The sequence below is a fragment of the Lolium perenne genome, chromosome 4 (assembly GCF_019359855.2).
Source record: "Lolium perenne isolate Kyuss_39 chromosome 4, Kyuss_2.0, whole genome shotgun sequence".
Lineage (NCBI taxonomy): Eukaryota > Viridiplantae > Streptophyta > Magnoliopsida > Poales > Poaceae > Lolium > Lolium perenne.
The window spans coordinates 227,687,033-227,759,121 of record NC_067247.2 but is presented as its reverse complement, the minus strand read 5'-3'; the positions used below and the strand labels follow the sequence as shown (position 1 = coordinate 227,759,121).

General features: G+C 41.9%; 1 protein-coding gene across 1 annotated transcript in view; it reads right to left on the bottom strand.

Annotated features, from left to right (window-relative positions):
* The window catches only part of LOC127323306 (arabinosyltransferase XEG113), a 5,768-nt gene extending 4,333 nt beyond the window's left edge, over positions 1-1,435 (bottom strand). Inside the window, exons 1-3 of the mRNA XM_051351470.2 lie at positions 659-1,435; positions 232-488; positions 1-47 (exon numbers count right to left, since the gene is read on the bottom strand). The exon at positions 1-47 is cut by the window's left edge and continues 89 nt beyond it. Coding sequence (XP_051207430.1) covers positions 1-47; positions 232-488; positions 659-1,367 — 1,013 coding nt within the window. The 5' untranslated portion in view covers positions 1,368-1,435. The remainder of the gene's footprint in view (positions 48-231; positions 489-658) is intronic.
* Between the last annotated feature and the right edge of the window lie 70,654 nt (positions 1,436-72,089).

Here is a 72,089-nt window from a genome sequence, read left to right as displayed (position 1 = left end):
GTAGTGTGCACAGCATACGGTTCTAGCCGAAGCTGCTGATACATGCCCTGAAAATCAAGAGAAGTATAAATAGCAGTTAGTTATATGAATTCTAAGTGCAAAATGGTAAAACAGAACATGCCAACTAAAAATCTGAAGAACAAAAAAAAAAAGAGCAGAACATGTAAACTATCACAACAAATTGGCATTCAAGATGGTTACTTACCAAACTGAAACAAAAAAAGCTCCTACCTGCACAAAGTAGGTATGGCCGCTGCAAAATATACTTGCTGGTAGGACTCCAAGCTTCAGTTTTCCATCATATGAATACACAAGTTGATCTTCTCCTTGGACAGGTTGTCCAAAAACTTTGTGTACAAGATCATTAAAAGCATTCTGGTCCCATATCTTATCGTCAGATAAGACTAGGTCCTTCCATTCTTTTGCCAGCCTTTTAGCAGGTTCTGTTGGTCGCCAATGGAAAATACCAATATTGTATGCCCCGGTGACTGTGGAATGTAGAAATAGCAATCTATTATATTCTTAAGTTACAAATGCCAACTTTTTTGAACTCATAACTATCAAGAGATAAAGATAAAAATCAGCACCACAATGTCTGTCTTGGTGGGCAGTGGATGGTGAAAATGAATTGCAGCATTTGAAGGTGTAGGTAAATTACCTTGCCTCCAGTTCTCCAGGCTGTCGTCGGTGACGGTGGGTATGACCTGGTCGCTGGATGTGAGGAGATCCGCGTGAGGGTAGCGGGCGAGGTAGGGCAAGGGGTTCTTGAGCCACACCATGTCCGTGTCGCACATGAGCAGCTCGTAGCCGAAGGGCAGGAGCTCATTGATGAGCAGCACCTTCTCCCTCCCCATCTTGTGGAAGGCGGGGGACCCCCAGCCTGCGTCCTCCGTGTCCATCCTGCTGCCCATGTCGAAGACGGGCACGCCCCTGAGGTAGAGCTCCCGGAGCAGCTTGGTGTCCATTGCGCCGACGAGGAGGTTGTCGAGGCCGAGGCCGGTGAGGTGGTGCACCCAGGTGAGGATGAAGTCCATGAATGCGTAGTTGCCAAAGGTGACGACGATGACCCCGTGGCGGGCGCGGGCGCGCACCATGTCGCGGGTGAGGCGGAACGCGCGCGGCGATGGCATCCGCGACCCCCGCGGCGGGGGCTTCCAGATGGGGCGGTTGTACATGGTCTCCGGCTGAGAGGGAGTGGAGAGAGCGGAGAGATTGGTGGTGACGGCCGGAAAGGGGAGCGCGGGGGCGGTGAGGGAGGAGAAAGAGAGGAGGAAGAAGAGGGCGGAGACGGCGAAGCCGCCGAGGATGGCCCCGAAGATCCCGACGAAGACCGGTTTGGTAGATTCGGCTGGGCACCACGGCGCCATTTCGCCGGGCGGGAGGGATCGGGGTCGCCGGCGGAGGAGGTTGGGGGTCAGCGGGCGGCGGGGGCGGGGGCGGGGGCGGGACCTCCAGTCATCTCTGCCGCGTGGGGTTAAGGTGATGGAGTGTGGGCCCACTGGACGATGGGTGCTAGTGCGGAGTTTGACGGCATCGTCACGGGCACGGCAAGATTCACTAGCGATCCCGTGACAGTCACAGGTCACTGAAGTGCGGGCCCCACAAAATGAGCTTAGAGTAGACGGCGCCGTAACAGTACTGCTCTTCAAGTGTTCGTCCTTTTAATTAATTGTTTTGCTGGAAGTCTCGGCTTATACGTATGAGTCAACTGCAACGTACATCTCCAAAATTAAATTGAAACCCGTTTTTCGTTCGTACTTGTACGTCGTTTCCTCCCGCCCCGCGGAGAAAAAACCCTCTCCTACCGGAACGGAAAGCGAAAAGAACTGTGCGCATGATCACGCCTAGTCCTATGCAGCCGCACGGAAGAAAAGAAAAGAAAACAGTCTTCCTGCCGAAGCAATGGAGAGATTGTGAGCGTCGTACTTTTTTTTAACGGGGAGAGGTCCCGAAGGACCCAGATACGTTCATCCGCGGTGATTTTACATTTTACACAAAGGACCTCAAAAAGAAAAGACATTACAACTTGGTCCAGAAATCTTGCAAAAAAGACACTATGAAGATTTGCAGAAATGCCATCGAGTTCTATGTCTTCTTCATCACCGCCTGCGCTGAACCACCTCACAATATAAGGGCCAGGAGAGGATCTGCCGAGGGACACACAATCAACTTAGCCATAACCACCGCAAGTCTAGAGCTAGGTCATACGAAATCTTAGCCTCTCGACGAGATCTTAGTTCAAGCCTTCGGCTGCCCCATTGGAACCCGATATTTTCGATAATCAAGATCAAATAAGCACGATGTAAGGGTTTTACCTCATCGAGGGTCCCGAACCTAGGTAAATCTCTCTCCCCGTTTGTTTGGTATCCGATGTCTCATGTTAGCCTACAGGATTCCGTCAACCCTAAGCCCCAAAAGGTGGCTATTTCCTAGCACTGTTGCCGGTGTGTCAGTGCTCGAAGCTATTTCCTTTAGATTCTGCAATTATATCTTTTTGTCTCTTGTTTTTATTTTTACTAGTTAGGCTTAATGGAAAACAACAACAAAATTAGAGATCTTTATGAACTTTATATTGAATTAGGACATGATGTGTTTGAAGAGAGAATTAAAAAACCCATGAAACTTTGTTTGCAAAATAGTTGTAGTAATATTTTTAACATGAATTCTTTGAACACTATTATTTTTAATGCTATGGAAAAGTCTAAGCTTGGGGAAGCTGGTTGTGATATTTTTAGTCCCCCAAGTTTTGAGGAGAAAATTTTCTTTGATGATACTTTGCCTCTCATTTATGATGATTATAATGATAGTGGTATTTTGGTGCCACCTACTATGGAGGATAAAATTTATTATCATTATACCATGCCTGCAATTTATGATGATTACAATGATGGTTATGATAGTTTACTCCCACTATTATTAATAAAATTGATTATGCTTATGTGGAGAGTAATGATACTTTTATGCATGTGGATCATGATAAGAATGCTTTATGTGATAGCTATATTGTTGAGTTTATTCATGATGCCACTGAAAATTATTTTGAGAGAGGAAAGTATGGGTATAGAAATCTTCATGTTACTAAATTTCTTCTCTTTATGATGAATGTTTTGAGCTTTCTCTTGATTTGCTTTTATTTGCTGGGTACTTTAAGACCTACTGGTCCTTATGAGAGAGGGAGACACGATTTCATATATCACAATAATATTAAGTCTCATCTCCTTGTGTTGAAATTTTTGAAGTTACACTTGTTTTGTCTTCCTATGCTACTCACTTTGTTCTTCATTGACTTGTTTTCTTACAAGGCTCCTATGCATATGAAGAGTGTTAGATTTAAACATGTTTTATATATGCTTCTTGGTGCTCTCTTTTCAACTCTCATCTTTATGTGAGCATCATAAAATCAATATGCCTAGCTAAAAAGCGTTAAAGAAAAGCGCTTATGGGAGACAACCCATAGTTTTTATTTTCTGTTATTTTTGCTTTTCTTTTTGTTTTGAGTCAAGGTGTTTGTTACTTCTGTAGCAATACCTTTGTATCTTTATTTTCTTGCATTGTTGTGCCAAGTAAAGTCTTTGATAGAAAGTTGATACTAGATTTGGATTTCTGCGCAGAAACAAATTTTTAGCTGTCACGGTTTTGAGTTTTTCTCTCTGTAGAAAAATATAAAATCTTGAAAAAATTCATGAGTAATCCTCAGATATGTATGCAACTTTCATTCAACTGGAGTTTTTCCATCTGAGCATGTTAAGTGCCTCGAAAAAAATCGTCTTTACGGACTGTTCTGTTTTGACAGATTCTGCCTTTTATTTCGCATTGCCTCTTTTATTGTGTTTGAGTGGGTTTCTTTGCTCCATTAAATTTCAGTAACCTTGGATAATGTCCAGAAGTGTTGGGAATGATTGTGTCCTTGCTGAACATGTGAATTTTTGATTATGCACTAACCCTCTAATGAGATTGCTTTGAGTTTGGTGTGAAGGAAATTTTCAAGGATCAAGAGAGGAGGATGATATAATATGATCAATAAGAGTGAAAAGTCTAAGCTTGGGGATGCCCCCGTGGTTCATCCCTGCATATTTCAAGAAGACTCAAGCGTCTAAGCTTGGGCATGCCCAAGGCATCCCCTTCTTCATCGACAATTTATCAGGTCATCTCTAGTGAAACTATATTTTAATTCTGTCACATCTTATGCACTTTACTTGGAGCGTCTGTGTGCTTTTATTTTCGTTTTGTTATTTTCATTCTCTGAATAAATCGGATCCTAGCATGCTTGTGTGGGAGAGAGAAACGCTCCGCTTTTTCATTTGAACACTTGTGTTCTTCGTTTTACTTTAATATTCATGGCGAAAGCTGAAAGCACTTATTGTTTATGTTTATGGCGAAAGCTGAAAGCCTCAGCATTGATTGTTATTTGGTTGGAAACAGAAAATGCGTTGAATAAATCGGATCCTAGCATGCTTGTGTGGAAGAGAGACACGCTCCGCTTTTTCATTTGAACACTTGTGTTCTTCATTTTACTTTAATATTCATGGCGAAAGCTGAAAGCACTTATTGTTTATGTTTATGGCGAAAGCTGAAAGCCTCAGCATTGATTGTTATTTGGTTGGAAACAGAAAATGCTTCATGTGGTAGTTGGTATATTGTCTTGAATAATTTGATGCTTGGCAATTGTTTTGAGCTCTCAAGTAGATCATGTTTAAGCTTTTGCATCATGTAGTTTAAACTCATTAGTGGAGAACTACCGTAGAGCTTGTTGAAATTTGGTTTGCATGATTGGTCTCTCTAAGGTCTAGATATTTTCTGGTAAAAGTGTTTGAGCAACAAGGAAGACAGTGTAGAATCTTATAATGCTTGCAATATGTTCTTATGTAAGTTTTGCTGTACCGGTTTATACTTGTGTTTGCTTCAAACAACCTTGCTAGCCAAAGCCTTGTACTGAGAGGGAATGCTTCTCGTGCATCCAAAACCTTGAGCCAAAACCTATGCCATTTGTGTCCACCATAACTACCTACTATGTGGTATTTTTCTGCCATTCCAAGTAAATACTTCATGTGCTACCTTTAAATAATTCAAAACTTTATTACTCCTTATTTGTGTCAATGTTTTATAGCTCATGAGGAAGTATGTGGTGTTTTATCTTTCAATCTTGTTGGGCAGACTTTCACCAATGGACTAGTGGCATATACATCCGCTTATCCAATAATTTTGCGAAAAGAGCTGGCAACGGGGTGCCCAGCCCCAATTAATTAACTTTCATTAATAATTCTCTTCACATGTTTTGCCCTGATTTATCAGTAAGCAACTTAATTTTGCAATAGACACTCCTCCATGGTATGTGAAATGTTGGAAGGCACCCGAGGATTCGGTTAGCCATGGCTTGGGAAAGCAAAAGGTTGGGAGGAGTGCCATCTATAAATAAAACTAAAATACATGTGTAAACAAAAGAGAAGAGGGATGATCTACCTTGCTGGTAGAGATAATGTCCTTCATGGGAGCCGCTCTTATAAAGTCTGTTTGACAAGGGGGTTAGAGTGCCCACTACCATTCGTTGACAACAACAAACACCTCTCAAAACTTTATTTTTATGTTGTCTACATGATTTCAAAACTTGAAAAGCTCTAACACATGATTTAATCCCTGCTTCCCTCTGCGAAGGGCCTATCTTTTACTTTATGTTGAGTCAGTTTGCCTACTTCTTTCTATCTTAGAAGCAAACACTTGTGTCAACTTTGTGTGCATCATTTCTTATGTGCTTGCTTATTGCACTCATCATATTACTTTGTCTTGACAATTATCCATAAGATATGCATGTTAAAAGTTGAAAGCAATTGCTGAAACTTAAATCTTCCTTTGTGTTGCTTCAAAACCTTATATTAAGAATCTATTACTTTATGAGTTAACTCTTATGCAAGACTTTTTGATGCTTGTCTTGGAAGTACTATTCATGAAAAGTTTTTGCTATATGATTCAATTGTTTAGTCATTATCTATTTGTTAGCAAACTATAGACCATTGCTTTGAGTCACTTCATTCATCTCATATGCTTTACAATAGTATTGATCAAGATTATGTTGGTAGCATGTCACTTCAAAAATTATTCTTTTTATCGTTTACCTACTCGAGGGCGAGTAGGAACTAAGCTTGGGGATGTTTGATACGTCTCCAACGTATCTATAATTTCTGATGTTCCATGCTTATATTATACCAATCCCTACATGTTTTATATACACTTTATATCATTTTTATGCATTTTCCGGGACTAACCTATTAACAAGATGCCGAAGTGCCAGTTCCTGTTTTCTGCTGTTTTTGGTTCCAGAAAATTACTTCTGCGAATATTCTCGGAATTGCGCGAAACAAAAGGCCACGTCCCTATTTTTCCAGAAGCTTCACTGAGTCCGAAGGAGAGACGAAGGGGGGCCACGAGCTGGCCACCTCATAGGGTGGCGCGGCCCCACCTTCTGCCGCGCCGCCAGGTGGGGTGGGCCCCTTGGGACTCCACCGACGCTGCCCCTTCGCCTATATATTGCCTCAGATGCGAAAACCCTAAAAAAGCCAGTCATATTCCACCAAGGGTTCCGCAGCGCCGCCGCCATCGACGACAAGTTTCGGGGGACAGAATCTCTGTTCCGGCATGCCACCGGGACGGGGAATTGCCCCCGGAGCCATGATACGTCCATTTGCATCACTATTTTATATCATAATTTACTGTTATTCATTGATATATTTCATATTTAGAGATGATACTTATGTTATTTCACCTATTTTGCATGTTTCATGATTATTGGAGAATTACTCACCGGAGTCAGGATTCTGCTGGAAAAAGCACCGCCAGGATACAATATTTCTGAAGATCAACAATTGACGGAAAATATACCGAAGCTCTTATTTTTCCAGAAGATGGAGCCAGCCAAAAGGGGAGGCCGAGGAGGGCCGCCATGGGCCCTCCCCATAGGCCGGCGCGCCGCCACGTGGGTAGGGGGCCCACGACCCCCCTCAGCCATCTCTCTTTCGCGTACTTCATCTACCCAAAACCCTAAGGTGCGGGGGATCCTCGAGAATAGACACAGCCGCCTCTGCGGGGCAGAAAACACCAGAGAGAAAAGAGCTCTCCGGCAGGCTGAAATCCGCCAGGGAAATTCCCTCCCGGAGGGGGAAATCATCGCCATCATCACCGTCATCGAGCTGGACTTCATTGGGATCATCATCATCATCATCATCATCTCCACCACCGACACCGTCATTTGCACCGCTGCACCTCGTCTCCGCTGTAACATCTAGGGTTGAATCTTGATTATTTCATAGGGGAAACTCTCCCGGTGTTGATTACTCATTGTTATTGATGCTATTGAGTGAAACCATTGAACCAAGGTTTATGTTCAGATTGTTATTCATCATCATATCATCTCTGATCATGTTCCATATGATGTCTTGTGAGTAGTTCGTTTAGTTCTTGAGGACATGGGTGAAGTCTAAATGTTAGTAGTGAACTATGTCGAGTAATATTTAATGGTTTGATATTTAAGTTGTGGTGTTATTTTTCTAGTGGTGTCATGTGAACGTCGACTACATGATACTTCACCTTTATGGGCCTAGGGGAATGCATCTTGTATTAGTTTGCTAATTGTGGGGTTGCCGGAGAGACAGCAACCTAAACCCACGTTGGTATATCGATGCATGAGGGATAGCAGGATCTCAGAGTTTAAGGCTGTGGTTAGATTTATCTTAATTACTTTCTTGTATTTGCGGATGCTTTCAAGGGGTTAATCACAAGTATGTATTAGTCCTAGGAAGGGTAGTGCATTAGCATAGGTTCACCCACACAACACTTATCAAAACAATGAAGATTAATCAACTATATGAAGCGAAAGCACTAGACTAAATTCCCGTGTGTCCTCAAGAACGTTTGGTCATCATAAGTAAACAAACCGGCTTGTCCTTTGTGCTAAAAGGGATTGGGCCACTTGCTGCAATTATTATTCTCGCATTTTACTTACTTGTATTTTATTTATCTGCTATATCAAAACTCCCTGAAAACTTGTCTGTGAGCATTTACAGTGAATCCTTCATCGAAACTGCTTGTCAACACCTTCTGCTCCTCGTTGGGTTCGACACTCTTATTTATCGAAAGTACTACGATACACCCCCTATACTTGTGGGTCATCAAGACTATTTTAGCGCCGTTGCTGTGGAGTGAAGCGCTATTGGTAAGTGGAATTGGTAAGGAAAACTTTTACTGTACGTGCTGTTTTTATTTCTGCCTGCTGCTATAATTCATTATGGAGAGATCTTCTCTTTAATTCCTATTTGGAAAATCTACTACTACTGCAAAGGTAGTGGATGAGGCGCCAGGTGAGAAAGAGGTCCTGATATGTCTCCAATGTATCTATAATTTCTTATGTTCCATGCTACTTTTATGATGATACACACATATTTTATACACATTTTATGTCATATTTATGCATTTTCTGGCACTAACCTATTGACGAGATGCCGAAGAGCCAGTTGTTGTTTTCTGCTGTTTTTGGTTTCAGAAATCCTAGTAAGGAAATATTCTCGGAATTGGACGAAATCAATGCCCAGGGTCTTATTTTTTCACGAAGCTTCCAGAAGACCGAGGGAGATACGAAGTGGGGCGACGAGGCGTCGCCACACTAGGGCCGCGCGGCCTAGGGGGCCCGCGCCACCCTAGTGTGTGGCCTCCTCGTCAGCCCTCCTGACCTACCCTTCCGCCTATAAGAAGCCTTCGTCGAGAATATCCGAGTACCGAGAGCCACGATACGGAAAACCTTCCAGAGACGCCGCCGCCGCCAATCCCATCTCAGGGGATTCAGGAGATCGCCTCCGGCACCCTGCCGGAGAGGGGAATCATCTCCCGGAGGACTCTTCACCGCCATGGTCGCCTCCGGAGTGATGTGTGAGTAGTTCACCCCTGGACTATGGGTCCATAGCAGTAGCTAGATGGTTGTCTTCTCCTCATTGTGCTATCATTGTTCGATCCTGTGAGCTGCCTAACATGATCAAGATCATCTATTTGTAATGCTACATGTTGCGTTTGTTGGGATCCGATGAATATGGAATACTATGTTATGTTGATTATCAATCTATATGTGTTGTTTATGATCTTGCGTGCTCTCCGTTGCTAGTACAGGCTCTGGCCAAGTTGATACTTGTGACTCCAAGAGGGAGTATTTATGCTCGATAGTGGGTTCATGCCTCCATTAAATCTGGGACAGTGAGAGAAAGTTCTAAGGTTGTGGATGTGTTGTTGCCACTAGGGATAAAACATCAGTGCTATGTCTAAGGATATTTGTGTTGATTACATTACGCACCATACTTAATGCAATTGTCTATTGTTTGCAACTTAATACTGGAAGGGGTGTGATAACCCACAAGTATAGGGGATCGCAGCAGTCTTCGAGGGAAGTAAAACCCAAATTTATTGATTCGACACAAGGGGAGGTAAAGAATACTTATAAGCCTTAACAACTGAGTTGTCAATTCAGCTGCACCTGGAAAAGCACTAGTAACAGGGGTGATGTAAAAGTAGCAGTGATATGAGAGCAATAGTAACAGTAACTCAGCAGCAGTAATAGTAACACAGGAGCAATGGCACCAGAAAATAGTTGATACTACTTCCAATGACATGTAGAACGAGTATATGATGATGAGATATGGACCGGGGTTCCCAGCGATCTACACTAGTGGTAACTCTCCAATAAGTGACAAGTGTTGGGTGAACAAATTACAGTTGGGCAATTGATAGGATTCAAAGCATTAAGACAGAATATCAAGCTTATTAATCATGTAGGCATGTTTTCCATATATAGTCATACGTGCTCGCAATGAGAAACTTGTACAACATCTTTTGTCCTACCAAAGGTGGCAGCCAGCCTCAAGGGAATCTACTGGATAGTAAGGTACTCCTTTTAATAGAGCACCGGAGCAAAGCATTAACACTTGGTGAAAACATGTGATCCTCATACCTACGCTTTCCCCTCCAGTTGTCCCAATTTCTGTCACTTTGGGGCCTTTGGTTCCGGACATAGACACGTGCATACAACTTGTAGATACAATCTAAGCAATAATTATAGAGCTTAAATCTAAGATCATGCCACTCGGGCCCTAGTGACAAGCATTAAGCATAACAAGATTGCAGTAACAATAACTTCACAAACTTTATAGATAGACTAATCATAATGTATCATCCATCGGATCCCAACAAACACAACACCGATTATATCAGATGGATCTCAATCATGTAAGACAGCTCATGAGATCATTGTATTGAAGTACATGGGATAGAGAGTACCAACTAGCTACTGCTAGAACCCGTAGTCCATGGGGGAACTACTCACGGAGCATGATGGAGGCGGTGGCGTCGATGGAGATGGCTTCCGGGGGCACTTCCCCGTCCTGGCAGGGTGCCGGAACAGAGACTTCTGTCCCCCGAATTGGAGTTTCGCGATGGCGGCGACGCCCCTGGAGTCTTTTTGGAGTTTCGTTGATTGGTATCGTGTTTTTAGGTCTCCAGGGCTTAAATAGGCGAAGAGTCGGAGTCGGAGGGGCCACGGGGCCTCCTCACACTAGGGCGGCACGCCCCCCTCCTGGGCCGTGCCGGCCACACGTGTGGGGCCCCCAGGGCACCCCTCTGGTCCCCCTCTGACTTTCTGGAAGGTTCCGGGAAAAATAAGATGTTGGGTCTTCGTTTCGTCGAATTCCGAGAATATTGCCCGAACAGCCTTTCTGGAACCAAAAACAGCAGAAAACAGGAACTGGCACTTCGGCATCTTGTTAATAGGTTAGTTCCGGAAAACGCATAAAAACATTATAAAGTGCGAGCAAAACATGTAAGTATTGTCATAAAACAAGCATGGAACATCAGAAATTATGGATACGTTGGAGACGTATCAGGGTGCGGATGCTAACCTGAAGGTGGACTTTTTAGGCATAGATGCATGCTGGATAGAGGTCTATGTACTTTGTCGTAATGCCCAATTGAATTTCACAATACTCATCATGACATGTATGTGCATTGTTATGCCCTCTTTATTTGTCAATTGCCCAACTGTAATTTGTTCACCCAACATGCTATTTATTATTGGAGAGACACCACTAGTGAACTGTGGACCCCGGTCCATTCTTTGCATCAAATACAATCAACTGCAATACTCATTCTTACTGTTCTTTGCAAACATCATCATCCACACTATACATCTAATCCTTTGTTATAGCAAGCCGGTGAGATTGACAACCTCACTGTTACGTTGGGGCAAAGTACTTTGGTTGTGTTGTGCAGGTTCCACGTTGGCGACGGAATCCCTGGTGTTGCGCCGCACTACACTCCGCCACCATCAACCTTCAACGTGCTTCTTGGCTCCTACTGGTTCGATAAACCTTGGTTTCTTACTGAGGGAAAACTTGCTGCTGTACGCATCACACCTTCCTCTTGGGGTTCCCAACGGAAGCGTGTTGTACGCGTATCAACTTTTTCTGGCGCCATTGCCGGGGACCTGAAGAAAAGTTACTCCACAAGGATTTGTAACTCCCACGTCAACTACACGCCAGCTCTTTTTCTGGCGCCGTTGCCGGGGAGATCAAGACACGCTGCAAGGGGAGTCTCCACTTCCAATCTCTTTACTTTGTTTTTGTCTTGCTTTAATTTACTTTATTTACTGCTTGGTTTGCTCATTATATCAAAAACACAAAAAATTAGTTACTTGCTTTATTTTATTTACTATCTTGTTTGCGTTCTCCATATTAAAAACACAAAAAAATTAGTTACTTGCATTTACTTTATCTAGTTTGCTTTATTTACTATTGCTAAAATGGGTACTCCTGAAAATACTAAGTTGTGTGACTTCACAAGCACAAATAATAATGATTTCTTATGCACGCCTATTGCTACACCTGCTACTATAGCAGAATTCTTTGAAATTAAACCTGCTTTACTGAATCTTGTTATGAGAGAGCAATTTTCTGGTGTTAGTTCTGATGATGCTGCTGCCCATCTTAATAATTTTGTTGAACTATGTGAAATGCAAAAGTATAAGGATGTAGATGGTGACATTATAAAATTAAAAAATTTCCCTTTCTCATTAAGAGGAAGAGCTAAAGATTGGTTGCTATCTTTGCCTAAGAATAGTATTGATTCATGGACTAAATGTAAGGATGCTTTCATTGGTAGATATTATCCTCCTGCTAAAATTATATCTGTGAGAAGTAGCATAATGAATTTTAAGCAATTGGATAATGAGCATGTTGCTCAAGCATGGGAAGAATGAAATCTTTGGTTCAAAATTGCCCAACCCATGGACTGACTACTTGGATGATCATCCAAACCTTTTATGCAGGATTGATTTTTTCTTCGCGGAATCTATTGGATTCAGCTGCAGGAGGTACTTTTATGTCCATCACTCTAGGCGCCGCAACAAACTTCTTGATGATATGATGATTAATTACTCTGAATGGCACACGGAAAGAGCTCCACAAGGTAAGAAGGTAAATTCTGTTGAAGAAACCTCCTCCTTGAGTGATAAGATTGATGCTATTATGTCTATGCTTGTGAATGGTAGGACTAATGTTGATCCTAATAATGTTCCTTTAGCTTCATTGGTTGCTCAAGAGGAACATGTTGATGTGAACTTCATTAAAAATAATAATTTCAACAACAGTGCTTATCGGAATAGTTCTAGTAACAACTATAGGCCATATCCTTCTAATAATGGTAATGGTTATGGTAATTCTTATGGTAATTCTTACAACAATAATAGGAATGTACCCCCTGGTCTTGAAGCCATGCTTAAATAATTGATTAGTACACAAACTGCTTTTAACAAATCTGTTGAAGAAAAGCTTGGTAAAATTGATATTCTTGCTTCTAAAGTTGATAGTCTTGCTGCTGATGTTGATCTTTTGAAATTAAAAGTTATGCCTAATGAAGATAAAGATATTAAGTCATTTACTACAGCAAACGCTATCCAAGTTAGAATTAATGAGAATATAAGATTAATGGCCGAATTGCGTGCTAGGTGGGAGAAAGAAGAAAATGCTAAAGATAATAATGTAGCTAAAGTTTGGACTATTACCACCACTAGTAATGATAATGCTTCACATGTTGCTACACCTCCTACTATCAATGATAAAATAATTGGTGTTAGCAATGTTTCTACTCCTAATGCAAAGCGTGCAAAACTGCCTGAAACTGCCAAAACTGCTGAAACTGTTTGTGATAAAACTGCTGAAATTTTTTCAAATGTTGGGGACAATGATCCCATTGCTGTAGATCATAATGGTTTATATTTTGATGATTGTCACATCTCTAAAGTTATAAAGTTCTTACAAAAACTTGCTAAAATTCCCAATGCTAGTGCTATAAATTTGGCCTTTACAAAACATATTACAAATGCTCTCATAAAAGCTAGAGAAGAGAAACTAGAACTTGAAACTTCTATTCCTAGGAAGTTAGAAGATGGTTGGGAGCCCATCATTAAGATGAAGGTCGATGATTTTGATTGTAATGCTTTATGTGATCTTGGTGCAAGTATTTCCGTCATGCCTAAGAAAATCTATGATATGCTTGACTTGCCAGCATTGAAAAATTATTATTTGGATGTTAATCTTGCTGATAATTCTACAAAAAAACCTTTGGGGAGGATTGATAATGTTCGCATTACGGTTAACAATAACCTTGTCCCCGTTGATTTTGTTGTATTGGATATTGAATGCAATGCATCTTGTCCCATTATATTGGGAAGACCTTTTCTTCGAACTGTTGGTGCTGTTATTGATATGAAGGAAGGCAATATTAAATATTAATTTCCTCTCAAGAAAGGTATGGAACACTTCCCTAGAAAGAGAATGAAGTTACCTTTTGATTCTATTATTAGAACAAATTATGCTGTTGATGCTTCATCTCTTGATAATACTTGATTCACACTTTCTGCGCCTAGCTGAAAGGCGTTAAAGAAAAGCGCTTATGGGAGACAACCCATGATTTTACTTCTGCACTTTTATTTTATATTTGAGTCTTGGAAGTTGTTACTACTGTAGAAACCTCTCCTTATCTTTATTTATTGCATTGTTGAGCCAAGTAAAGTCTTTGATAGTAAGGTTCATACTAGATTTGGATTACTGCGCAGAAACAGATTTCTTGCTGTCACGAATTTGAGTAGTATTCTCTGTAGGTAACTCAGAAAAATCTGCCAATTTACGTGAGTAATCCTCAGATATGTAAGCAACTTTCATTCAATTTGAGCATTTTCATTTGAGCAAGTCTGGTGCACCTAAAAAATTCGTCTTTACGGACTGTTCTGTTTTGACAGATTCTGCCTTTTATTTCGCATTGCCTGTTTTGCTATGTTTGATGGATTTCTTTATTCCATTAACTTTCAGTAGCTTTGTGCAATGTCCAGAAGTGTTAAGAATGATTATTTCACCTCTGAACATGTGAATTTTTGATTATGCACTAACCCTCTAATGAGTTGTTTCGAGTTTGGTGTGGAGGAAGTTTTCAAGGGTCAAGAGAGGAGGATGATACAATATGATCAAGGAGAGTGAAAGCTCTAAGCTTGGGGATGCCCCCGGTGGTTCATCCCTGCATATTTTAAGAAGACTCAATCATCTAAGCTTGGGGATGCCCAAGGCATCCCCTTCTTCATCGACAAATTATCAGGTCACCTCTAGTGAAACTATATTTTTATTCCATCACTACTTGGAGCGTCTTTATGTTTTTGTTTTTGTTTTTGTTTATGTTTGAATAAATTGGATCCTAGCATTCATTGTGTGGGAGAGAGACACGCTCCGCTGTTGCATATGAACACATATGTTCTTAGCTCTATTCTTAATGTTCATGGCGAAGGTTGAAACTGCTTCGTTAATTGTTACTATGGTTGTAAACGGAAAATGCTAGATGTGGTAAATGGTATAATGTCTTGAATAATTTGATACTTGGCAACCGTTTTGCTCATGTTTAAGCTCTTGCATCATATACTTTGCACCTATTAATGAAGAACTACATAGAGCTTGCTAGTTTGCATGATTGGTCTGTCTAGAGTCTAGATATTTTTTGGTGAGGTGTTTGAACAACAAGGAAGACAATGTATAGTCTTATAATGCTTGCAATATGTTCTTATGTGAGTTTTGCTGTACTAGTTCATACTTGTGTTTGCTTCAAACAACCTTGCTAGCCTAAGCCTTGTATTGAGAGGGAATACTTCTCGTGCATCCAAAATCCTTGAGCCAAAAACTATGCCATTTGTGTCCACCATACCTACCTACCACATGGTATTTCTCCGCCATTCCAAAGTAAATTACTTGAGTGCTACCTTTAAAATTCTATTCTTTGTCTTTGCAATATATAGCTCATGGGAAAAATAGCTTAAAAACTACTGTGGTATTGATTATGTACTTATGTATCTTATTTCTTAATAAGTTGCTTGTTGAGCGGTTACCATGTTTTCTGGGGACGCCATCAACTATTACACTTTGTTGAATATCATGTGAGTTGCTATGCATGTTCATCTTGTCTGAAGTAAGGGTGATTTATCATGATCAATGGTTTGAGTATGCATATTGTTAGAGAAGAACATTGGGCCGCTAACTAAAGCCATGAACCATGGTGGAAGTTTCAGATTGGACACTAATCCTCAATCTCTTATGAGAATATTATTCGTTGTTGAATGCTTATGCATTAAAGAGGAGTCCATTATCTGTTGTCTATGTTGTCCCGGTATGGATGTCTAAGTTGAGAATAATCAAAAGCGAGAAATCAATGCGAGCTTTCTCCTTAGACCTTTGTACAGGCGGCATAGAGGTACCCCTTTGTGACACTTGGTTAAAACATATGCTATGCTATGATAATCCATGTAAATCCAAGCTAATTAGGACAAGGTGCGAGCACTATTGGTAATCTATGCATGAGGCTTGCAACTTATAAGATATCTTATACATAACACATATGCTTTATTACTACCGTTGAAAAAATTGTTTCTATGTTTTCAAAATAAAAGCTCTAGCACAAATATAGTAATCCATGCTTCCCTCTGCGAAGGGTCATTCTTTTACTTTATGTTGAGTCAGTTTACCTACTTCCTTCTATCTTAGAAGCAAACACTTGTGTTAACTGTGCATTGATTCTTACATGTTTACCTATTGCACTTGTTATATTGCTTTATGTTGACAAATATCCATGAGATATACATGTTGAAGTTGAAAGCAACCGCTGAAACTTATATCTTCCTTTGTGTTGCTTCAAAGCTTTCTACTATGAATTTATTGCTTTATGAGTTAACTCTTATGCAAGTCTTATTGATGCTTGTCTTGAAAGTATTATTCATGAAAAGTCTTTGCTACATGATTCAATTGTTTCCTCACTGTCTTTACCATTGCTTCGAATCGCTGCATTCATCTCATGTGCTTTACAATAGTATTGATCAAGATTATGATAGCATGTCACTTCATAAATTATCTTTGTTATCGTTCACCTACTCGGGGACGAGTAGGAACTAAGCTTGGGGATGCTGATACGTCTCCAACGTACCTATAATTTCTTATGTTCCATGCTACTTTTATGATGATACACACATGTTTTATACACATTTTATGTCATATTTATGCATTTTCCGGCACTAACCTATTGACGACATGCCGAAGAGCCAGTTGTTGTTTTCTGCTGTTTTTGGTTTCAGAAATCCTAGTAAGGAAATATTCTCGGAATTGGACGAAATCAACGCCCAGGGTCTTATTTTTCCACGAAGCTTCCAGAAGACCGAGGGAGATATGAAGTGGGGCGACGAGGCGCTGCCACACTAGGGCCGCACGGCCTAGGGGGCCCGCGCCGCCCTAGTGTGTGGCCTCCTGATACGTCTCCGATGTATCGATAATTTCATATGTTCCATGCCACATTATTGATGATATATACATGTTTTATGCATACTTTATGTCATATTTATGCATTTTCCGGCACTAACCTATTAACGAGATGCCAAAGAGCCGATTCTTTGTTTCTGCTGTTTTTGGTTTCAGAAATCCTAGTAAGGAAATATTCTCGGAATTGGACGAAATCAACGTCCAGGGGCCTATTTTCACACGAAGCTTCCAGAAGACCGAAGATGATACGAAGTGGGGCCACGAGGTGGCCAGACACCAGGGCGGCGCGGCCTGGGCCTTGGCCGCGTCGGCCTATCGTGTGGGGCCCTCGTGTGGACCCCTGACCTATCTCCTCCGCCTACTTATAGCCTTTGTCGCGAAACCCCCAGTACCGAGAGCCACGATACGGAAAACCTTCCAGAGACGCCGCCGCCGCCAATCCCATCTCGGGGGATTCAGGAGATCGCATCCGGCACCCTGCCGGAGAGGGGAATCATCTCCCGGAGGACTCTTCACCGCCATGGTCGCCTCCGGAGTGATGAGTGAGTAGTTCACCCCTGGACTATGGGTCCATAGCAGTAGCTAGATGGTCGTCTTCTCCTAATTGTGCTTCATTGTCGGATCTTGTGAGCTGCCTAACATGATCAAGATCATCTATCTGTAATGCTATATGTTGTGTTTGTTGGGATCCGATGGATAGAGAATACTATGTTATGTTGATTATCAATTTATATCTATGTGTTGTTTATGATCTTGCATGTTCTCCGTTATTAGTAGAGGCTCTGGCCAAGTTTTTGCTAGTAACTCCAAGAGGGAGTATTTATGCTCGATAGTGGGTTCATGCCTCCATTAAATGGGACGTGTGAGAAAGTTCTAAGGTTGTGGATGTGATGTTGCCACTAGGGATAAAACATCGATGCTATGTCCGAGGATGTAGTTGTTGATTACATTACGCACCATACTTAATGCAATTGTCTGTTGTTTGCAACTTAATACTGGAAGGGGTTCGGATGATAACCTGAAGGTGGACTTTTTAGGCATAGATGCATGCTGGATAGCGGTCTATGTACTTTGTCGTAATGCCCAATTAAATCTCACTATACTCATCATATCATGTATGTGCATTGTCATGCCCTCTCTATTTGTTAATTGCCCAACTGTGATTTGTTCACCCAACATACTTATTCTTATGGGAGAGACACCTCTAGTGAACTGTGGACCCCGGTCCATTCTTTTACATCGAATACAATCTACTGCAATACTTGTTCTACTGTTTTCTGCAAACAATCATCATCCACACTATACATCTAATCCTTTGTTACAGCAAGCCGGTGAGATTGACAACCTCACTGTTTCTTTGGGGCAAAGTACTTTGGTTGTGTTGTGCAGGTTCCACGTTGGCGCCGGAATCCCTGGTGTTGCGCCGCACTACATCTCGCCGCCATCAACCTTCAACGTGCTTCTTGGCTCCTACTGGTTCGATAAACCTTGGTTTCTTACTGAGGGAAAACTTGCCGCTGTACGCATCACACCTTCCTCTTGGGGTTCCCAACGGACGCGCCGTTGCCGGGGAGATCAAGACACGCTGCAAGGGGAGTCTCCACATCCAATCTCTTTACTTTGTTTTTGTCTTGCTTTATTTTATTTACTACTTTGTTTGCTGCATTATATCAAAACACAAAAAAATTAGTTGCTAGTTTTACTTTATTTACTATCTTGCACTCTATATCAAAAACACAAAAAAATTAGTTACTTGCATTTTACTTTTGTTACCATGTCTAGTTCTGCACCTGATACTTCTTCACCTGAGGAATTAGTCTTCACCTTTAAACAAGGGGATGAGGAGAGTTTTAAAGTTGCTTGGTCCAGAATTTTTGATTCTTATCGTAAAGCTAAACCTCAAATGACTCTAAGTTTGCTTCTTAGTAACTTTTATTTTGGTCTTATGATTCGCTATAGATATGCCTTGGATGCTGTAGTGGGAGGAGATTTCCTTCATTGCAATGGGGATCAAGCTTTTAATGCCCTAAAGAAGTTGGTTGCATCACATGATTCAGCTAATAACTTTGATTCAGCCCTTATTAGCATTTATAATAGATTAAACACTCTTGAAACAAGTGCATCTCGCTTGCACGAAAATTATAGCTATGTTCGTAACCGTCTTGATCAAGTTTTAGTGAACTCTGAACCTTCATTATGGGACCCTACTATTAAAGTTGTTATTGGCGATCAAACTTTTCATGCCAATTGTGATATTATGTCTGAATTTTGCCTTATGCCTAAGAGTATTTATGAATCTTTGACACTTTGGGGACTCGTTGAAGGGGGAGAAGGAATAACTCTTATTGATAACTCCGTTATAATTCCTAAGGGAATAGCTGCGGGTGTGCATACAACCATTCTTGGAAGAACAATATCCATTGATTATCTTGGTATTGAATGTGTAGGAACAGGACAAATCACACTCGGAAGATCCCTGCTGAAACTATTGGGAGCAGTCATAGATGTGGGAGAAGGCACCCTAAAATTCACCTCTACGCCAGGGGGTAGACATGTATTCCCTAAATCAAAGAGTAAGAAAAAGAACAAGAAGGGTAAGTGTAAAGCCCAAGGTAATGTTAATGCATCGTCTCTTGATAATACTTGATACACACTTTCTGCGCCTAGCTGAAAGGCGTTAAAGAAAAGCGCTTATGGGAGACAACCCATGTTTTTACTACAGTACTTTTATTTTATATTTGAGTCTTGGAAGTTGTTAATACTGTAGCAACCTCTCCTTATCTTAGTTTTGTGCATTGTTGTGCCAAGTAAAGTCGTTGATACTAAGGTTCATACTAGATTTGGATTACTGCGCAGAAACAGATTTCTTTGCTCTCACGAATCTGGGCCTAATTCTCTGTAGGTAACTCAAAAAATTATGCTAATTTACGTGAGTGATCCTATGATATGTACGCAACTTTCATTCAATTTGAGCATTTTCATTTGAGCAAGTCTGGTGCCTCTTAGAAATTCGTCTTTACGAACTGTTCTGTTTTGACAAATTCTGCCTTTTATTTCGCATTGCCTGTTTTGCTATGCTTGATGGATTTTTCGATTCCATTAACTTTCAGTAGCTTTGTGCAATGTCCAGAAGTGTTAAGAATGATTATGTCACCTCTGAACATGTAAATTTTAATTGTGCACTAACCCTCTAATGAGTTGTTTTGAGTTTGGTGTGGAGGAAGTTTTCAAGGATCAAGAGAGGAGGATGATACAATATGATCAAGGAGAGTGAAAGCTCTAAGCTTAGGGATGTCCCGGTGGTTCACCCCTGCATATTTCAAGAAGACTCAAGCATCTAAGCTTGGGGATGCCCAAGGCATCCCCTTCTTCATCGACAACATTATCAGGTTCCTCTAGTGAAACTACATTTTTATTCCATCATATCTTATGTACTTTGCTTGGAGCGTCTGTTTGTTTTTGTTTTTGTTTTGTTTGAATAAAATGGATCCTAGCATTCTTTGTGTGGGAGAGAGACATGCTCCGCTGTTGCATATGGACAAATATGTCCTTAGGCTTTACTCATAGTATTCATGGCGAAGGTTGAATCTTCTTCGTTAATTTGTTATATAGTTGGAAACGGGAAATGATACATGTAGTAATTCTAAAATGTCTTGGATAATGTGATACTTGGCAATTGTTGTGCTCATGTTTAAGCTCTTGCATCATATACTTTGCACCTATTAATGAAGAAATACATAGAGCTTGCTAAAATTTGGTTTGCATAATTGGTCTCTCTAAGGTCTAGATAATTTCTAGTAAAGAGTTTGAACAACAAGGAAGACGGTGTAGAGTCTTATAATGTTTATAATATGTCTTTTATGTGAGTTTTGCTGCACCGCTTCATCCTTGTGTTTGTTTCAAATAACCTTGCTAGCCTAAAACCTTGTATCGAGAGGGAATACTTCTCATGCATCCAAAATCCTTGAGCCAACCACTATGCCATTTGTGTCCACCATACCTACCTACTACATGGTATTTCTCCGCCATTCCAAAGTAAATTGCTTGAGTGCTACCTTTAAACAATTCAAAATTTATCACCTCTGATTTGTGTCAATGTTTTATAGCTCATGAGGAAGTATGTGGTGTTTATCTTTCAATCTTGTTGGGCAACTTTCACCAATGGACTAGTGGCTTCATCCGCTTATCCAATAATTTTGCAAAAAGAGCTGGCAATGGGATTCCCAGTCCCAAACTAATTAACCTAAATAGACACTCCTCCATGGTATGTGATTGTTGGACGGCACCCGAAGGATTCGGTTAGCCATGGCTTGAGAAAGCAAAGGTGGGGAGGAGTGTCATCATAATAAAACTAAAACAAAAAGGCACTCCTTCATGGTATGAGATTGTTGGCAGGCACCCGAAGGATTCGGTTAGCCATGGTTTGTGAAAGAAAGGTTGGAAGGAGTGCCACCCAAAAATAAAATAATTCATGGGAGCCGCTCTTTGAAGGTTTGTCTGGCAAGGGGGTTAGAGTGCCCACTACCATTCGTTGACAACAACAAACACCTCTCAAAACTTTACTTTTATGCTCTCTTTATATTTTCAAAACCAAAGCTTTAGCACAAATATAGCAATCAATGCTTCCCTCTGCGAAGGGCCCTTTCTTTTACTTTTATGTTGAGTCAGTTCACCTATCTCTCTCCACCTCAAGAAGCAAACACTTGTGTGAACTGTGCATTGATTCCTACATACTTGCATATTGCACTTGTTATATTACTTTACATTGACAATATCCATGAGATATACATGTTACAAGTTGAAAGCAACCGCTGAAACTTAATCTTCCTTTGTGTTGCTTCAATACCTCTACTTTGAATTATTGCTTTATGAGTTAACTCTTATGCAAGACTTATTGATGCTTGTCTTGAAAGTACTATTCATGAAAAGTCTTTGCTATATGATTCATTTGTTTACTCATGTCATTTACCATTGTCTTGGATCGCTGCATTCATTACATATGCTTACAATAGTATGATCAAGGTTATGATGGCATGTCACTCCAGAAATTATCTTTGTTATCGTTTACCTGCTCGGGACGAGCAGGAACTAAGCTTGGGGATGCTGATACGTCTCCGACGTATCGATAATTTCTTATGTTCCATGCCACATTATTGATGATATCTACATGTTTTATGCATACTTTATGTCATATTTATGCATTTTCCGGCACTAACCTATTAACGAGATGCCGAAGAGCCGATTCTTGTTTTCTGCTTGTTTTTGGTTTCAGAAATCCTAGTAAGGAAATATTCTCGGAATTGGACGAAATCAACGCCCAGGGGCCTATTTTCACACGAAGCTTCCAGAAGACCGAAGATGATACGAAGTGGGGCCACGAGGTGGCCAGACACCAGGGCGGCGTGGCCTGGGCCTTGGCCGCGCCGGCCTATAGTGTGGGGCCCTCGTGTGGCCCCCTGACCTATCTCCTCCGCCTACTTATAGCCTTCGTCGCGAAACCCCCAGTACCGAGAGCCACGATACGGAAAACCTTCCAGAGACGCCGCTGCCGCCAATCCCATCTCGGGGGATTCAGGAGATCGCCTCCGGCACCCTGCTGGAGAGGGGAATCATCTCCCGGAGGACTTTTCACCGCCATGGTCGCCTCCGGAGTGATGAGTGAGTAGTTCACCCCTGGACTATGGGTCCATAGCAGTAGCTAGATGGTCGTCTTCTCCTAATTGTGCTTCATTGTCGGATCTTGTGAGCTACCTAACATGATCAAGATCATCTATCTGTAATGCTATATGTTGTGTTTGTTGGGATCCGATGGATAGAGAATACTATGTTATGTTGATTATCAATTTATATCTATGTGTTGTTTATGATCTTGCATGCTCTCCGTTATTAGTAGAGGCTCTGGCCAAGTTTTTGCTAGTAACTCCAAGAGGGAGTATTTATGCTCGATAGTGGGTTCATGCCTCCATTAAATCTGGGACAGTGACAGAAAATTCTAAGGTTGTGGATGTGCTGTTGCCACTAAGGATAAAACATCGATGCTATGTCCGAGGATGTAGTTGTTGATTACATTACGCACCATACTTAAAGCAATTGTCTGTTGTTTGCAACTTAATACTGGAAGGGGTTCGGATGATAACCTGAAGGTGGACTTTTTAGGCATAGATGCATGCTGGATAGCGGTCTATGTACTTTGTTGTAATGCCCAATTAAATCTCACTATACTCATCATATCATGTATGTGCATTGTCATGCCCTCTCTATTTGTCAATTGCCCAACTGTAATTTGTTCACCCAACATACTTATTCTTATGGGAGAGACACCTCTAGTGAACTGTGGACCCCGGTCCATTCTTTTACATCGAATACAATCTACTGCAATACTTGTTCTACTGTTTTCTGCAAACAATCATCATCCACACTATACATCTAATCCTTTGTTACAGCAAGCCGGTGAGATTGAAAACCTCACTGTTTCGTTGAGGCAAAGTACTTTGGTTGCGTTGTGCAGGTTCCACGTTGGCGCCGGAATCCTTGGTGTTGCGCCGCACTACATCTCGCCGCCATCAACCTTCAACGTGCTTCTTGGCTCCTACTGGTTCGATAAACCTTGGTTTCTTACTGAGGGAAAACTTGCCGCTGTACGCATCACACCTTCCTCTTGGGGTTCCCAACGGACGCGTGCTGTACGCGTATCACCTCCTTGTCAGCCCTCCTGACCTACCCTTCCGCCTATAAGAAGCCTTCATCGAGAATATCCCAGTACCGAGAGCCACGATACGGAAAACCTTCCAAAAATGCCGCCGCCGCCAATCCCATCTCGGGGGATTCAGGAGATCGCCTCCGGCACCCTGCCGGAGAGGGGAATCATCTCCCGGAGGACACTTCACCGCCATGGTCGCCTCCGGAGTGATGTGTGAGTAGTTCACCCCTGGACTATGGGTCCATAGCAGTAGCTAGATGGTTGTCTTCTCCTCATTGTGCTATCATTGTTCGATCTTGTGAGCTGCCTAACATGATCAAGATCATCTATTTGTAATGCTACATGTTACGTTTGTTGGGATCCGATGAATATGGAATACTATGTTATGTTGATTATAAATCTATATGTGTTGTTTATGATCTTGCATGCTCTCCGTTGCTAGTACAGACTCTGGCCAAGTTGATACTTGTGACTCCAAGAGGGAGTATTTATGCTCGATAGTGGGTTCATGCCTCCATTAAATCTGGGACAGTGAGAGAAAGTTCTAAGGTTGTGGATGTGCTGTTGCCACTAGGGATAAAACATCAATGCTATGTCTAAGGATATTTGTGTTGATTACATTACGCACCATACTTAATGCAATTGTCTGTTGTTTGCAACTTAATACTGGAAGGGGTGCGGATGCTAAACTGAAGGTGGACTTTTTAGGCATAGATGCATGCTGGATAGCGGTCTATGTACTTTGTCGTAATGCCCAATTGAATTTCACAATAATCTTCATGACATGTATGTGCATTGTTATGCCCTCTTTATTTGTCAATTGCCCAACTGTAATTTGTTCACCCAACATGCTATTTCTTATTGGAGAGACACCACTAGTGAACTGTGGACCCCGGTCCATTCTTTACATCAAATACAATCAACTGCAATACTCGTTCTTACTGTTCTTTGCAAACATCATCATCCACACTATACATCTAATCCTTTGTTACAGCAAGCCGGTGAGATTGACAACCTCACTATTACGTTGGGGCAAAGTACTTGGGTTGTGTTGTGCAGGTTCCACGTTGGCGCCGGAATCCCTGGTGTTGCGCCGCACTACACTCCGCCACCATCAACCTTCAACGTGCTTCTTGGCTCCTACTGGTTCGATAAACCTTGGTTTCTTACTGAGGGAAAACTTTCTGCTGTACGCATCACACCTTCCTCTTGGGGTTCCCAACGGATGCGTGCTGTATGCGTATCAGGTCCCATATAAAATACCTATGAAAATTATTGAACGTGTTGTGGATAACCGCTATGAAGGGGATGGAACTGTCCATCCTGGAGATCATTTACTGTTTTTACATGAATTATGCGGGTTATTCAAGTGTGCAGGTATTTCTATGGATGAAGTTAGGAAGAAACTATTCTCTATGTCGTTGTCTGGTAAAGCGGCGCATTGGTATAAATTGCTGAAGAATGGGAATACTCTTGATTGGAAGGATATTGTGCCTCTATTTTATTCTAAATTCTATCCTCCAAGTGAAATTCACAAAGACCGAAACCGCATATATAATTTCTGGCCTCATGATGGAGAGAGTATTGCCCAAGCATGGGGGAGATTGAAGTCTTTAATGCTCAAATGCCCCATTCATGAGCTTCCTGGTAATATCATCATTGATAATTTCTATGCAAGACATTCTTTTCAAGATAAAACCTTGCTGGATACTACTTGTTCTGGATCATTCACACGCAACAAAGAAGAGTTTAAATGGGACCTTCTTGATCGGATTCAGGAGAATACTGAAGGATGGGAGAACGACAAAGGTAGAGAGTCAGGTATAAATTATGATTGTGAATGCATTGAAGCTTTTATGGACACTGATAAATTTCGAAATATGAGTGCCACTTATGGTTTTGATTCTCAAGTTGTTGCAATTTTTATAAAGCCTTTGCCTCTCATTTTGAATTGCCTAGGAAGAATTTTAATAAGTATCATGAACCTTACAAAGATAAAACTGATTCACCTATAGGTAAATATATTGAAGTTAAAACTATTGATCACATTCTTCCTGAAGCTTATATTGAGAAAACCCCTTGTCCTGCTAAAATGAAGGAGTATTCTGTTATAACTAGTGTGGTTAACAAAAGTGCAAAGAAACCTATAGAACCTGAGGAACAAATAAATGTTGAACCTGCTGTTGCAATAGTTAAAGACCTTGTGACTGAAAATCTAGAAGATGGTCACATCATTTTCTGTGAAGATGCTTCTAATATTGTTTCACATCCTAGTAAGTCTAGGAAAGCCAGTGTTCCTATGCTCTCTGTTAGAATTGGTGATCATTCTTATTATGGTTTATGCGATATTGGTGCAAGTATTAGTGCCATTCCTTATGAGCTTTACAGGGAAATCATGCATGAAATTGGTTCTTGTGAACTTGAAGATGTAAGAACATGTCCATTACCCCATGTGTGGTTTTGGTAATTAATGACAATCCCTATGGACTAACGGTTGCATTGAGAATCAATCTTAGGTCAAGTCCATAGCTATGTGTTGGACTCAAGGTTGTAAGATGGAGAAGACGGAGTACAATGATGAAGATGGTGTCGAAGAGAGACGAAGACGGTGTTGAAGATGAAGAGAGAAGACGGCGTAGAAGATGAAGAGAGAAGATGATGTTGAAGATGGATGAAGACGGTGGCGTGCGTACAAGATAGAAGAAGAAGGTGGCGTGTATGTTGAAGGAAGACGGTGGCATGTACAATCATGAAGAGTATAAAGACGGAGCTTGCCGACTCGAGAAGAACGCGCAAGGACAAGGTTTGTGCTTGATAGGATAGTGAGTCGCATCATCGGAGAGAGCTCAAACCTTTCATGTATTGCATCGTGTTCTTGGTTCTTCTTGGTTCTTATGCATGAAACGGATTTCGGTTGCATCGCATGTTGCATGTGCGAGGGTGATGATTTTCCCGATATACCGTATTGAGAGGTTACACCTCTATGACCATGAGAAAATCATCACTCACTCCTTTGCATGATTTCACCTTGTAAAGATGTAGCTCTTGTCGCCCTCTTTCCAACAAAATTGGTTTCGTGTCATTCCGATCTTCCTAGATCAAGATATTGATTTTCCGTATGCATATTATTTGAAAAAGAAAAACAGCACATATGGGCCGGGCGGTACCGGACTAAATACCGCACGCGCGGATTTTCCTTACTGGACCTGAAGTGGTACCAGGCCGGCACCGGCCCGGTAGTACCGTAACCCAATTACGGTACCAGGCCGGTACCGGGCCCGGTACTACCAGCCCAGCTCCGCCCACAGCCATCCACCCCCTGCCCCCGCAGTGGGCCGCCGCACCTACCACCCCACCACCACGCCCGAACGCACGCAGGCCGCAGCTGCCGCTCGCCACGCCGCTTGCTCGCCCAGGCTGCGCTCCCGCCCGCGCTCGACCAGCGAGGCGTTGACCTCGCGGGGAGAGTCGTCCTGCCTGGCCCCCAAGCGCTGCTGCTGCCGCCGCGCCGCTGCATGCGCTGCCTCCTGCGCGTTCACACGCCCGCCCGCTCGCCGCATGCTACTGTCGCTACTTCCCCTGGCCCCACATGCATGCGCTGCTGCTGCTCCTTCTGCCTTTCTCTCTCTGATTTTCAGTTTTGCTCAGATTTACACACAAGCGGTAGTACCGCTCCGAGGAGCGGTACTACCGGTTTTGGCCCGATTTTTTCAGATCTGCTTTTTGGAGGAAAAACGGTAGTACCGCTCTGCACAGCGGTAGTACCGCTTGGGGCGAATCTGACCGTTTTTCCAGCCCCCAACAGCTATATTTTGGAGCCCCTATTTATACCCCTCTTCCACCTCCAATCAAACTACCCTTCCCTTCACTCTCTCTCTCCTCCATTGTTGACCTTGAGTTCTTTCTTCCTCCTCTTGATCCCCCACTATTTTTTGCATATTTTTGGGGGAAAGGAGAGAGGAAATCTTGATCTAGAGCTTCACCAATTGAATCCCTCTCCAAGTGAGGGGATCTTGCTAGATCTAGATCTTGGAGTTTCTTGGTGTTTCTCCACTCTTTGTTCTTCCTCCCTTATTCCCCCAATAGCTTCTTCTAGCTTTGTTGGAATTTGGGAGAGAAGAACTTGGGCATCCTAGTGGTGTTCTTAGCCATTGCATTAGGTGCATCGGTTTGAGTTCTCTTCGGGGTTTCGATCTCGTAGAGTGAGTGTTCGACCTTAGTGGTGTTCTTGCCTTAGTGGCCATCTTGCCTTAGTGGCCATCTTGCCTTAGTGGCCATCTTGCCTTAGTGGCCGCATTGCCTTAGTGGTCGTGTTTGCTTTGTGGAGTGTGTTAGCCTCTTGTGGCGCATTAGCATCCTTGGTGGAGTTTGTTTCCTTGGTAGAGTGTGTTAGCCTCTTGTGGCGCACTAGCATCCTTGGTGGAGTTTGTTTCCTTGGTGGAGTGTGTTAGCCTCTTGTGGCGCATTAGCATCTTGGTGGCTTGGTGGTGTGTTGTAGCCTCTTGTGGCCGTGTACTTGAGAGCCTCCGTGTTGTGGAGTTGCCTCAAGCCGATACTTGGCGTTTGCCCAAGCGTGTACGGGTTCGGTGACCACCCCAAGGGTCCTTTAGTGGATCAAGGCCTTTCCTTTGGTGGAAAGGCTCGAGGAGAATACGGTGGCCCTAGTGGCTCATTGGAGTGCCTCGTGCCTCCACACCGCTCCAGACGGAGACGTAGCACCTTGGTGTGTGAACTTCGGGATACATCGTCGTCTCCTCGTGCACCGGTTACTTCTCAACCTGAGCTCCTTAACCTATGCGCTTTACCTTGTTATATCTATCTTGCTTTATGTGCTATACCTAGCTTGTTATCACGTTGTGCTCATCATGCTAGCATAGGTTATTGGTGCTCTTAGGCAAACCCCTAGTTGATAGGCTTTGAGCTAAACTAGTAAACACATGTGTAGTTTTACTCCGCCTAGTTTAGCTCTCAAGTAGAAGTTTTTATACACCGCCTATTCACCCCCCCTCTAGGCGACGTCCTAGAACATTCAATTGGTATCAGAGCTAGGGCTCTCTTATCTTGTTGGGCTTCACCGCCTAGAGAGTATGACGTCGGCTAGAGGATTAGTGCACATTTCCACCTTTACATTTGATGGCACTAATTATGATGCTTGGAAATTCTACATGCTTGATTATTTTAGGGGCATGCACCCACAAATGGAGCAAATTCTTGATATGGGTTTTTCTCCTCCTAAGGATCCACAAAATCCAACTTTTGATTAGAAGAAAAACTCTTATCTAGATGCTCAAGCTACTAAAGTGCTTTGTCATGTTGTGAGTCATGTAGTGATTTCCTCCATCGCGCCTTTCCGGAGTGCTCATGAGTTTTGGTCAAAGCTTCGAGATACATATGGTGGATCCAAGACCATTGAGGATGATCACACTCCTTCCACTTCACCAATGTGTGGTAAGACACAAGGTAATGATATGGTGAGTGGTGATGTACATTGCATTGTTGATGGTGAGCTTTCTCTTGATGATTCTTCATCCCTAACCCATTGCAATGTCTCATCTTTGGACTTTAACACTTGTAGCACTATAAATGCTTTACATGCTAGTGTTGATAGCCCTTGCATATCTTCATTCCATGTTGATATGCTTGCCTTGTCTTGTTGCCATAATGAAGATGCTTTGCTTTCCTCTAGTACTTGTGTGACTAACAATGTAGAGGAAACCAAAGATACTATGGGACAAGACAAGATCTTGGATGGAGCTTCAAGTAGTTCATCGTCTTCATCATCGCACGGTCCCTACACTTGCCTTATGGCTAAGGCTTCTAAGGTATCTCCTTCCTTGGAACCCTATTGATCTAATGATGATGAGGATGATGATATGGAAGGACTTAATGTTGCTTCCTTAAACAAGTTGGGATAGTCGGTTTTTCATGCTCTTCATAAGAATAAATTTGCTTGCTCTAACTTCATGAAAATCTTTGATTTTGCCATTGAGAGCACAAAATGTATTGAGAAAATGGAAGAGCATGAGCGCGAGTATGCAAACGAGATTGAAACTCTTAGTAAAGCTCTTAAAGAACAACAAACCACCAATGAAACTCTTAAGGAGAACTTTCCTCTAGTGCTACTTATGGTAGAGGAATCTCGTGATAGAGCTTTAGAGGTGGCACATGATTTTTGAACTAAAAATGTTGAACTAGTAAGTGCTCATGATAAACTCCTTGAGGATTTTGAGCTTCTCAAAAGTAGCTCTAGGGCTATTGAGAGTGAGCTCATCAAAGTCACCGAGTCACATGAGCAATTTAAGGCTCTCAACCTAATAGAGCTTGCTAAGTTGCCTTCTCCTTGTGCTATGATTGATAATGCTTGTGCTAATAACTCTACCTCTTATGAAGCCTCCATCTTGAAGGAGAATGTTGAGCTAAGGGCTCAACTTGCTTTGCTAACAAGCAATTATGAGAAATTGGAAGAAAATTATGGAAAGCTTTCTAGCTCCCATGATGATCTTCTAGTCTCTCATGATTTGCTAAAGTTAGCCCATGAGGCTATCGTGTCAAAGGTAAAATCTTGTGAGCCTCATGTGAGTACTAGCACTACCTCTCAAAATGCTATTTTGCCATGTGCTAGTTCTTTTAGTTCACCCACTCATGCTATTGACTTATCTTGTGGTGAACTACCTTCTATGCCTTGTTCTACAATTCCATGTGCTAGTGCTAGTAATTCACCCACCCATGCTATTGTTATATCTTGTGGTGAATTACATACCTTGCCTTGTTGCCCTAACAATAAAGCTTCCACTTCCTCTAGTACTTGTGTTGTTACTAACCATGTAGGGGAAATCGAAGAGCTCGAGGCCCAAGTCACTTCTTTGAAGAAGTATTTGGTAAAGGGTCATGAAGGGAAGCAATTCCCCAATGACAAGAGTGGATTTGGATTCAACTCCAACAACAAGAACAAGTCCACCTCGCACAAGCGGAAGAAGGGCCAAGGGCATGTGAAGGACCCTGCCAAGATTGTGTGCTTCAAGTGCAAGATTGAAGGGCATCATGTTAGATTGTGCCCCTTGAAGAAGAAGCCACTTGGCGTGAAGAAACAAGGGAAGCGGCCTCAAGATGGAGCTCATGGTCTACCTCAAGGCCAAGCTCATGGTCTACCTCAAGGCCAAGCTCAAGGTCTACCTCGACTTGAAGAAGGGCCGCTACCCAAGAAGGATCAATCCAAGGCTCCCGTTGTGGAGAAATCAAGTGATAAGAGGGGGAAGAGAAAAAGATGCTACATATGCCGTGAGAAGGGCCACATCTCCTCCTTTTGCACTAGTGGTAACTCATCCAACCCTATCTTGATCCATGGTGCTTATTCTCTACATAAGGATAAGGTTGGCGATGTGTTTTCCAAATATGTTGGCACTCAAAGTGGTTTCGTAAAAAGAACCATTTGGGTTGCCAAGCCTATTGTGACTAACTTCTTAGGACCCAACTTGGTTGGGGACCAACAAGCCAAAATTTGATCAATAGGTACATGTGGAGGGCATGGAGGCTTGACTAGTTCATGAAGACTTGGGGGATCTTCGTCATTCTCACTTCCTCAAGTCAAGTACTATTCCTTTTATCCTTTACCCATGCTCCTACTTGCGGTAACGTGCCCTCAACTCATTTACATTGAAAATTACCCGCTCCCCTTTTAACATGTGTTGGTTTTGTACCTTGCATGTGGTTGTGTATGTTGTGCTTCCTACTTGCTTATCTTGCTTCCATGCTTATATATATTTGGTGGCACATCATGTACAATTGTCCTTTGCTGAGCCTATTGCATTTTATTGATATCTTAGTTGTTGTCTCATGTGATAAATTAATGGACTATCCCATTTTGGGGGAGTGATATGCTTTATGCATTTCACAATCCTAAAATGTGCGACATGATGAATTAAAAATCTATAATGTCCATTAACTATCTCACTTGGTTCTTATTTGCCTCTTGCACGTAAAATGTCTTTATCACATTATGGGGGAGTATTGTGATTTGTGCATTTTACAAGCCTAGAAAATGTGAACATTTGAGGTTGTGTCACATAGAGTTGATATTATAGATTATCTAGTTCCTATGAGACATGTGTGCTCAAACAAATCCCACTTTACCATATGCTTTCTTAAGTTGTAAAGATGATCTTGGACATACTCACAAACTACCATATGGATATTTCCTATACACCTCTTGTCCATGGACGATTGGTAATAAATTGTGTGGTATTGTTCCGGATCATCCTCACCTTGGCACATGTGCTCAATTGCTTATTTCTTGCCAAGAATTTTTCCTTGTGGGTTAGACTCCCATATGTCTTCCTTGCTTCTTTTGGATCTCCTTATTTCACTTGAACCTTGTTAGTGTTTTGATAAACAATGGTAGATAGATGATCCCACATTTGTGCATTTTGTATTCAAATGCAAAATCCTAAATAGTGCACTAATTTTGGGGGAGCTCTCCTATGTTTGCTAGAACACTCCCTTGTTTCAAGGATTTGACCTTGGAAGACAAAACTTTTCTTTTCGGTACTTTTGTGCCATCATGAAAAGCGTTGAGGGTTTGGTTTATTTGAAACCTTGCTTTCTTTGGGAGTTGGTTATATCATTACTTGATTTTTGGTTTTACTTTTCTATAATGAGATAAATCCTTGAGCATGCTTGTTTTGGATATCTTGTTCCATCTCTCTTGTACCTATCTTGTGTGTGCATGTTTCTTTGTGGATAAACGTCTTCGTGATGTTGTCCACTTAGAGAAACGTATACACACAAGAGATGGTGCATATCTTTTGATATCCCTCTTTGTTGGAGTCCATTCCTTTATTCTTATTTGACTTGTTAATGACTCCACAAAGATCTTGGTCATGAGTGCTTGTTTTTTCCTATTTGCATCTTCACGCACTCATACTTGTTTTTGGCACAAGCTTCGTTTTTTTACTTCCCTCTTATTAAGCTTGTGTTTCTTTTTGGGTCATTGGATTGCTTGCTTCATTTTTCGAAGCTTTCTCACCTTCTTATTCTCTTGCAATCTTTGATCCTCAATATAGTTGGATTTCCTCCCGGTATTCGTCATTGGATATGTGCATTTGATCTCACTCACAATTATGAGAAATGCACAACTTGTGGAGGAACGCTCACTATATTGGCCTTCTAAACCTTTCGTCCATTTTGGCAATCGATGCCAATGGGGGAGAAGTTTGGAGGGTTTAAGGGAATTGCTTTTGTTGGTTCTTAAGCTTCTTAATCATTTGCCTTTCATGCCTTGCATTTGTTGCTTTGCATGGTTGAAGATTTAGAGGATACTCCGCTAGGCTTTAATTGCCGGTATATGCAATGAAATTCAAGTTCATTCACACATGCATATATTATGGGGGAGTTTTTTCTAAATCTTCAACTTGGGTTGTTCGCTAAATTCCATATCTAAACCCTCTCAAAGAGATTGTCATCAATTACCAAAATGGGGGAGATTGTAAGAACATGTCCATTACCCCATGTGTGGTTTTGGTAATTGATGACAATCCCTATGGACTAACGGTTGCATTGAGAATCAATCTTAGGTCAAGTCCATAGCTATGTGTTGGACTCAAGGTTGTAAGATGGAGAAGACGGAGTACAATGATGAACACTACAAGAAAAGTTCTGATAGATAACGTCCCAAAATCGTCCGCTAAGGGGTATTTTTCGTCACCTATGGGCCTAACCCGACGATATGGGTTCTGTTGTCGAAATTGCGTCAGGCAAAGTCCTACCACGTTTTTTTCGGTCCGTCGCGCTTGGGCGCCCTTCCGCCACGGAAAATCGGACCGTTGCAGAAGTGTTTCCGGGAGCCCGTTGACTGCTGACGTCATGCAAACTGCCACGTGGCAGACGCCGTTAACTGTCAGTTAACGGCGTTAACCGGCTGAAACCCCGTGGTAGATGGTAGGCCCACACGAGGCCTGCCACGTCTTAAGCGGGCCGGCCCATTAAGTTTGCGGGTCGGGCCAGCTGACTTAGTTTGACCGGTCAACTATATAGCTCGGCTGGACCATTAGTTACGTGGGCCGGGCCTAACCTCTAAGGTTGACTGGTCAAAACTTTAATGGGCCGGCCCACTAAGCATGTGGGCCGGGCCGAATGCACTCGTTTGATCGGTAAACAGGCAAAAAGGCCGGCCCACAAGACATGTGGGAACCACTTTCCTGTTATCGGGCCGGCCCATTTAACAAGTGGGATCCACCTTAAAGCAAGTGGGCCGGCCCAAGAAGTTATTGGGCCAGCCCAATTAGCCTATGGGTCCCACTTTCCTGCTATCGGGCCGGCCCATTTAGTACGTGGGGTCCACAATAGATCAAATGGGTTGGTCCAACAAAAAAGTGGGCCAGGCCAAAAACATGGGTGGGTCCCACTTCCCTGTTAAAGGGCCGGACCATTTAGTATGTGGGGTCCACCATATAGCAAATGGGCCGGCCCAGCAAGATAGTGGGCCGGGCCAAAAACACGGGTGGGTCCCACTTTCCTGTTAAAGGGCTGACCCATTTAGTATGTGGGGTCCACCACATAGCCAGTGGGCCGGCCCAACAAGAAAGTAGGCCGGGCCAAAAACACAGGTGGGTCCCACTTTCCTGTTAAAGGGCCGGCCCATTTAGTATGTGGGGTCCACCACATAGCCAGTGGGCTGGCCCAACAAGAAAGTGGGCCGGGCCAAAACACAGGTGGGTCCCACTTGCCTGTTAAAGGGCCGGCCCATTTAGTATGTGGGGTCCACCATATAGCAAGTGGGCTGGCCCAACAAGATAGTGGGCCAGGCCAAAAACACAGGTGGGTCCCACTTGCCTGTTAAAGGGCCGGCCCATTTAGTATGTGGGGTCCACCATATAGCAAGTGGGCCGGCCCAACAAGATAGTGGGCCGGCCCAATAAGTAGGTGGGCCCACTATCGTGTTAGCGGGGCGGCCCAATAAGTAAGTGAGCCGGCCCAAAATGAAAGTGGGTCCCACACTACTGTAAATAGGCCGGCCCAATCTGTTGTAGGGCCCTGGTTGTTTGACTAGTCAAATTGCATTAAATTTCATGAGCCTACAATCTGATATCAATGATACACACAATTACATACACAAATAAAATAACTAGGAAAATTACAAGGCAATTAATGTGCCCAAATAAAAAAATTACATAGAATCATTGAGGACTTCTACTAGCATCATCAATAACACGTTGACATTTGGCAATCGCCTTGATTGAATCTTGTGTACTCTTGGTCAACATATCAGCTACAGATCTTAAAGCAGCAATACCATGTCTTTTATAAAGTACAACCTTGAGATATTTACTGTTTGATGAAAGGAATGGTCTAGGTTGACGGCTATGAGAGGATGCATCGAGAAGAAAGATCGAACTTTTTGTGGGCCTCTCTTGATGAAGATTGCTTCATCACAAGCGCATTCGATAATAATGCAAAAAGAGTTAAACGATGAACTATGCAAACATGTATTAAGCATTGTCGATATGAGATAGTCACAAGTACTAAGCACAGACTTACATTATATCGTTGCATAGGCTCACCCCGGAACCTTTTTTGCGCTCTATCTTCTACTAAGGACTTCTTCATTACAACTGCATTCTAGTAATATTGCAAACATGGTTACAACAGTGAACTATTCAAACATTTATTATGCAATGTAGATATAAGATAATAAGAAGTTGCATAAATAAGACAATGTATGGAACTTGTACTAAGCATACTTACATCATAATGTTGCACAGGGTCGCTTTGGCGACTATCTTCTAATGATGACTGCTTCACTAAAGCGCATGCAGTAATATTGCAAACATAGTTACAACAATTAACTATTCAAAAATGTATTACGCAATGTAGAGATCAGATAACGACATGTAGAGAAATAAGCACAAGATAAGATAAGATGCATGTACTAAGCACATCTTGCGCTCATTGCAGGTCCTTCTCTTGCGTGCACTAGTCGTGGTCGACATGCCTGTCATTTTAGGTTCAGCCATCAAGTGAAATGCTAATCCTCCTGCTCCATTGTCCTTAATCTGTGTTTAGGTATCACATTTAAGACCAAGTCAGCTGGTTTCAAATAAAAAAAAACTTGAGCTGCCAAATGAATAAGCCAATTGATACGTCTCCGACGTATCGATAATTTCTTATGTTCCATGCCACATTATTGATGATATCTACATGTTTTATGCACACTTTATGTCATATTCGTGCATTTTCTGGAACTAACCTATTAACAAGATGCCGAAGTGCCGATTCTTTGTTTCTGCTGTTTTGGTTTCAGAAATCCTAGTAAGGAAATATTCTCGGAATTGGACAAAATCAACGCCCAGGGTCCTATTTTGCCACGAAGCTTCCAGAAGACCGAAGAGGAGACGAAGTGGGGCCACGAGGTGGCGACACCATAGGGCGGCGCGGCCCAAGCCCTGGCCGCGCCGACCTAGGGTGTGGGCCCCTCGTGACGCCCCTGGACCTGCCCTTCCGCCTACTTAAAGCCTCCGTCGCGAAACCCCCAGTACCGAGAGCCACGATACGGAAAACCTTCCAGAGACGCCGCCACTGCCAATCCCATCTCGGGGGATTCAGGAGATCGCCTCCGGCACCCTGCCGGAGAGGGGAATCATCTCCCGGAGGACTCTACGCCGCCATGGTCGCCTCCGGAGTGATGAGTGAGTAGTCTACCCCTGGACTATGGGTCCATAGCAGTAGCTAGATGGTTGTCTTCTCCCCATTGTGCTTCATTGTTGGATCTTGTGAGCTGCCTAACATGATCAAGATCATCTATCTGTAATTCTATATGTTGCGTTTGTTGGGATCCGATGAATAGAGAATACTTGTTATGTTGATTATCAAAGTTATGTCTATGTGTTGTTTATGATCTTGCATGCTCTCCGTTACTAGTAGATGCTCTGGCCAAGTAGATGCTTGTAACTCCAAGAGGGAGTATTTATGCTCGATAGTGGGTTCATGTCTCTGTGAATCTAGGGAAGTGACAGAAATCTCTAAGATTATGGATGTGCTGTTGCCACTAGGGATAAAACATTGGTGCTATGTTCGAGGATGTAGTTACTGATTACATTACGCGCAATACTTAATGCAATTGTCTGTTGTTAGCAACTTAATACTGGAGGGGGTTCGGATGATAACCTGAAGGTGGACTTTTTAGGCATAGATGCATGCTGGATAGCGGTCTATGTACTTTGTCGTAATGCCCAATTAAATCTCACAATACTCATCATAATATGTATGTGCATGGTCATGCCCTCTTTTTTTGTCAATTGCCCAACTGTAATTTGTTCACCCAACATGCTGTTTATCTTATGGGAGAGACACCTCTAGTGAACTGTGGACCCCGGTCCAATTCTCGTTCCTGAAATACAATCTCTTGCAATCTTTGTTTTCTTGTTTTTACGCAAACAATCATCATACACACTATACGGTAAATCATTTGTTACGACAAGCCGGTGAGATTGACAACCTCAACTTTATTTCGTTGGGGCAAAGTACTTTGGTTGTGTTGTGCAGGTTCCACGTTGGCGCCAAAATCTCTGGTGTTGCGCCGCACTACATCCCGCCGCCATCAACCTTCAACGTGCTTCTTGACTCCTACTGGTTCGATTAAACCTTGGTTTCTTACTGAGGGAAACTTGCATTGTGCGCATCACACCTTCCTCTTGGGGTTCCCAACGGACGTGTCAACCACACGCATCAAGCAAATTTCTGGCGCCGTTGCCGGGGAGATCAAGACACGCTGCAAGGGGAGTCTCCACTTCCCAATCTCTTTACTTTGTTTTTGTCTTGCTTAGTTTTATTTACTATTTTGTTTGCTGCACTAAATCAAAATACAAAAAAAAATTAGTTGCTAGTTTTACTTTATTTGCTATCTTGTTTACTATATCAAAAACACAAAAAATTAGTTACTTGCATTTACTTTATCTAGTTTGCTTTATTTACTACTGCTAAAATGGGTACTCCTGAAAATACTAAGTTGTGTGACTTCACAACCACAAATAGTAATGATTTCTTATGCACACCTATTGCTCCACCTGCTACTACAGCAGAATTCTTTGAAATTAAACACCTTTCTTGAATCTTGTTATGCGAGAGCAATTTTGCAGTGTTAGTTCTGATGATGCTGCTGCCCATCTTAATAATTTTGTTGAACTATGTGAAATGCAAAAATATAAAGATGTAGATGGTGACATTATAAAATTAAAATTGTTCCCTTTCTCATTAAGAGGAAGAGCTAAAGATTGGTTGCTATCTCTGCCTAAGAATAGTATTGATTCATGGACTAAATGCAAGGATGCTTTTATTGGTAGATACTATCCCCCTGCTAAAATTATATATTTGAGGAGTAGCATAATGAATTTTAAACAATTAGATACTGAGCATGTTGCACAAGCATGGGAAAGAATGAAATCTTTGGTTAAAAATTGCCCAACCCATGGACTGACTACTTGGATGATCATCCAAGCCTTTTATGCAGGACTGAATTTTTCTTCGCGGAACCTATTGGATTCAGCTGCTGGAGGTACCTTTATGTCCATCACTCTTGGTGAAGCAACAAAGCTTCTTGATAATATGATGATCAATTACTCTGAATGGCACACGGAAAGAGCTCCACAAGGTAAGAAGGTAAATTCTGTCGAAGAAACCTCTTCCTTGAGTGATAAGATTGATGCTATTATGTCTATGCTTGTGAATGATAGGACTAATGTTGATCCTAATAATGTTCCGTTAGCTTCATTGGTAGCACAAGAAGAACATGTTGATGTAAACTTCATTAAAAATAATAATTTCAACAACAATGCTTATCGGAACAATTCTAGTAATAACTATAGGCCATAACCTTATAATAATGGTAACGGTTATGCTAATTCTTATGGGAATTCTTACAATAATAATAGGAACACACCCCCTGGACTTGAAGCTATGCTTATAGAATTTATTAGTACACAAACTGCCTTTAACAAATATGTTGAGGAAAAACTCAATAAAATTGATATTCTCGCTTCTAAGGTTGATAGTCTTGCCTCTGATGTTGATCTTTTGATATCGAAAGTTATGCCTAATAGGGATATTGAAAATAAAATTGTTACTACAGCAAATGCCATCCAAGTTAGAATTAATAAGAATATAAGATTGATGGCCGAATTGCGTGCTAGGTGGGATAGAGAAGAAAATGAAAAACTAGCTAAAGAAGATAATATAGCTAAAGTTTGGACTATTACCACGACTAGTAATGCTAATGCTACACATGTTGCTGCACCTCCTACTATTACTAATAAAAGAATTGGTGTTAGCAATGTTTCCACTTCTAATGCAAAGCGCGAGAAACTGCCCGAAACTGCTAAAACTATTTGAAGCGCACTGTGATAAAACTGCTGAAATTTTTTCCAACATTGGGGATGATGATCCCATTGATTTAGATTATAATGGTTTGAATTTTGATGATTGCCACATCTCTGAAGTTATAAAGTTCTTACAAAAACTTGCTAAGAGTCCTAATGCTAGTGCTATAAATTTGGCTTTCACGCAACATATTACAAATGCTCTCATAAAAGCTAGAGAAGAGAAACTAGAGCGCGAAGCCTCTATTCCTAGAAAGCTAGAGGATGGTTGGGAGCCCATCATTAAGATGAAGGTTAAAGATTTTGATTGTAATGCCTTATGTGATTTTGGTGCAAGTATTTCCGTTATGCCTAAGAAAATTTATAATATGCTTGACTTGCCACCGCTGAAAAATTGTTATTTGGATGTTAATCTTGCTGATCATTCTACAAAGAAACCTTTGGGGAAAGTTGATAATGTTCGCATTACCGTTAACAATAACCTTGTCCCCGTTGATTTTGTTGTCTTGGATATTGAATGCAATGCATCTTGCCCCATTATATTGGGAAGACCTTTTCTTCGAACCGTTGGTGCTACCATTGATATGAAGGAAGGTAATATTAAATATCAATTTCCTCTCAAGAAAGGTATGGAACACTTCCCTAGAAATAGAATGAAGTTACCTTTTGATTCTATTATTAGAACAAATTATGATGTTGACACTTCGTCTCTTGATAATACTTGATATACACTTTCTGCGCCTAGCTGAAAGGCGTTAAAGAAAAGCGCTTATGGGAGACAACCCATGGTTTTTACTACAGTACTTTGTTTTTATTTTGTGTCTTGGAAGTTGTTTACTACTGTAGCAACCTCTCCTTATCTTAGTTTAGTGTTTTATTGTGCCAAGTAAAGTCGTTGATAGAAAAGTTCATACTAGATTTGGATTACTGCGCAGAAACAGATTTCTTTGCTGTCACGAATCTGGGCTGTTTGCTCTGTAGGTAACTCAGAAAATTATGCCAATTTACGTGAGTGATCCTCAGATATGTACGCAACTTTCATTCAATTTGAGCATTTTCATTTGAGTAAGTCTGGTGCCTCGATAAAATTCTTCAATACGAACTGTTCTGTTTTGACAGATTCTGCCTTTTATTTCGCATTGCCTCTTTTGCTATGTTGGATGAATTTCTTTGATCCATTAATGTCCAGTAGCTTTATGCAATGTCCAGAAGTGTTAAGAATGATTGTGTCACCTCTGAACATGTTAATTTTTATTGTCCACTAACCCTCTAATGAGTTGTTCTAAGTTTGGTGTGGAGGAAGTTTTCAAGGATCAAGAGAGGGAGATGATACAATATGATCAAGGAGAGTGAAAGCTCTAAGCTTGGGGATGCCCCGGTGGTTCACCCCTGCATATTCTAAGAAGACTCAAGCGTCTAATCTTGGGGATGCCCAAAGCATCCCCTTCTTCATCGACAACATTATCAGGTTCCTCCCCTGAAACTATATTTTTATTCCCTCACATCATATGTGCTTTGCTTGGAGCGTCGGTTTGTTTTTGTTTTTGTTTTTGTTTGAATAAATGGATCCTAGCATTCACCTTGTGGGAGAGAGACATGCTCCACTGTAGCATATGGACAAGTATGTCCTTAGGCTTTACTCATAATATTCATGGCGAAGTTTCTTCTTCGTTAAATTGTTATATGGTTGGAATTGGAAAATGATACATGTAGTAATTGCTAAAATGTCTTGGATAATGTGATACTTGGCAATTGTTGTGCTCATGTTTAAGCTCTTGCATCATATGCTTTGCACCCATTAATGAAGAAATACATAGATCATGCTAAAATTTGGTTTGCATATTTGGTCTCTCTAAGGTCTAGATAATTTCTAGTATTGAGTTTGAACAACAAGGAAGACGGTGTAGAGTCTTATAATGTTTACAATATGTCTTTTATGTGAGTTTTGCTGCGCCGTTCATCCTTGTGTTTGTTTCAAATAACCTTGCTAGCCTAAACCTTGTATCGAGAGGGATTACTTCTCATGCATCCAAAATACTTGAGCCAACCACTATGCCATTTGTGTCCACCATACCTACCTACTACATGGTATTTCTCCGCCATTCCAAAGTAAATTGCTTGAGTGCTACCTTTAAAATTCCATCATTCACCTTTACAATATATAGCTCATGGGACAAATAGCTTAAAAACTATTGTGGTATTGAATATGTACTTATGCACTTTATCTCTTATTAAGTTGCTTGTTGTGCGATAACCATGTTTCTGGGGACGCCATCAACTATTCTTTGTTGAATATCATGTGAGTTGCTATGCATGTCCGTCTTGTCTGAAGTAAGGGAGATCTACCACCTTATGGTTAAGCATGCATATTGTTAGAGAAGAACATTGGGCCGCTAACTAAAGCCATGATCCATGGTGGAAGTTTCAGTTTTGGACATATATCCTCAATCTCATATGAGAAAATTATTAATTGTTGTTACATGCTTATGCATAAAAGAGGAGTCCATTATCTGTTGTCTATGTTGTCCCGGTATGGATGTCTAAGTTGAGAATAATCAATAGCGAGAAATCCAATGCGAGCTTTCTCCTTAGACCTTTGTACAGGCGGCATAGAGGTACCCCTTTGTGACACTTAGTTAAAACATGTGCATTGCGATGATCCGGTAGTCCAAGCTAATTAGGACAAGGTGCGGGCACTATTAGTATACTATGCATGAGGCTTGCAACTTGTAAGATATAATTTACATGATACATATGCTTTATTACTACCGTTGACAAAATTGTTTCATGTTTTCAAAATCAAAGCTCTTGCACAAATATAGCAATCGATGCTTTTCCTCTATGGAGGACCATTCTTTTACTTTTATTGTTGAGTCAGTTCACCTATTTCTCTCCACCTCAAGAAGCAAACACTTGTGTGAACTGTGCATTGATTCCTACATACTTGCATATTGCACTTATTATATTACTCTATGTTGACAATTATCCATGAGATGTACATGTTATAAGTTGAAAGCAACTGCTGAAACTTAATCTTCCTTTGTGTTGCTTCAATGCTTTTACTATGAATTATTGCTTTATGAGTTAACTCTTATGCAAGACTTATTGATGCTTGTCTTGAAGTACTATTCATGAAAAGTCTTTGCTATATGATTCACTTGTTTACTCATGTCATATACATTGTTTTGATCGCTGCATTCACTACATATGCTTTACAAATAGTATGATCAAGGTTATGATGGCAAGTCACTCCAGAAATTATCTTTGTTATCGTTTTACAGGACGAGCGAGAACTAAGCAGGGATGCGATACTTCTCAGACGTATCGATAATTTCTTATGTTCCATGCCACATTATTGATGATATCTACATGTTTTATGCACACTTTATGTCATATTCGTGCATTTTACGGAACTAACCTATTAACAAGATGCCGAAGTGCCGATTCTTTGTTTTCTGCTGTTTTTGGTTTCAGAAATCCTAGTAAGGAAATATTCTCGGAATTGGACGAAATCAACGCCCGGGGTCCTATTTTGCCACGAAGCTTCGGAAGACCGAAGAGGAGACGAAGTGGGGCCACGAGGTGGCGACACCATAGGGCGGCGCGGCCCAAGCCACGGCCGCGCCGACCTAGGGTGTGGGCCCTCGTGACGCCCCTTGACCTGCCCTTCCGCCTACTTAAAGCCTCCGCCGCGAAACCCCCGATGCGAGAGCCACGATACGGAAAACCTTCCCGGAGACGCCGCCGCCGCCAATCCCATCTCGGGGGATTCAGGAGATCGCCTCCGGCACCCTGCCGGAGAGGGGAATCATCTCCCGGAGGACTCTACACCGCCATGGTCGCCTCCGGAGTGATGAGTGAGTAGTCTACCCCTGGACTATGGGTCCATAGCAGTAGCTAGCTGGTTGTCTTCTCCCCATTGTGCTTCATTGTTGGATCTTGTGAGCTGCCTAACATGATCAAGATCATCTATCTGTAATTCTATATGTTGCGTTTGTTGGGATCCAATGAATAGAGAATACTTGTTATGTTGATTATCAAAGTTATGTCTATGTGTTGTTTATGATCTTGCATGCTCTCCGTTACTAGTAGATGCTCTGGCCAAGTAGATGCTTGTAACTCCAAGAGGGAGTATTTATGCTCGATAGTGGGTTCATGTCTCCAGTGAATGCGGGAAGTGACAGAAATCTCTAAGATTATGGATGTCTTTGTTGCCACTAGGGATAAAACATTGGTGCTATGTTCGAGGATGTAGTTACTGATTACATTACACGCAATACTTAATGCAATTGTCTGTTGTTAGCAACTTAATACTGGAGGGGGTTCGGATGATAACCTGAAGGTGGACTTTTTAGGCATAGATGCATGCTGGATAGCGGTCTATGTACTTTATCGTAATGCCCAATTAAATCTCACAATACTCATCATAATATGTATGTGCATGGTCATGCCCTCTTTATTTGTCAATTGCCCAACTGTAATTTCCGGAATCTCTGGTGTTGCGCCGCACTACATCCCGCCGCCATCAACCTTCAACGTGCTTCTTGACTCCTACTGGTTCGATTAAACCTTGGTTTCTTACTGAGGGAAACTTGCCGCTGTGCGCATCACACCTTCCTCTTGGGGTTCCCAACGGACGTGTCAACCACACGCATCACCAATATATACCAGATATCAGATTAAAACCAACTAGATGTTGCTTTGCATGAGATACGAATTTCAGACATTCAGATTTTGAGTAGGGTAATGCCAAGGTTTTCCACATAAAGTAAATTGGCATTAAGAATGACCAAATGTCAGGTTCAAATCACCTTCGCAGTTGCTCCAAGACAAGCATATCAAATAGGCAGAAACATAGTAAAGCATGGATGGCATTGCTATGGCAGGGTTCCAAGTGTTAATCTCTTGCATAAGGAACAATGCATATAGGTTATAGATAATAACGGAAGTAAGCGCGAGTTACCAACCAAGAACTCAGATTCCAACCTTCCCTAGCGTCCCCGCTGTTAATGTTGGATATTCTAATAAGTGGTTCGCATGATCAATCCTTAGGAAAAATAACATTGACAAGTTAGTCTACGATAATACAAATACCAGACATGCACGCAGCAATAACTATACAAGCTGTGCGACAGGAGCATTCATGGAAAAAAATAGCTATAAGCTAAAGACGAGCTATAAGAGCAAGCAGATTGGAAATGCACATAGCATGATTATAAAAGCAGTGTGAGAATAGCAGGCACGGGAAAACAGCTAGCGGCTAGCGGTGAGCTAATGACGTGGTATAAGAACAACCATATTGGAAATGCCCATAGGATGACTATAAAAGGAACAGCATGCAGTACAAAAACAGTTGGCAGCAAATGAATGGGTATAAGGCTATAAATATGTGGATGCACACAGGTGTCAGTAGAATGAACAGGATGGTAGCGACCGGATAATGCTTTTGTACTGTACAATATTTAAACGAACTTCATGCGAAGTAACACATCAAGAAAGTTAATGGCATATGAGATCTGCAAATAACTACAAAACATGGCTAAAGAAACACCGCGATGTAACGGGCCAGCGTACTAACCAAGCTGCGACGGGGTGGACGGGGGCGGCAACTTGCATTCCAGCGGCGGCGAACGCGGGAGACGATGAGTCGACCCTGTTTCAGTAGAAGCGGGCGTTAGTGAAGCAGATCTGGTTGGCTAGCAAGGGATTCGGTGAAGTTGATACAGCCGCTGCGCCGAGGTAGTCGGTGGAATAGATCGGCTTCTGTGGAGGGGGGGCCGCGGTGAAGTAGACCCGGTTCCGTTGGAGAGGATCCGGTGCGTCGACAGGAAAGGCGTTGATTGCTACGCTGTGGATGAGGTCGGCGGTGAAGCAGATCCATCGGTGGCGAGGTCGGCGGTGAAGCAGATCCGTCGGTGGCGAGGTCGGCGGTGAAGCAGATCCGTCAGTGGCGAGGTCGGCGGTGAAGCAGATCCTTCGGTGGCGAGGGCGGCGGGGGAGCGGATCAGGTGGGTGGACAGCCAACACGATCAAGGCTACGCTTTGGAGGAGTATGCCGGCGGCGAAGCAGATCTAGTACTGTAGAGAGTCAGAGCTTTGGCGTGTGAGAGTATTTTTCAGCTAATGGGACGAATGGTTGGTGGGTGGGTGTGGGCCTGTGGGGAGGGTTCGGGATCTAGGCAAGATATTTCATTGTTACCGAAAGAGCCCTCCATGGTCGGTGGGTTATAGCTTCCGGACCAGGGTTAAAAGGGTAAAACTGGTCACGGGATTTTCGAATGGATGCGGCGGGATGATTTGGTGCGCGGCCGAAATTTTTAGTTTCAAGCTACGAGCAGAACGACAAAAATAATGTTCTTCCCCAGGGAGCTCTCATTTCTTCCTCTTCTCTTTCTCTCTCGAGTCTCTCCCACTCCCCCGGCTCCTCTCCCCCTTCTCTCCGGCGGCCTCGCCGGCCAGAGACGAGGCCGTCTTCTCTCTGTATATCGTACACCCTCCGAACTAAATTAATTGATTCAACTATCCTTAGACGTGTATGTATCTAGAGTAAAAACATGTGTGGATACACCCATATTTAGATAACCAAAGTTGAGTCAGCTAATTTGGATCCGAGGGAGTTAGTGTTGTTGTAAGCTTAGATCGAGTGTTTCCCATGAGCAGAATGGCGCAATGGAGGCCGGAATCTCGTCATCGGCTTCAGATCTGGCCTATGGTGAATCTGGCGGATCAGATCTGGCGGATCTTGCCGGCCAAACCCCGATCTGGTGCCATCAAGGTGATGGCGCTAACGGTGAGGCTTGCTTTGGTCAGTGCTTCAGATCTGGCCAATGGGGAAGTCAAGCTGCTAACGTTCACAAGCTCGGGGCATACGACGGCGTCATCCGTCTTGCCCGTGAACATCTTGGCCTTTCAGCGGCCCTTCTTAGAGCCAATATGCCGTTGCTGAGGCCCTTCTTCTCCTTCATCCTGGCGACTACCGGCGACACCGTCCCAAGTGGTGCGTCCCCGGCGACGGAGTTGCTGGAAAGGATGCGGAGCAGAGATCTGATGTGCGGTCCAGAAGGACTCGATGGATTTTCTTCTATATGTTTTGGGGTCCTTTTTGTAAAGTTGCAGGTCCTATTAGTTGTTGTCTAGTTCTTTTGGACCTCTATGTAATTTTTTGGACTAGTTTCCATTTGCACCGGTAAACTTGAATTTTGACAAGTTCACGGGAAAAAATTCCTTTGCACATATGGACTATCATGTATGAACATTCTTGAGATTTAAACTATATGTAATGGCCAGCACTTGTGCAAGGGGCTCGTCTATTGCACACTAGTTTCCATTAGCACCGATAAATTTGAATCTTGACAAGTTCTTGGAAGAAAAAATTGATTCACATATAGCCTATCATGTATGAACATTATTGGGATTCAAACTATACATAGATGGCCAACACGTGTGCAAGGGGGTCCCTCTAATGTGCACTAGTTTCCATTAGCACTGATAAATTTGAATCTTTACAAGTTCTCGAATTTTTTTTGCTTCACACATATGCCCTATCATGTATGAACATTATTGGGATTCATATTATATATAGATGGCCAACACTTGTGCAAGGGGGTACTCTAATTCTTGGGGATTTCAATCTCCCTCTCTCTCTCGATCTATCGTTGGTGGCCAGAACAACACACATATGCATGCACTTTATGCGCAAAGGCGCGGGTGCCTCTAATAATTCATGTGTGTGCGTATATTTGAACATATTCTTGGGGATTTCAATCTCTATCTCTCGATCTATATATCGTTGGTGGCCAAGAAACACACTTATATATATATGCATGCACTTTATGCGCAAATTAAGGCGGTGCCTCTAATAACGTGTGTGCGCACTCGATCGATGATCCCTAAACCTTAAACCATAAAACCCTAAAACCCTAATCCCTAATCCCTAAACACCCTAAACACTAAACCCTAAACCCTAAACACTAAACCCTAAACCCAAAAACCCTAAACACTAAACCCTAAGCCCTAAAAGCTAAACACTCAACCCTAAACACTAAACCCTAAACCCTAGACCCTATATCCTAATTAACACTAACCCTAACCCTAACCCTAATTAAACCCTACATATATAGGCCAACGACACTTAATTGCGCATCAAGCAGGCGACCAACTAATTAGCGCTGATAAATTAATTAACTTGAATTTTGACAAGTTCTCGATCTCGAATGAAAACACATTTGATTAAGTAGTCTCATAATATATATATATATATATATATAATTAGTGTGCATGCGCGCATGGCATACCTTGCATATCATTCGTGCATATATTTCAATATATATCTGAACATATTCTTGGGGATATATATATATATCAATCTCTCTCTCTCTCGATCTATATATCGTTGGTGGCCAAGAAACACACTTACATATATACGCATGCACTTTATGCGCAAAGGCGCGGGTGCCTCTAATAATGTGTGTGTGCACTCGATCGATGATCCCTAAACCTTAAACCCTAAAACCCTAATCCCTAATCCCTAATTATACCCTAAACGTACACCCTAAACACCCTAAACACTAAACCCTAAACCCTAGACCCTAAACCCTAAACACTACACCCTAAACCCTAAAACCTAAACACTAAACCCTAAAACCTAAACCTAGAGCATAAACCTAAACCCTAAACAATAAACCCTAAATATATTTCAATCTCTCTCTAGATCTATATATCGTTGGTGGCCAAGAAACACACTTATATATATACGCATGCACTTTATGCGCAAAGGCGCGGGTGCCTCTAATAATGTGTGTGTGCACTCGATCGATGATCCCTAAACCTTAAACCCTAAAACCCTAATCCCTAATTATACCCTAAACGTACACCCTAAACACCCTAAACACTAAACCCTAAACCCTAAACGCTAAACCCTAAACCCTAAACCCTAAACCCTAAACACTAAACCCTAATCCCTAACCCGAGCTAGACCCTAAACCCTAAACACTAAACCCCAAACCCTAAACCCTATATAGACCCTAAACCCTAATTAACCCTAACCCTAACCCTAAAACCCTACCTAGCTAACCCTAAACCCTAAACCCTAATTAAACCCTACATATATATATATATATATATGTAGGCCAACGACACTTAATTGCGCATCAAGCTGGCGACCAACGAATTAGCGCTGATAAATTAATTAACTTGAATTTTGACAAGTTCTCGATCTCGAATGAAAACACATTTGATATGATTAAGTAGTCTCATAATATATATATATAATTAGTGTGCATGCGCGCATGGCATACCTTGCATATCATTCGTGCATATATTTCAATATATATTTGAACATATTTTTGGGGATATATATATCAATCTTTCTCTCTCGATCTATATATCGTTGGTGGCCAAGAAGCACACTTATATATATACGCATGCACTTTACGCGCAAAGGCGCGGGTGCCTCTAATAATTCATGTGTGTGCGTATATTTGAACATATTCTTGGGGGTTTGAATCTCTATCTCTCGATCTATATATCATTGGTGGCCAAGAAACACACTTATATACATACGCATGCACTTTATGCGCAAATTAAGGCGGGTGCCTCTAATAATGTGTGTGCGCACTCGATCGATGATCCCTAAACCTTAAACCATAAAACCCTAAAACCCTAATCCCTAATCTCTAAACACCCTAAACACTAAACCCTAAACCCTAAACACTAAACCCTAAACCCAAAAACCCTAAACACTAAACCCTAAACCCTAAAAGCTAAACACTAAACCCTAAACCCTAAACACTAAACCCCAAACCATAGACCCTATACCCTAATTAACACTAACCCTAACCCTAATTAAACCCTACATATATAGGCCAACGACACTTAATTGCGCATCAAGCAGGCGACCAACTAATTAGAGCTGATAAATTAATTAACTTGAATTTTGACAAGTTCTCGATCTCGAATGAAAACACATTTGATTAAGTAGTCTCATAATATATATATAATTATTGTGCAAGCGCGCATGGCATACCTTGCATATCATTCGTGCATATATTTCAATATATATTTGAACATATTCTTGGGGATATATATATATATATCAATCTCTCTCTCTCGATCTATATATTGTTGGTGGCCAAGAAACACACTTATATATATACGCATGCACTTTATGCGCAAAGGCGCGGGTGCCTCTAATAATGTGTGTGTGCACTCGATCGATGATCCCTAAACCTTAAACCCTAAAACCCTAATCCCTAATTATACCCTAAACGTACACCCTAAACACCCTAAACACTAAACCCTAAACCCTAGACCCTAAACCCTAAACACTACACCCTAAACCCTAAACACTAAACCCTAAACCCTAAACCCTAACCCTAGAGCATAAACCCTAAACCCTAAACCATAAACAGTAAATATATTTCAATCTCTCTCTAGATCTATATATCGTTGGTGGCCAAGAAACACACACACATATATATATACGCATGCACTTTATGCGCAAAGGCGCGGGTGCCTCTAATAATGTGTGTGTGCACTCGATCGATGATCCCTAAACCTTAAACCCTAAAACCATAATCCCTAATTATACCCTAAACGTACACCCTAAACACCCTAAACACTAAACCCTAAACCCTATACCCTAAACCCTAAACACTACACCCTAAACCCTAAACCCTAAACACTAAACCCTAATCCCTAACCCTAGCTAGACCCTAAACCCTAAACACTAAACCCCAAACCCCAAACCCTAAACTCTATATAGACCCTAAACCCTAATTAACCCTAACCCTAACCCTAAAACCCTAGCTAGCTAACCCTAAACCCTAAACCCTAATTAAACCCTACATATATATAGGCCAACGACACTTAATTGCGCATCAAGCAGGCGACCAACGAATTAGCGCTGATAAATTAATTAACTTGAATTTTGACAAGTTCTCGATCTCGAATGAAAACACATTTGATATGATTAAGTAGTCTCATAATATATATATATATAATTAGTGTGCATGCGCGCATGGCATACCTTGCATATCATTCGTGCATATATTTCAATATATATTTGAACATATTCTTGGGGATATATATATCAATCTCTCTCTCTCTCTCTCGATCTATATATCGTTGGTGGCCAAGAAGCACACTTATATATATACGCATGCACTTTACGCGCAAAGGCGCGGGTGCCTCTAATAATTCATGTGTGTGCATATATTTGAACATATTCTTGGGGGTTTGAATCTCTATCTCTCGATCTATATATCATTGGTGGCCAAGAAACACACTTATATATATACACATGCACATTATGCGCAAATTAAGGCGGGTGCCTCTAATAATGTGTGTGCGCACTCGATCGATGATCCCTAAACCTTAAACCATAAAACCCTAAAACCCTAATCCCTAATCTCTAAACACCCTAAACACTAAACTCTAAACCCTAAACACTAAACCCTAAACCCAAAAACCCTAAACACTAAACCCTAAACCCTAAAAGCTAAACACTAAACCCTAAACCCTAAACACTAAACCCTAAACCGTAGACCCTATACCCTAATTAACACTAACCCTAACCCTAACCCTAATTAAACCCTACATATATAGACCAACGACACTTAATTGCGCATCAAGCAGGCGACCAACTAATTAGCGCTGATAAATTAATTAACTTGAATTTTGACAAGTTCTCGATCTCGAATGAAAACACATTTGATTAAGTAGTCTCATAATATATATATATATAATTAGTGTGCATGCGCGCATGGCATACCTTGCATATCATTCGTGCATATATTTCAATATATATTTGAACATATTCTTGGGGATATATATATATATATCAATCTCTCTCTCTCTCCCTCTCGATCTATATATCGTTGGTGGCCAAGAAACACACTTATATATATACGCATGCACTTTATGCGCAAAGGCGCGGGTGTCTCTAATAATGTGTGTGTGCACTCGATCGATGATCCCTAAACCTTAAATCCTAAAACCCTAATCCCTAATCCCTAATTATACCCTAAACGTACACCCTAAACACCCTAAACACTAAACCCTAAACCCTAGACCCTAAACCCTAAACACTACACCCTAGACCCTAAACCCTAAACACTACACCCTAAACCCTAAACCCTAAACACTAAACCCTAAACCCTAAACCCTAACCCTAGACCATAAACCCTAAACCATAAACCCTAAATATATTTCAATCTCTCTCTCGATCTATATATCGTTGGTGGCCAAGAAACACACTTATATATATACGCATGCACTTTATGCGCAAAGGCGCGGGTGCCTCTAATAATGTGTGTGTGCACTCGATCGATGATCCCTAAACCTTAAACCCTAAAACCATAATCCCTAATTATACCCTAAACGTACACCCTAAACACCCTAAACACTAAACCCTAAACCCTAGACCCTAAACGCTAAACACTACACCCTAAACCCTAAACCCTAAACACTAAACCCTAAACCCTAAACCCTAACCCTAGACCATAAACCCTAAACCCTAAACCATAAACCCTAAATATATTGCAATCTCTCTCAAGATCTATATATCGTTGGTGGCCAAGAAACACACTTATATATATACGCATGCACTTTATGCGCAAAGGCGCGGGTGCCTCTAATAATGTGTGTGTGCACTCGATCGATGATCCCTAAACCTTAAACCCTAAAACCCTAATCCCTAATTATACCCTAAACGTACACCCTAAACACCCTAAACGCTAAACCCTAAACCCTAGACCCTAAACCCTAAACACTACACCCTAAACCCTAAACCCTAAACACTAAACCCTAATCCCTAACCCTAGCTAGACCCTAAACCCTAAACACTAAACCCCAAACCCTAAACCCTATATAGACCCTAAACCCTAATTAACCCTAACCCTAAAACCCTAGCTAGCAGATCCTAAACCCTAAACCCTAATTAAACCCTACATATATATATATATATATATATAGGCCAACGACACTTAATTGCGCATCAAGCAGGCGACCAACATATTAGCGCTGATAAATTAATTAACTTGAATTTTGACAAGTTCTTGATCTCGAATGAAAACACATTTGATATGATTAAGTAGTCTCATAATATATATATATAATTGGTGTGCATGCGCGCATGGCATACCTTGCATATCATTCTTGCATATATTTCAATATATATTTGAACATATTCTTGGGGATATATATATATCGATCTCTCTCTCGATCTATATATCGTTGGTGGCCAAGAAGCACACTTATATATATACGCATGCACTTTATGCGCAAAGGCGCGGGTGCCTCTAATAATTCATGTGTGTGCGTATATTTGAACATATTCTTGGGAATTCAATCTCTATCTCTCGATCTATATATCGTTGGTGGCCAACAAACACACTTATATATATACGCATGCACTTTATGCGCAAATTAAGGCGGGTGCCTCTACTAATGTGTGTGCGCACTCGATCGATGATCCCTAAACCTTAAACCATAAAACCCTAAAACCCTAATCCCTAATCCCTAAACACCCTAAACACTAAACCCTAAACCCTAAACACTAAACCCTAAACCCAAAAACCCTAAACACTAAACCCTAAACCCTAAAAGCTAAACACTAAATCCTAAACCCTAAACACTAAACCCTAAACCCTAGACCCTAGACCCTATACCCTAATTAACACTAACCCTAACCCTAACCCTAATTAAACCCTACATATATAGGCCAACGACACTTAATTGTGCATCAAGCATGCGACCAACTAATTAGCGTTGATAAATTAATTAACTTGAATTTTGACAAGTTCTCGATCTCGAATGAAAACACATTTGATTAAGTAGTCTCATAATATATATAATTAGTGTGCATGCGCGCATGGCATACCTTGCATATCATTCGTGCATATATTTCAATATATATTTGAACATATTCTTGGGGATATATATCAGAGTGGATTTGGTGATCAGGGGGATAAGTGAGCACCCGCTAGCTGCCGTTGGATCAACACTGAGATTCATTTTCTGGCTCACGTGTCAAACGGACGTTTATTGTCCGTCAAGGTCTGGAATCGATTAGCACCTCTCTTGTCCCCAACCTGCCCAGCTCGTACCCACCATGTGCCCGCTCCGCCGCCAACGCGCCTGCGCCTGCGAGCCGTAGCCACCGCGCCCCCACCTGCGAGCCGTAGACACCAAGCTCGTGAGCCATCGCTGACGCTGCCGCAACCGTGTCTGCGAGCCTCCGCCACCGCGCGTGCGAGCCGTAGCTACCGCCACCGCAGCCGTAGCTACCATCGGCTGATTCGACCTGTTCCGCTCTTCCGCGTTCGATTTGGGAGAGGAGAGGGGGAGCAACGCTCGGCCTCCTCTACCTGGAGCGGATCTGGTCGCGCGGCGGCCTGCAGGCCAGGTCAGCGGCGCTCCGCACCAGCCCAGCCTCAACCACCGCCACTGGACCCAATCAGCTCCACCCATCCTCTGGGCGCCAACCCGAGGTCGCAGGTCCTGTCCACCTGCCCACACATTCCAGTCGGATTTGCTCTCTCGTGGTCGCAGCGAAGTCTAGAACAGTGTCGTCCCCGGTCGAATTCGTGGCTGGTAGAAGAAGTGCGATGGTGGAGGAGCCGGAATCCTGGCTGCCGCCATGCCTCTTCAATGGCCATCCTTCGTCGAGGTGTTGCTGGACCATGGGTTTCCGCTGCCGCTTCTCTCTGATTGATGAACAACGGCCACTGTTCGTCTGTTCTTCACAAATCGAGGACATTCCCAATACAAACGAGAGAGCCGCCACACATTGACTCGATTTGATCCCATCGTGGCCAAGCCCAACGCGGTGATGGATGAAGATCTCTTGATTTCCCTTCACCTAGATGTCAATTTCCCATTGCCTGACTCTATTTGCACTCTCGATTTGAGGTCTTGGACATGCTGAAGACCAATTTGGCTCTCGATTTACTGTTTCTGGAGGAGAGCAACAATGGCGCGCAGCGCGGCCAGGAGTTTGATTGAAGGCAGCGACACATGGTGGGGGCTCGCAGGTGTGCGGTGGTTGAGCTTGGTTAGGGCGGCGTCCATGGCGGTGGTGACCAGGCTCGCTGTGGAGGAGTCGAACTCTGCTGTGGGGCTCGATTGCGGAAAGCGTGACAACAACAAAGATTGTTAACGGATTAATGGATGGCCGTTAGACACGTGTTGATCAGCTAGGGGGTGCTCACGTATCCCCCTGATCACCGGGCTTCATTCGTATATATCAATCTCTCTCTCTCTCGATCTATATATCGTTGGTGGCCAAGAAACACACTTGTATATATACGCATGCACTTTATGCGCAAAGGCGCGGGTGCCTCTAATAATGTGTGTGTGCACTCGATCGATGATCCCTAAACCTTAAACCCGGCCTAAACCCTAATCCCTAATTCCTAATTATACCCTAAACGTACACCCCAAACACCCTAAACACTAAACCCTAAACCCTAGCTAGACCCTAAACCCTAAACACTACACCCTAAACCCTAAACCCTAAACCCTAAACACTAAACCCTAAACCCTAAACCCTAACCCTAGACCCTAAACCCTAAACCCTAAACCCTAAACCCTCAATATATTTCAATCTCTCTCTAGATCTATATATATATCGTTGGTGGCCAAGAAACACACTTATATATATACGCATGCACTTTATGCGCAAAGGCGCGGGTGCCTCTAATAATGTGTGTGTGCACTCGATCGATGTTCGCTAAACCTTAAACCCTAAATTAACCCTAATACCTAATCCCTAATTATACCCTAAACATACACCCTAAACACCCTAAACACTAAACCCTAAACCCTAAATATATTTCAATCTCTCTCTAGATCTATATATCGTTGGTGGCCAAGAAACACACTTATATATATAGGCATGCACTTTATGCGCAAATGCGCGGGTGCCTCTAATAATGTGTGTGTGCACTCGATCGATGATCCCTAAACCTTAAACCCTAAAACCCTAATCCCTAATCCCTAATTATACCCTAAACGTACACCCTAAACACCCTAAACACTAAACCCTAAACCCTAGACCCTAAACCCTAAACAGTACACCCTAAACCCTAAACACTAAACCCTAAACCCTAACCCTAGCTAGACCCTAAACCCTAAACAGTAAACCCCAAACCCTAAACCCAATATAGACCCTAAACCCTAATTAACCCTAACCCTAAAACCCTAGCTAGCAAACCCTAAACCCTAATTAATCCCTACATATATATATAGGCCAACGACACTTAATTGCGCATCAAGCAAACGACCAACTAATTAGCACTGATAAATTAATTAACTTGAATCTTGACAAGTTCTCTCGAATGAAAACACATTTGATTAAGTTGCCTGATAATATATATATACAATTAGTGTGCATGCGCGCATGGCATACCTTGCACATATCATTCGTGCATATATTTCAATATATATCTGAACATATTCTTGGGGATATATATATTTCAATCTCTCTCTCTCTCGATCTATATATCGTTGGTGGCCAAGAAACACACTTATATATATACGCGCATGCACTTTATGCGCAAAGGTGCGGGTGCCTCTAATAATGTGTGTGTGCACTCGATCGATGATCCCTAAACCTTAAACCCTAAAACCCTAATCCCTAATTCCTAATTATACCCTAAACATACACCCTAAACACCCTAAACACTAAACCCTAAACCCTAGCTAGACCCTAAACCCTAAACACAACACCCTAAACCCTAAACCCTAAACCCTAACCCGTCCTAGACCCTAAACCCTAAACCCTAAATATATTTCAATCTCTCTCTCGATCTATATATCGTTGGTGGCCAAGAAACACACTTATATATATACGCATGCACTTTATGCGCAAAGGCGCGGGTGCCTCTAATAATGTGTGTGTGCACTCGATCGATGATCCCTAAACCTTAAACCCTAAAACCCTAATCCCTAATTATACCCTAAACGTACAACCTAAACAATGTAAACACTAAACCCTAAACCCTAGACCCTAAACCCTAAACACTACACCCTAAACCCTAAACACTAAACCCTAAACCCTATAATTAAACCCTACATATATAGGCCAATGACACTTAATTGCGCATCAAGCAGGCGACCAACTAATTAGCGCTAATAAATTAATTAACTTGAATTTTGACAAGTTCTCGATCTCGAATGAAAACACATTTGATTAAGTAGTCTCATAATATATATATAATTAGTGTGCATGCGCGCATGGCATACCTTGCATATCATTCGTGCATATATTTCAATATATACTTGAACATATTCTTGGGGATATATATATATATATATATATATATCAATCTCTCTCTCTCGATCTATATATCTTTGGTGGCCAAGAAACACACTTATATATATACGCATGCACTTTATGCGCAAAGGCGCGGGTGCCTCTAATAATGTGTGTGTGCACTCGATCGATGATCCCTAAACCTTAAACCCTAAAACCCTAATCCCTAATCCCTAATTATACCCTAAACGTACACCCTAAACACCCTAAACACTAAACCCTAAACCCTAGACCCTAAACCCTAAACACTACGCCCTAAACCCTAAAACCTAAACACTAAACCCTAAACCCTAACCCTAGAGCATAAACCCTAAACCCTAAACCATAAACCCTAAATATATTTCAATCTCTCTCTAGATCTATATATCGTTGGTGGCCAAGAAACACACTTATATATATACGCATGCACTTTATGCGCAAAGGCGCGGGTGCCTCTAATAATGTGTGTGTGCACTCGATCGATGATCCCTAAACCTTAAACCCTAAAACCCTAATCCCTAATTATACCCTAAACGTACACCCTAAACACCCTAAACACTAAACCCTAAACCCTGAACACTACACCCTAAACCCTAAACCCTAAACACTAAACCCTAATCCCTAACCCTAGCTAGACCCTAAACCCTAAACACTAAACCCCAAACCCCAAACCCTAAACCCTATATAGACCCTAAACCCTAATTAACCCTAACCCTAACCCTAAAACCCTAGCTAGCTAACCCTAAACCCTAAACCCTAATTAAACCCTACATATATATATATATATATGTAGGCCAACGACACTTAATTGCGCATCAAGCACGCGACCAATGAATTAGCGCTGATAAATTAATTAACTTGAATTTTGACAAGTTCTCGATCTCGAATGAAAACACATTTGATATGATTAAGTAGTCTCATAATATATATATATATATGTATATATAAAATTAGTGTGCATGCGCGCATGGCATACCTTGCATATCATTCGTGCATATATTTCAATATATATTTGAACATATTCTTGGGGATATATATATATCAATCTTTCTCTCTCGATCTATATATCGTTGGTGGCCAAGAAGCACACTTATATATATACGCATGCACTTTACGCGCAAAGGCGCGGGTGCCTCTAATAATTCATGTGTGTGCGTATATTTGAACATATTCTTGGGGGTTTGAATCACTATCTCTCGATCTATATATCATTGGTGGCCAAGAAAACACTTATATACATATACGCATGCACTTTATGCGCAAATTAAGGCGGGTGCCTCTAATAATGTGTGTGCGTACTCGATCGATGATCCCTAAACCTTAAACCATAAAACCCTAAAACCCTAATCCCTAATCTCTAAACACACTAAACACTAAACCCTAAACCCTAAACACTAAACCCTAAACCCTAAAAGCTAAACACTAAACCCTAAACCCTAAACACTAAGCCCCAAACCATAGACCCTATACCCTAATTAACACTAACCCTAACCCTAACCCTAATTAAACCCTACATATATAGGCCAACGACACTTAATTGCGCATCAAGCAGGCGACCAACTAATTAGAGCTGATAAATTAATTAACTTGAATTTTGACAAGTTCTCGATCTCGAATGAAAACACATTTGATTAATTAGTCTCATAATATATATATAATTAGTGTGCAAGCGCGCATGGCATACCTTGCATATCATTCGTGCATATATTTCAATATATATTTGAACATATTCTTGGGGATATATATATATATATATATCAATCTCTCTCTCGATCTATATATTGTTGGTGGCCAAGAAACACACTTATATATATACGCATGCACTTTATGCGCAAAGGCGCGGGTGCCTCTAATAATGTGTGTGTGCACTCGATCGATGATCCCTAAACCTTAAACCCTAAAACCCTAATCCCTAATTATACCCTAAACGTACACCCTAAACACCCTAAACACTAAACCCTAAACCCTAGACCCTAAACCCTAAACACTACACCCTAAACCCTAAACACTAAACCCTAAACCCTAAACCCTAACCCTAGAGCATAAACCCTAAACCCTAAACCATAAACCCTAAATATATTTCAATCTCTCTCTAGATCTATATATCGTTGGTGGCCAAGAAACACACATATATATATACGCATGCACTTTATGCGCAAAGGCGCGGGTGCCTCTAATAATGTGTGTGTGCACTCGATCGATGATCCCTAAACCTTAAACCCTAAAACCCTAATCCCTAATTATACCCTAAACATACACCCTAAACACCCTAAACACTAAACCCTAAACCCTATACCCTAAACCCTAAACACTACACCCTAAACCCTAAACCCTAAACACTAAACCCTAATCCCTAACCCTAGCTAGACCCTAAACCCTAAACACTAAACCCCAAACCCCAAACCCTAAACCCTATATAGACCCTAAACCCTAATTAACCCTAACCCTAACCCTAAAACCCTAGCTAGCTAACCCTAAACCCTAAACCCTAATTAAACCCTACATATATATATATATATAGGCCAACGACACTTAATTGCGCATCAAGCAGGCGACCAACGAATTAGCGCTGATAAATTAATTAACTTGAATTTTGACAAGTTCTCGATCTCGAATGAAAACACATTTGATATGATTAAGTAGTCTCATAATATATATATAATTAGTGTGCATGCGCGCATGGCATACCTTGCATATCATTCGTGCATATATTTCAATATATATTTGAACATATTCATGGGGATATATATATATATCAATCTCTCTCTCTCGATCTATATATCGTTGGTGGCCAAGAAGCACACTTATATATATACGCATGCACTTTACGCGCAAAGGCGCGGGTGCCTCTAATAATTCATGTGTGTGCGTATATTTGAACATATTCTTGGGGGTTTGAATCTCTATCTCTCGATCTATATATCATTGGTGGCCAAGAAACACACTTATATATATACACATGCACATTATGCGCAAATTAAGGCGGGTGCCTCTAATAATGTGTGTGCGCACTCGATCGATGATCCCTAAACCTTAAACCATAAAACCCTAAAACCCTAATCCCTAATCTTTAAACACCCTAAACACTAAACCCTAAACACTAAACACTAAACCCTAAACCCAAAAACCCTAAACACTAAACCCTAAACCCTAAAAGCTAAACACTAAACCCTAAACCCTAAACACTAAACCCTAAACCGTAGACCCTATACCCTAATTAACACTAACCCTAACCCTAACCCTAATTAAACCCTACATACATAGACCAACGACACTTAATTGCGCATCAAGCAGGTGACCAACTAATTAGCGCTGATAAATTAATTAACTTGAATTTTGACAAGTTCTCGATCTCGAATGAAAACACATTTGATTAAGTATCTCATAATATATATATATATAATTAGTGTGCATGCGCGCATGGCATACCTTGCATATCATTCGTGCATATATTTCAATATATATTTGAACATATTCTTAGGGATATATATATATCAATCTCTCTCTCTCTCGATCTATATATCGTTGGTGGCCAAGAAACACACTTATATATATACGCATGCACTTTATGCGCAAAGGCGCGGGTGCCTCTAATAATGTGTGTGCACTCGATCGATGATCCCTAAACCTTAAATCCTAAAACCCTAATCCCTAATCCCTAATTATACCCTAAACGTACACCCTAAACACCGTAAACACTAAACCCTAAACCCTAGACCCTAAACCCTAAACACTACACCCTAGACCCTAAACCCTAAACACTACACCCTAAACCCTAAATCCTAAACACTAAACCCTAAACCCTAACCCTAGACCATAAACCCTAAACCATAAACCCTAAATATATTTCAATCTCTCTCTCTCGATCTATATATCGTTGGTGGCCAAGAAACACACTTATATATATACGCATGCACTTTATGCGCAAAGGCGCGGGTGCCTCTAATAATGTGTGTGTGCACTCGATCGATGATCCCTAAACCTTAAACCCTAAAACCCTAATGCCTAATCCCTAATTATACCCTAAACATACACCCTAAACACCCTAAACACTAAACCCTAAACCCTAGACCCTAAACGCTAAACACTACACCCTAAACCCTAAACCCTAAACACTAAACCCTAAACCCTAAACCCTAAACCCTAAACCCTAACCCTAGACCATAAACCCTAAAACCTAAACCATAAACCCTAAATATATTTCAATCTCTCTCTAGATCTATATATCGTTGGTGGCCAAGAAACACACTTATATATATACGCATGCACTTTATGCGCAAAGGCGCAGGTGCCTCTAATAATGTGTGTGTGCACTCGATCGATGATCCCTAAACCTTAAACCCTAAAACCCTAATCCCTAATTATACCCTAAACGTACACCCTAAACACCCTAAACGCTAAACCCTAAACCCTAGACCCTAAACCCTAAACACTACACCCTAAACCCTAAACCCTAAACACTAAACCCTAATCCCTAACCCTAGCTAGACCCTACACCCTAAACACTAAACCCCAAACCCTAAACCCTATATAGACCCTAAACCCTAATTAACCCTAACCCTAAAACCCTAGCTAGCTGATCCTAAACCCTAAACCCCAATTAAACCCTACATATATATATATAGGCCAACAACACTTAATTGCGCATCAAGCAGGCGACCAAAAAATTAGCGTTGATAAATTAATTAACTTGAATTTTGACAAGTTCTCAATCTCGAATGAAAACACATTTGATATGATTAAGTAGTCTCATAATATATATATAATTGGTGTGCATGCGCGCATGGCATACCTTGCATATCATTCGTGCATATATTTCAATATATATTTGAACATATTCTTGGGGATATATATATATCAATCTCTCTCTCGATCTATATATCGTTGGTGGCCAAGAAGCACACTTATATATATACGCATGCACTTTATGCGCAAAGGCGCGGGTGCCTCTAATAATTCATGTGTGTGCGTATATTTGAACATATTCTTGGGGATTTCAATATCTATCTCTCGATCTATATATCGTTGGTGGCCAACAAACACACTTATATATATACGCATGCACTTTATGCGCAAATTAAGGCGGGTGCCTCTACTAATGTGTGTGCGCACTCGATCGATGATCCCTAAACCTTAAACCATAAAACCCTAAAACCCTAATCCCTAATCCCTAAACACCCTAAACACTAAACCCTAAACCCTAAACACTAAACCCTAAACCCAAAAACCCTAAACCCTAAACCCTAAAAGCTAAACACTAAACCCTAAACCCTAAACCCTAAACCCTAAACCGTAGACCCTATACCCTAATTAACACTAACCCTAACCCTAACCCTAATTAAACCCTACATATATAGACCAACGACACTTAATTGCGCATCAAGCAGGCGACCAACTAATTAGCGCTGATAAATTAATTAACTTGAATTTTGACAAGTTCTCGATCCCGAATGAAAACACATTTGATTAAGTATCTCATAATATATATATATATATATAATTAGTGTGCATGCGCGCATGGCATACCTTGCATATCATTCGTGCATATATTTCAATATATATTTGAACATATTCTTGGGGATATATATATATATCAATCTCTCTCTCTCTCTCGATCTATATATCGTTGGTGGCCAAGAAACACACTTATATATATACGCATGCACTTTATGCGCAAAGGCGCGGGTGCCTCTAGTAATGTGTGTGCACTCAATCGATGATCCCTAAACCTTAAATCCTAAAACCCTAATCCCTAATCCCTAATTATACCCTAAACGTACACCCTAAACACCGTAAACACTAAACCCTAAACCCTAGACCCTAAACCCTAAACACTACACCCTAGACCCTAAACCCTAAACACTACACCCTAAACCCTAAACCCTAAACACTAAACCTTAAACCCTAACCCTAGACCATAAACCCTAAACCATAAACCCTAAATATATTTCAATCTCTCTCTCGATCTATATATCGTTGGTGGCCAAGAAACACACTTATATATATACGCATGCACTTTATGCGCAAAGGCGCGGGTGCCTCTAATAATGTGTGTGCACTCGATCGATGATCCCTAAACCTTAAACCCTAAAACCCTAATGCCTAATCCCTAATTATACCCTAAACGTACACCCTAAACACCCTAAACACTAAACCCTAAACCCTAGACCCTAAACGCTAAACACTACACCCTAAACCCTAAACCCTAAACACTAAACCCTAAACCCTAAACCCTAACCCTAGACCATAAACCCTAAACCCTAAACCATAGACCCTAAATATATTTCAATCTCTCTCTAGATCTATATATCGTTGGTGGCCAAGAAACACACTTATATATATACGCATGCACTTTATGCGCAAAGGCGCGGGTGCCTCTAATAATGTGTGTGTGCACTCGATCGATGATCCCTAAACCTTAAACCCTAAAACCCTAATCCCTAATTATACCCTAAACGTACACCCTAAACACCCTAAACGCTAAACCCTAAACCCTAGACCCTAAACCCTAAACACTACACCCTAAACCCTAAACCCTAAACACTAAACCCTAATCCCTAACCCTAGCTAGACCCTAAACCCTAAACACTAAACCCCAAACCCTAAACCCTATATAGACCCTAAACCCTAATTAACCCTAACCCTAAAACCCTAGCTAGCTGATCCTAAACCCTAAACCCAAATTAAACCCTACATATATATATATGTAGGCCAACAACACTTAATTGCGCATCAAGCAGGCGACCAACAAATTAGCGCTGATAAATTAATTAACTTGAATTTTGACAAGTTCTCAATCTCGAATGAAAACACATTTGATATGATTAAGTAGTCTCATAATATATATATATAATTGGTGTGCATGCGCGCATGGCATACCTTGCATATCATTCGTGCATATATTTCAATATATATTTGAACATATTCTTGGGGATATATATATATCAATCTCTCTCTCGATCTATATATCGTTGGTGGCCAAGAAGCACACTTATATATATACGCATGCACTTTATGCGCAAAGGCGCGGGTGCCTCTAATAATTCATGTGTGTGTGCGTATATTTGAACATATTCTTGGGGATTTCAATCTCTATCTCTCGATCTATATATCGTTGGTGGCCAACAAACACACTTATATATATACGCATGCACTTTATGCGCAAATTAAGGAGGGTGCCTCTACTAATGTGTGTGCGCACTCGATCGATGATCCCTAAACCTTAAACCATAAAACCCTAAAACCCTAATCCCTAATCCCTAAACACCCTAAACACTAAACCCTAAACCCTAAACACTAAACCCTAAACCCAAAAACCCTAAACACTAAACCCTAAACCCTAAAAGCTAAACACTAAACCTAAACCCTAAACACTAAACCCTAAACCCTAGACCCTAGACCCTAGACCCTATACCCTAATTAACACTAACCCTAACCCTAACCCTAATTAAACCCTACATATATAGGCCAATGACACTTAATTGTGCATCAAGCATGCGACCAACTAATTAGCGTTGATAAATTAATTAACTTGAATTTTGACAAGTTCTCGATCTCGAATGAAAACACATTTGATTAAGTAGTCTCATAATATATATAATTAGTGTGCATGCGCGCATGGCATACCTTGCATATCATTCGTGCATATATTTCAATATATATTTGAACATATTCTTGGGGATATATATCAGAGTGGATTTGGTGATCAGGGGGATAAGTGAGCACCCCCTAGCTGCCGTTGGATCAACACTGAGATTCATTTTCTGGCTCACGTGTCAAACGGACGTTTATTGTCCGTCAAGGTCTGGAATCGATTAGCACCTCTCTTGTCCCCAACCTGCCCAGCTCGTACCCACCATGTGCCCGCTCCGCCGCCAACGCGCCTGCGCCTGCGAGCCATACCACCGCGCCCCCACCTGCGAGCCGTAGACACTAAGCTCGTGAGCCATCGCTGACGCTGCCGCAGCCGTGTCTGCGAGCCACCGCCACCGCACGTGCGAGCCGTAGCTACCGCCACCGCAGCCGTAGCTACCATCGGCTGATTCGACCTGTTCCGATCTTCCGCGTTCGATTTGGGTGAGGAGAGGGGGAGCACCGCTCGGCCTCCTCTACCTGGAGCGGATCTGGTCGCGCGGCGGCCTGCAGGCCAGGTCGGCGGCGCTCGCACCAGCCCAGCCTCAACCACCGCCACTGGACCCAATCAGCTCCACCCATCCTCTGGGAGCCAACCCGAGGTCGCAAGTCCTGTCCACCTACCCACACATTCCGGTCGGATTTGCTCTCTCGTGGTCGCAGCGAAGTTTAGAACAGTGTCGTCCCCGGTCGAATTCGTGGCTGGTAGAAGAAGCGCGATGGTGGAGGAGCCGGAATCCTGGCCGCCGCCATGCCTCTTCAATGGCCATCCTTCGTCGAGGTGTTGCTGGACCATGGGTTTCCGCTGCCGCTTCTCTCTGATTGATGAACAACGGCCACTATTCGTCCGTTCTTCACAAATCGAGGACATTCCCAATACAAACGAGAGAGCCGCCACACATTGACTCGATTTGATCCCATCGTGGCCAAGCCCAACGCGGTGATGGATGAAGATCTCTTGATTTCCCTTCTCCTAGATGTCAATTTCCCATTACCTGACTCTATTTGCACTCTCGATTTGAGGTCTTGGACATGCTGAAGACCAATTTGGCTCTCGATTTACTGTTTCTGGAGGAGAGCAACAATGGCGCGCAGCGCGGCCAGGAGTTTGATTGAAGGCAGCGACACATGGTGGGGGCTCGTAGGTGTGCGGTGGTTGAGCTTGGGGAGGGCGGCGTCCATGGCGGTGGTGACCAGGCTCGCTGTGGAGGAGTCGAACTCTGCTGTGGGGCTCGATTGCGGAAAGCGTCACAACAACAAAGATTGTTAACGGATTAATGGATGACTGTTAGACACGTGTTGATCAGCTAGGGGGTGCTCACGTATCCCCCTGATCACCGGGCTTCATTCGTATATATCAATCTCTCTCTCTCTCGATCTATATATCGTTGGTGGCCAAGAAACACACTTATATATATACGCATGCACTTTATGCGCAAAGGCGCGGGTGCCTCTAATAATGTGTGTGTGCACTCGATCGATGATCCCTAAACCTTAAACCCGGCCAAAACCCTAATCCCTAATTCCTAATTATACCCTAAACGTACACCACAAACACCCTAAACACTAAAACCTAAACCCTAGCTAGACCCTAAACCCTAAACACTACACCCTAAACCCTAAACCCTAAACCCTAAACACTAAACCCTAAACCCTAAACCCTAAACCCTAACCCTAGACCCTAAACCCTAAACCCTAAACCCTAAACCCTCAATATATTTTAATCTCTCTCTAGATCTATATATATCGTTGGTGGCCAAGAAACACACTTATATATATACGCATGCACTTTATGCGCAAAGGCGCGGGTGCCTCCAATAATGTGTGTGTGCACTCGATCGATGATCGGTAAACCTTAAACCCTAAATTAACCCTAATACCTAATCCCTAATTATACCCTAAACATACACCCTAAACACCCTAAACACTAAACCCTAAACCCTAAATATATTTCAATCTCTCTCTAGATCTATATATCGTTGGTGGCCAAGAAACACACTTATATATATACGCATGCACTTTATGCGCAAATGCGCGGGTGCCTCTAATAATGTGTGTGTGTGCACTCCATCGATGATCCCTAAACCTTAAACCCTAAAACCCTAATCCCTAATCCCTAATTATACCCTAAACGTACACCCTAAACACCCTAAACACTAAACCCTAAACCCTAGACCCTAAACCCTAAACAGTACACCCTAAACCCTAAACACTAAACCCTAAACCCTAACCCTAGCTAGACCCTAAACCCTAAACAGTAAACCCCAAACCCTAAACCCTATATAGACCCTAAACCCTAATTAACCCTAACCCTAAAACCCTAGCTAGCAAACCCTAAACCCTAAACCCTAATTAAACCCTACATATATATATAGGCCAATGACACTTAATTGCGCATCAAGCAAGCGACCAACTAATTAGCGCTGATAAATTAATTAACTTGAATCTTGACAAGTTCTCTCGAATGAAAACACATTTGATTAAGTTGCCTCATAATATATATATACAATTAGTGTGCATGCGCGCATGGCATACCTTGCACATATCATTCGTGCATATATTTCAATATATATCTGAACATATTCTTGGGGATATATATATATATTTCAATCTCTCTCTCTCTCGATCCATATATCGTTGGTGGCCAAGAAACACACTTATATATATACGCGCATGCACTTTATGCGCAAAGGCGCGGGTGCCTCTAATAATGTGTGTGTGCACTCGATCGATGATCCCTAAACCTTAAACCCTAAAACCCTAATCCCTAATTCCTAATTATACCCTAAACATACACCCTAAACACCCTAAACACTAAACCCTAAACCCTAGCTAGACCCTAAACCCTAAACACAACACCCAAAACCCTAAACCCTAAACCCTAAACACTAAACCCTAAACCCTAACCCATCCTAGACCCTAAACCCTAAACCCTAAATATATTTCAATCTCTCTCTCGGTCTATATATCGTTGGTGGCCAAGAAACACACTTATATATATACGCATGCACTTTATGCGCAAAGGCGCGGGTGCCTCTAATAATGTGTGTGTGCACTCGATCGATGATCCCTAAACCTTAAACCCTAAAACCTTAATCCCTAATTATACCCTAAACGTACAACCTAAACAATGTAAACACTAAACCCTAAACCCTAGACCCTAAACCCTAAACACTACACCCTAAACCCTAAACACTAAACCCTAAACCCTATAATTAAACCCTACATATATAGGCCAATGACACTTAATTGCGCATCAAGCAGGCGACCAACTAATTAGCGCTAATAAATTAATTAACTTGATTTTTGACAAGTTCTCTCGAATGAAAACACATTTGATTAAGTTGCCTCATAATATATATATAATTAGTGTGCATGCGCGCATGGCATACCTAGCATATCATTCGTGCATATATTTAATATATATATTTGAACATATTCTTGGGGATATATATATATAGTTCAATCTCTCTCTCGATCTATATATCGTTCGTGGCCAAAAAACACACTTATATACGCATGCACTTTATGCGCAAAGGCGCGGGTGCCTCTAATAATAATGTGTGTGCGCACTCGATCGATGATCCCTAAACCTTAAACCATACAACCCTAAAACCCTAATCCCTAATCCCTAAACACCCTAAACCCTAAACCCTAAACCCTAAACCCTGAATGTACACCCTAAACACCCTAAACACTAAACACTAAACCCTAATTAAACCCTACATATATATAGGCCAACGACACTTAATTGTGCATCAAGCAGGCGACCAACTAATTAGCGCTGATAAATTAATTAACTTGAATTTTGACAAGTTTTCGAATGAAAAACACGTACATTTGATTAAGTTGTCTCACAATATATATATAATTAGTGTGCATGCATGCATGGCCTACCATGCATGCATATATATATATATTTGAACATTCTTGGCGATTTCAATAATCTCTCATCTCTATCTCTCTCTTTATTGATTGGTGTGGCCAGCGCAACGACACACATTATGCTTGCACTTTACTCGCAAAGGCGGGTGCCTCTAATAGTGCATGTCTATGCACACTCGATTGATCTAGCTAGAGTTTTGATTAATTGTGTAGCACACTAATAAAAAAGTTGTAATTGAATTCACAACAAGTTATAATTAACCCTAACACATAAACCCTCTAAATAAACCATAAAACCCTATATAGCTAGCTATAGGCCAACGACGACCCTTAATTGCGCATCAAGCAGGCCATGGGTCCTCGCGGTCCTCTAATTAAATATATGTGCCATTAACCCTAAACTCTAAACCGTATATATATAGAAAACTAACCTTAATTAGATAATCAAACCCTCATTAAAACACATAACCCCAAGCTAATTAATAACCCAATTTAATAAAACCTTGCTATATATAGCTAGTAAACCCTAGATTATATAACCCCAATTAATATATATGGCCTATATCGATCATATATATATAGACATTATTGGGATCCATTAATTATATAATAAGTACTGATAATTCAGTTAATTATATATATAAGTACTGATAACACAAATAAAGAAGTTGTATTTGAATCCACACAACCCTAATCTAAAACACATAGCCCCTAACATGGCCTAATTAATTGACCCCTTCTCTCTAGCTAATTAGTGGAAATTGCACAAAATCAAAAGGGGTCCCTCACTAATTATACATATATATCTAGATTGTGATGAACTTTTGCCCCATGTTTGGTGGATGGGTGCATCTTGGCATGTAAAACAATTAATGTTTGCAAATGGCGTTGTCAAAATTTATGTACAAATGATTTATTTCCATCCAAAGTGCATAAAATGGGAATTTTAATGAAGAAAGTACAAATAAAACAGCTCAACATGCCTCCACACCCCGATTTTCACACGAAGTAGAGCATATTTAAAGGATAATTCCAGAGTTTTACTATTTTTCAAGCAACTTTGCTAATTTCCACCCACTCACATGACTTTATGTCGATTTAACGAAAATAGGGCGAATTTAAACTACATGGGCGGGATAGTTTGAATTGTGCGTGCGGCAAAGGGAACCGCCTATTCCTCAACCTTGTGCACGGCAAATTACACATGCAACTCCATTAAACACCACCTACCGGGCGGCCCGGCCGCATGACCCCCCACCCACCGCTACACAACTTATCCCCATCCGTGCGAAGAGCTTCCCCTCCCCGTCCCGTCCGTGCGAAGAAGAAGCTTCCCCTCCCCGTCGTTCTTCTCAAGACGCACCGGCGGTCAAGTTGATCCACGGTAGGGCTGCTATCTCTAGCTCAATCATGCATCGGGCAAGACGGCCTCGATCAATTTGTATTTTGCGTGGGAATATAGAGTCAGTCCTGCACTCGATCCGTTAATTTTCTTGATGCTGCTAAAAAAATCGTCAGTATGCTCGAACTAATTGGCACTTTATAGTTTTCCGCTCGATTTGTCCTCGATCAATTTGTTCATTTGCGTGGGCATATAGAGTCAGTCCTGCACTCGATCCGTTAATTTGCTGAAATGCCATGGCAGAGTTTTGTACATGATCTGTTTGCTAAAATGTCGATGGGAAATTTTTGTTTTGTACTCGACATGATTGCTGAAATGCATAATCATGTACTAGTATAGTTTTGTACTCGATGGATATACATTTCCTACTTCGCCTTAAATTAATCACCAACCATTGTATCTCATAATTAAACAGATGGACAGAACTTGGATACTGCATGGACACTTATGTTCCCCTTTATATATAAATGGTGTTCAACCCTTTATGGGGTTTATTAGAGCTCATGAAGGTCACAACCTGGACGTGTATTGCCCGCGCTGCACATGTATGAATGGTGAGAAGAGGCCTCACCATGTAGTGGAAGATCATTTACACATTTTTGGGATGGACAGCACATATGTTAGGTGGGTTTATCATGGTGAACCATATAATGATCCTTCAGAAGGAGAAGCAGATCTTGCTCACACTGTATGTGTGCTGGCATATGTAGTTAATTATTTATATTGATGCTGCCGCTGACATCAATAGTTTGCATTGTTCTGCAAGGTTCTGTACTCAAATTTAACTTGTTGCAGATGGATGGACGGGAAGGAGAGAAAAAGCGCTTGCTTCAGGAAACAGGTTTCAGCTCTGGGACATGTGCTGTGCCAGATGAGAAGGTAAATATGTAAAACGGCATTTGTTCAGGTTGCATCCCTTAGATGTTTGTCTAATCTGTAGATGTACTAATTGCAGAAGCATAGAGTTGAAGAGGTCTCTCAGTTTGATGGGAGATTTGAAGATGAATCTCAGTTTGATGCACCTGTGGATGGTACTGATGACGAGCCTTTCATAGACGAAGGTCATGCACCTGAGATTATCCAGCCTACAGAAGGAGGCCGTGGACCGAGTACACAGCTTTGCGTTGAAGTGGATGCACGCCCAGAGATCATCAGGGGCGTCCGGGTAGTCTCAAGACCACCCAGCCCTGATGCACCTGTGGATGGTACTGATGACGAGCCTTTCATAGATGAAGGTCCTGCACCTGAGATTATCCAGCCTACAGAAGGAGGCCGTGGACCAAGTACACAGCTTTGCGTTGAAGTGGATGCACGCCCGGAGATCATCAGGGGCGTCCCGGTAGTCTCAGGACCACCCGGCCCTGATGCAAAATGTTGAGCTACTTTATGATTCGTACTCTTATGTTCTGGTGCTGTAGTATGTACTATCTTTGTTATGATTTGTACCCCTTTGGCGCTAGAACTATAATTAAGCATTCAGTGGATGATCGCGTTGCAAAATTTGACACCCACACAATCAGTTCCTCGTATGAGTAGTAGCACAATTACTTCTACAGCCAGTCCTTCCAGCGCATTAATTGGTAGCATGAAACACTTTCACGCACTCCCCTCTGATTCATATTAATTGACTCAATTTTGTCTAGATATGGATGTATCTAGATGCATTTGTTAACTAGACTAACAAACTTGAGTCAGTTAATATGAATCGGTGTAAACCGCCCAAGTCCTCGAGCAGCTAGTTTATTGACTCTGGACTCCAAGCCTCTCGTGGCAAGCCATCGACGAAGCTTTGAGCAGATCTTGGCCCGCTTTTTTTTTGCGAATAGCAAAGCTTTGACCAGTTCCTCTCGAGATACAACACGCCGGTGAGCTTGCATGGTTGCCATGAGCACTTTCCGGCGGAACTTCCTCTGCAGCGCCCTCAAGCCGCCGCTGCGAGACAACACGCAGTGCCTCGAGGTGGACGGAACGAACGAACTCGGGATCTCAGGGCGGGGGGTCCGCCTCGTCCGGGAACGATCTCCAGCGGGTTAACGAGGACATGCATGGCGGCCAGGGGATTTAGGTTTTTTTTGTTGTTGTTTGAGCTTGGGATTTGGGGTTTTTTGGATAGGGGAGGAGGAACCGAGGAAGAGGAAGGAACAGCCCGCGTGCTTGGCGCGTGGCAGTGTGCTTGAATTTCGAATTTTTGTGAAATGTTTCATTTCCCCGCTACAATTCGGGGGTTTTCTTGACGCGCCAATGCATCCCGCCGGGCAGGTTCAAGTGAATTTGGGGTGCCACACTATGGGCCCCAGTTTCAGTGAGACATGTAATGACTAGTCACATCAGTAAGTTCACTGTGTAATAAAATATGTTACCCCTCCCCTTTATGTAGCCCCCCTTGTCTCTCCCGATCGAGTGCCGACAACCGACGGATGCAAGCTGCTAGCTCAATCCCCTCCTTTCGCCTCCACCGTCCAGGCATCCAGCTTGGAGGGGCATGCTGCATCTAGACCAAGCGGATTAGGTAGTACTAGTAATGTTCTTTCCTTTCCCGAGATCGGTTCTTTTTTCCTCACCTCGATATCTTGCGCATCTATTTCTTATTCTGGGCGAAGGGGTGTCTTTCTGGTCGCCCTCGCGCTGGGAGTGGTTGATGGGGGTGGGGGGCTACCTTTGCTTGGATTGGGGTGTTCTTCCTTTATTTGTCGACATTTGCAACCTTTGTAGTTTTTGCTGATCCTCACTGTATCTTTTGTCAGCTTGTACAGGAAAGGAAAGACCTCGGTGGTGGTGGGGGGCAATGGAGCGTAAGGCTACCACGCATGTGGGCAGTTGGCTGAGCCTGAGCTGCGTCCCCAGCCCCGCAAAGCAGGTACTCCGTTTGCTTATCCACTCTGTCTGTCTGCATCCTCAATCTGTTCCTGTTCTGGAAAATGCTTAAAGTAGCACATGTCTTCAGCTG